The sequence below is a fragment of the Orbicella faveolata genome, unplaced genomic scaffold (genome assembly GCF_042242905.1).
Source record: "Orbicella faveolata isolate gen_17 unplaced genomic scaffold, um_ofav_v1 contig_36, whole genome shotgun sequence".
NCBI classification, from domain to species: Eukaryota; Metazoa; Cnidaria; class Anthozoa; order Scleractinia; family Merulinidae; genus Orbicella; species Orbicella faveolata.
The window spans coordinates 13,134,404-13,201,799 of record NW_028301565.1 but is presented as its reverse complement, the minus strand read 5'-3'; the positions used below and the strand labels follow the sequence as shown (position 1 = coordinate 13,201,799).

The window sequence follows — 67,396 nt, the reverse complement described above, 5'->3', positions numbered from 1 at the left end:
AAATAGAGTTGTGTTGATCCCTTCTTTTAGCAACTGGTAAGATATCCTGGCGGGCAAATGTCACCACGAAAGAGTTTTGAGGCAATGGACCGTCGTTTGCACCAGAATCTTAAAACAGAAAATCAAAGTCAAACATCTTTTAAATCCTTGAAGAAGTAAAATATAACATCAGGCATCGACTGTAGACATATAATTACAATATGTAGGAATTTTTCTGCCTCAGAGATATTCTTGCTGCCGTTGCTGTCTTAAGAATTCCTTGTGACAAAAAAAGGGAAATATTCAAATGAATCGCTGCAGCTGGCTTAGCGCGCATTCAAAAGATATTGAAAGAAGGCACTGCGCGAAACATTGTCAATAATTGTAATGAATGTTAAGTAATGTAGCGATGCTATGTACAGCTAAAGAAATCAGATTCTGGTTTAATTTCTCAATGCACTAATAACCCAACTACCTCCTCTCTGTCCTCCTTAAGACAAATATTGCTTAAAGCTAGAAAATTCCTGCAGACATTTCTCAGCAGGAATTCCCGTGCTTTTGAAATACCTAACTCTCACATACGAATTCCAACCTCCAACGGCTCCCCAAGAAACGATTCACGGGAAGGAATTTGCCTTTTTCAGTCAATCATTCATTCACTCACTCACCCGCCCCCAGGGTAAAACAAAAACTCCATAGTTGAGATGCAACTCGAATGGAAAGTTACTTGAGAGGATGAAATTTTCGATATGTCTGAAGTGTACAATGCGAGTGGTTCCGGGGATATGTTAAAAAAATAGTTGATTTGGGAAGTAAATGCAGTATTGATTATTACCCAGGTGGACAGTTCCGCGGATCAGTCTCTTCCTCTCTGACTAATTCACTTCTGCGGCACCAGAACCCTGGTGGGCAGACTTCATTACTGCGTTTTGACTGGCACACAAACCCTTTAGGACATTCAGCAAAGTCAAACTCTCTCTTCTTCTTACATCAGTAACCAGGGGGACAATCGAAAGAAGAGGCTTGTTCATCCATTCTTTTTCCAGCCTCTTCAGCAATGACGGACAAACCCAATAAAAGGGTTAAAATAAAACCTTTCTACAGCATTCCTTCAAACAAAAGCATTAACAGGCAGTTAGTGTTGTTTGTCGTTTTGATTTTGCTTTCTCATAATAGATTTTCGTCACGTTTTCAGTCTAAAATAAACGCTTTTATATTTTGTTACAAGCGGAAATTAAATGACACAAATTTGAAGCCAATTCGAAAGCGCTTTCTCCTCATGTCTCCCTGTCCGCTGTTTCAAAACTGACTGCATATAGTTTTTCCGAAATATCTTACTATCTCGACCACATTTCACGCAGTCAAAAGACCAATCCTTTGTTTAACGGCCTCTTTCTCTAAATTATTTGCGATAAGCTTCTCACTTCTTATTAACCTCGTTATAATCCTGGCCTGTAACACTGTAGTTTCATTTCTTCATTTCAGTTTTTTGTCGTTTAGGCCTCTCACTTTCCGTAAATAAATGTTTCAAACACAACAGTATAAAAACCCAAAATTATATTTGAAGGCGATATAAAGATATCGAGTAGTAGGTTCGATCATTAATGAATATCGGCAGACAGACGGTTAATCACATTAATTTCGACGGGGCCGGCAAACTCGATGGGAACCCCGTATTTTTTAAAGAAAAAAAAAGGTAGGGCGCTGAGGTGGCTCTGAGCGAAATTGATGTTCAAGCAGATAAATCCACAGCAGCTTGTAAACTTTCTTCTTGACTGAAAAGAAATTTAATCATAAGAGCTGGCTATAGTACGAGCGTGGATGTCATCGGGTGCGTAAGTAAGTAAGGATAGTCCGTGACTTTTCGGAAGCTTTCGGAACAATCTCACGAAGTGAGACGAAAAACATCTCGAGATTTAACCCTTTGAATACCAAACTTTCGCCAAAAAACACCGTTTTTAACCGTTTAGTCAGGTTTTTTAGCTGCCATGACGCTAAATAAGTCTAAGTTTTGCTAAGAAAGCTTTTTTTTCTACTAAAAGGAGAGATTTTTCGAAGATTAGGTACAAAATTGAGCAAAATTTCAATTCCAGGCATGCGCATAAGCCAAAATTTGGACTTTTTTTTGCCGTTCTCAATTTTGTTTATTGCCCCTTTCCTTTCTGTTTTTCTCGGCCCTTTTACACTGGCTACCTTTTGCGTTGTATGTTCTTTCTGGCTGCCGTGAAGGGTGGATGTTAATTACGGGCGAAGCCTAGAAATGGACCTTGATCAATCATAAGCGTAGTGGACCATTTTACCACCGTTTTTGCACCAAAACTGATAACCTTGTTTTTCGATTTGCGACGTCGGAATGTCGTCGATATCTAAACCTGACCATTGTGCGGAAAGGCCTAGCCTAGTACTACTATCTGCTTCTCAAGAATATCTGATGACATTGAAATTGATGACGTCACAAGTGGTACAAAGAACACGACCATTAATTACGCATATATATGCTAGTTGGTATTCAAATGGTTAATAATCGATTTCCGCCTTTGAAAGGCGAGTTTTAATGAAAATAATTGCTTTTTACAGCTTAGCATTGTTATCCTTTCATTGAATATCACATTTCGAGTAATACAATTTCGAGTTTAGCGTCGAGTTTAGCGGAAGCATGGCGCTACAAATCTCTAAGATCTCTCAGCGCTGACCACTACGAAGTCAAAATGTAAGACATTGCAGACTCGATTTTCCACGCGTTTGTTTTATTATAAACGCTTGTTGCAATTACAGATGGAAATTGAAGTATTCACCTTAAGGTGGCTCAAAACAGTTTCCAGCACTGCGATTTTCATGGGTCGTTATAACCACTCTTTATCACTTAATATGACAATCATGGTATCAAAAAACTGCCCAATCATAGGTGAACACGTTGATATCATTTTCGTGACACAATAGGATACCATAGCAACACTATTACCTCCTAAAAACACCCTTAATTACAGCTTATAATTCAAAAACAGCTTGGTGAAATCTTTTTATATTGTCAACTTTTGATAAGCATGATAAGACGCAACCTTTGGCAAAGTTTAAAAATATTCTGTAGGTAGGGTACAGAGCCACCTTAAATTTTCTTTAATACACTTTATATATACCGCTTTTCGTCAACCGAAACAGTAAGTGCCAGTAGAAACTTGAGTCAAAAATAGAAAACACCAAGAAATTGTGACACGCCCTCGCGAAACGTGACACTGTTAATAGGCTGGTGTCGAAAGGGCTCAACGATGACAAGATCACGGATATTGAGTTCCAAATCATCATTGACGAAATGAGTAATTATCAGACCCTTCTCCTTAGCCCTCACAAAGTGAGATTAATAAACTCAAGAAAGGCCTTAGAATTGAGGTTCGCAAAGAGCTTGAAAAAAACGTTGATGGCAGAAGGTTAGGAATCACATTTTGAAATAATATTCAACATAGGCTTTCATTTCAGTGGGACCAGGTTGGGCTAAAGCCACTGCTGCATGACGTAAGAACCTTTACTTTTTTAAATCAACTCCCATCCACTTCGCAGTTACGCACACCGCTGCTTGGAGCTTTATTCTACAAATTACGGGGGTTTCCCGTCGAGTACCCAAGTTTAAGTCCCACTTACCACTTTTCCTGCTTCGAATTCCAGAAAACTTCATTTTAAGTTCCCTTCCTGTTTTTTTCGTGCTTCGCATTCCAAAAAGGTTCAGTTAAAACCAAGAGAAATTTTTGAAGCCGAGAGAAATGTATAAGCTAAGATAAATTTTACTGACAGATCCTTTTTTTCACCACACTGCACTTAAATATATCATTTCAACTTGATCTTGTTAATATTAAGTATTGATGGTTAAAAATCAGGTCTAAGCTATACATCAGTTTTGTCATCTTCTATTTTAAGGATCTCTACTTACGTGTACGTGATCAGTGAACGCGTGAGTTCTGATTATATTGGCCTAATGCAGCAAAAGTATATTTTATATTGGCAACATACCAAGCAAAACTCTACTAAACTAGAATTTTTCAACACTTTTAAGAACGATTATACACCCTCCTCTTATTTAGGCCTAACAAGCAAACTAAGCGAAAGAAAAGAACTAGTGAAAATTAGGATAGGCAATCACAAACTATAGATTGAAACTGGTAGATATGATCAAATTCCGAGGGTAGACAGACTCTGCCCTATTTGTGAATCTTATCAAATTGAAGACGAATCTCACTTTCTTATATATTGCAATAAATACTCTTTTCCAAGAAATAAATGTTATAAAAAACTAGAACATATCATTTCGACTTTTAAACAATTATCTTCGTTACAAGCCATCGGCGAACTTATGACTTCTTCAAATCATTATATTAATATTCAATTAGCAAAATTTATTTCATCTTGCTTTGATCTACGCAATATTCTACTTTCAAATCAAACCAACGTAACTTGATTGGTATATCATAACATTATTTTATGATCACAATAATCGTTCCTGTTTTAGTTTTAGTTTTAGTTTTAGTTTACAAAAGCTTTTGCAACACCGTATGTATCAAGCGAGAAGTGACGGACTCGCGCTTGCTCGATGGAAAAGCAAACGCTTGCTCGCAGTACTCGCAGTCGTTTCTCTCTCGTTCGGCGTAGGAGAAACCAATTTCTTCCAGGGTAGCAAAACACTCGTGGAAAAAAAAAAAAAAAAAAAAAACGTGCGCTCGAGCAATCTCTACTAAACACGAAAAATGCATCCTTTTAAAAATAATGATGAAAAGAATTGTGAAAAGGGGAATTATAATAATACAGAATTATAATAAATAATAATAATAAATAAAATTATAATATAATGATTATAATAATTATAATTATAATAATTATTATTACAAATGTAATAAATACAGAATGGACGTCAACATAATCATCCTCAATCCCAAGCACTGTGATGAGTAATTTACCAATTTATCTTTTAAGTTTACGCTAATCAGAATGGAAGGAATTGCTGGTTTTCAGTGTCACGCGATTCAAAATAGATCAAAATCAAAATCAAAACCGTTCAATAGGTAAAGTCCAGAAACTGGGAAATGAAAGAAAGTAAACATGCAAAGACTCTCGCCAAGATTCTGGTCACAGTGATTTTTCTCATACAAGATATGCGGAGAAATTTTTTTACCCAAATTTATAGAGATTTGTATGGAGACGCCATACTGGTGCCCATCCGTATAGGCACCAACATGGCAGCCGGAAATCAACAGAAACATCTGTCACTGAGTTTTGCTACAAAAGCGTGAATTTATCCCTCGAGGAACTCTAAAACATTAAAATAATACTTTTTGTAAGACAAAAACTTTTCAGATAGCCAAAACCTCCGAAATAAGTCACTTTTTTAACCATCATGACAGCTCTCAAGGCCATCATGTAAATGCCGCGTCACGCAAAAGCTTAGAAATTCAAGCGTAGTGTATCACAAAACTAAGAACCCCTTCAGAGCGAAAATTTGTATGAATATTAGTTTTCAGCTGCTCTTATACATCATTAAAGAAAAGTCTCAGTAAGATCAATAGTTTTGTAGTTTCAATTTTAGTGACGTCATGTGAAAACCAGCTATTCCCTAATCTTGTGCCAGAACCAGAAAAAGACTTAAAAGTTACGTTCAATCTCACTGAGTTAACATACAGGACCCATACAGAGGAAGTTAAAGAAAACCCCGACAGCAACGGCAACGTCGCTAAGCAAAATATTTAATGAGCAGAGTCATGGTTTTTTAAAGGACCATTCGCCACCCCTAATCGAGGGATCTTAAAGCCACTGGAGCCTCCAAAACTCACGGTACATCTTAGACTGTTTACAGCCCTCTATTTTCTCGTATTTTCAGTCCATCGTTGAACGCGCGCACAGAATCGTGGGAGACTTGGACGCCAGCGCAAAACGGAATAACTCGACTCGGCTCTTGCTCGCTTCGCTTGCAAACCCCACCCCCACCCCCACCCCCACGTGCTTCGAGCTCGCTTCGCTCGCTTTTTCTTTCGCTTGCGTAAATAGAGAGGCTATGAACGGTCTAGTACCTCCTAGCATAAGAAGCATGTTAGCTGACGAGTAGTAATCCAACACATGTATCGCAGAATTACTGATAATATCTCCGAATGAAAACGGAGCAAGCTCATGGGCAGTGATTACATGTCAAATAAAAATGCGTTATTCTGCTTTACTGAAAATCATGAGGCCTGTTGCAATGAAAATTTTAAAATAAGAATACTTGTGGGCAGCACCCAGCAACGACCAATAATCTTGTACAACTGAGTTTATTAATCGACCGGTTTCGTCTGCTAGTGAGACTTCGTCAAGATTAAACTACAAGATACAAAGATGGAACTTATTTTATACTAAAACTTTCGTAGTACGAAGCACGCTCCTACTATAGGGTATGAACAACAAAACACCCACAAGAAACACGTGCCGGATGTCACTAAAATCACCTTAGAGCCTACTTTTAAAAGATACGGGGTTTTCGATCGAGTTTGCCGGCCCCGAGGAATTGAGACGACGCTAGGAGCCCAGACGACGATCGAATAGTATCCCATGATGCATCTGGTTTAGGGTTATATTATCACTGCGTACGTGACGTCATCATTTATTCCGCGCTCTCGCGATGAAGCCATGGCGTGCTTTCACACTTGTCTGGATTCCGTGGCTTCTGCTTTTAAGAGTACCGAGTTAGTTTCTATTCACTGCGTTTCAAAGGAGAATTTTGCAGGTACAGTGAAGGGGTTTACTTGTGTTTCGTTGGTCTGTCGAGAAATACATATAAGCTATGTGGAAACCATGGACGAGCGAAGAAGAGCTCTCGTCCCTGTGGTTGTTGTGAATTCGCCTACGGACGAATTATTCGCTGGGGTAAGAAGCCCTGTGCTGATACGAATAAGTTAAACACGTACATTCTCCGAAGAGAAGTTAAGGGGTTTTCTGATTTTTCTTTTGACATCTCTTGTCCGCTTCTTAGCAGGCTTGTTCCGTGTTGTGCCGTTTGCTGCATGACATCTCTTGATTACGGCTCCATTGAACTATTGAAATTTACGAAGTTAAACACTCCGTTATTAAGGCTAGTTATCCGGCTGTTGAGCATTTTGCAGTTTCGGAAAAAATAGTAACCAAAACACCTTCGAAAATAATCATTTTGACTCTAAAAGATGACCAAGCTCGGGAATAAAGCGCCAAACCGACTGAGACTTGAAGCAGACATTCACACACGCAACACTGGTATGTTACGAAATTTCAGTCCACTTCGATCGCTTAAAAGGTCATAAAAATGTGGGTACTTCTCGGTACTTCTTTGCCAAAAATCATTATTATGTCTATATTTTGTGGGGTGATGCCCAAAAATCGAAGACATCAACATACTGTGCAAAGAAGAGCGAATATTCATGACCTTGTTACGGGTCAATAAACATTTTGTGATGCGAATAGTCACATAGCACAATCAAAGACAAGAATACTATTATAAGGCTGCGCTCTTAAACACTTACAAATCATTATAATCGTGTCAAAGATTTAAATAATGCACTTTTCTAACCTTTTACTGCAATAAAAATAAGAAACAGACCTAGAAGAAAACCACGTTATTTCACGCTGAAATCCATGATAACTTCGATGTTGCGTCACGTAGGTAGAAAATTGCATCATGGGATACTATTCGATCGTCGTCTGCTAGGAGCCGAAATTCGGGTGATTAACCGCCTGTGGCTGCCGATATTCATTATAAGTATAATTTCCAGAGGTGAATATAAGAATTGGACATTCTGATTGGTCGAAAAGCTCATCATATGACGCTATATTCACCCCTCTAGAGCTTGGTTACTAAGCTTGCCATCTTTGCCATCTCGGCAAGTAAACATGGTGAACAGTTGCTAATTGAAGTTTTCATTTATTCGAAAGATATCACTCCAAGTCCACGATATTTGAAAGGATAGAGAATTTTCAAAATAACTGCTGTCGCCCTTGGACCAAACCTTTCCAAGAACTCGTATTCAAGGCTTTGAAGAATCGTAAACGCAGTGGTTGCGTCGATCGCCAGCAAGTGAACTGAGATCGATTGACCGAAATTTATTTTTCTTCAAACTAAAGCTACTCATTTTTAGGCGATGATGACAACTTCGAATGAAGTCAACAACGATAAAACAAAGGTACCGGATGAATTTAATTTTTGCCGAACTGCCGAACTCGATGAGTAAATTGATTGACAATCGATGTACATGTAAGCTTATTATTAAAACTGCGGCTGCATAAGTGTATGCACACGAACAATTGGGTCTGTGTTTGCGTTCGACAGAACGCAGTTCTAATCGCGTAATGCATAAAAATTCGAGATCTGTGTATCTACCTATCTATCGGGGGACACCAATTTGGCCCCCTCAAAAGAATTCTCCAGTGGCGAATGACGTCATCTCTTTGTTCATCCATGTGCTTTCTTTCGAGTGTTGTGCAATATTGTGGACTTTCGAGTGTCGAGGCGGCTTATTGTAGACTGTAGCGGATACTGAAGTTGGTTATTTTTAAGTTCGAAGTCAGTGTTAATAATGGCATTTGAAAACCTTGCAGACATGTCTTCACGAAATGTGTAAGACTTTTCGAGGCAGCTTATTGAAGACTGTAGTGGATAAGTTATTTATTTAAAGTTCGAAGTCAGTGTTAATGGCATTTAAAAACCTTGCAGACATGTCTTCACGAAATGTGTACGACTTTTCGTACGAACAGAAAGCTGTAGTTTGGCTGCGTGTTGTGTACCCTCTTCTCTTCGACAAAAATCAACGCTGCTTTCTGTTGAATATAAATTGAAGGAGGAAATGTGTAGTTTCACTTCTCGGGCCTAGATTTCTGTGCACAAAATGTGTAACATAAACCCAACGCGCGACGAAAGTGTTCACATAGGAAAAGAGTTCAACTCCCACAGGATTGCTCTGGTACACCAACATGTCCAACATTGTTTCGGAAGTGAAAATGCCTTCTAGCTGTTACCCCAAAGCCAAGGCGATTCAAAGTCGTGTTCGTAAAAGAAATAATCGTCCTAGTTTTGATAATAAAAGCAGGTCGTCTCGCATACCGACGGAACAAGCATGATTGGTGTTCGATTTACACGGTCAGTATAACAGACGCACTGGGGACTGCGGATTGCGGACTACGGACTATCGGACTACAGACTGGGTACAAAACATGAACTTAGGTATAAATCGCGGACTAAGCATTACGAACTGGGCATAAAACGCGGACTCAGCTATAAAATGCGGTTTGCAGACTAAATGCGGCCTATCGACTGCAGTCCATGTATTTTACTGACCCAGTCGTAACTAATATTGCATAATACATGTATAAACGAGAACAAACCCTCTTGTATGCACGTTCTTTGTGATCATTTCATTTATTTTCACCCCTGCTGAAGGGAGACCGATTTCACACCTATCTAACAGCTCAGGCACAAAATACTGTCCCTAGAATTTTTGTTTTTTAACATACCAAACCTACGAACGCACCCTTTAATCTACGATTACTACTAGTTTTATGTTTTAGTCCGTTATTTTGTTGTCCTTGATATTCACCTCTGAAAATTATACTAAAACAATTATTCGCCTCAGACTCAATTAACATTGGTGAATATTCACCAATGTTCACTTCGCCTTCCTCTGGCGAATAATTGTTAAATGACCGGACATACTACTTACAATGTATATTGCTTTTCAATGTCACATGATTGCTCGGTAGCTTAATGCCGATATGGCCTTTACTTGAAAACAAAGTTATATTAGACCATTAAGTTCTCTTTGCCTAACGGTGCGTTTCTCTAAGAAAATCCAAGATTGGATTCTTAAATCCGAAAGAATCCGAAAACGGATTTTGCGTTTCTTTACTAAACAGATCAATCCAAGATCTCTCGGATCATAATGCATCAAAGGAACTGAAGAATCCACTCCCGAGTGGATTTTGACGTACCACCGTTTCTCAAAGAAACGCACCCAAAGAAATGTCCTTGATCTCTTCGATCAAAATTCTCCAACAACAGGAAAAGAAAATTTTTTTTCAGTTATCGTGGAGTATTCTCTACTCGTCACCGCAAGTCAGATTCAATTTTTCTTTATGTTCCAATTTATTCTCCTAGAAACTGCAAAACACCCATTGACATGAAAAATGCGCTCGAACAATTTCTAGTCAAAACGATAAATGCATTATTTTAAAAAATATATTTAAAAAAACCCCGTATTACCGTAGCAAGTCTAAACTGAATGATTCGTCGCTTCTCGGACGCAATATCTAAGTAGTTTTGAAAGTAAGTTAACATTAAACATCCCGTTGAACTCATCCTTAGATAATGGTGGAATTTTCTCGATCTATATCTTAACTGCAAGATAGCAGTTGACTTACTTTAGTTGATCCAGGTTTTAATGCTTTCTCTCTTAGTCAAAGAAACGGCATTAGCTAGGATGTTGTTTTGGCAACCTTTCTAACGTTCGTTAAATAAATGCCAATAAGCCAGCTGAACACACCCGATAAAGCGAAAAACAACATTTTGACATAAATTTTCACTTGAACGTTAGATGAGCGAGACCATTCGCCACTCCCCTCATTGAGGGATTAAAGCCACTGCCAGGAGCCCTCAAGACTCACGGTACCTCTTGGCATAAGAAGCGTGTTAGCTGACCAGTAGCTATCCAACACATGCATTGCAACATTACTGCTAATATCTTCGAATGAAAGCGGAGCAAGTTCTTGGGCAATGATCATATATTTGAGAAAAAATGGGTTGTTCTGCTTTACTGAAAATCATGAGACCTGTTACAATGATAAAGGCTAGAAAATAAGAAACAAAACAACAACAAATTTCCTACCTTTCCGTAACATTTTTGACGTTTCAAGATGGATAAGAGCGTGATATCAATTACTTTCTGCTAGTACCAAGACACTTCACGAGACCGCAGCTCTGACAATTTATGGGCTTTCTTGAGCCCGTGGCAGTCTTTTTCAATATGTATAATATGCACATTCCGTTGAAAGCATTCCTACTCGTTAGTTGAGTTGCATTGACTACCAGACTATTGGGCGCCTTTATTTTCTCATCTCATCAAGGTAGGGTTACATCTTAGAAGCAGTTGAGAGGTGATTCATTGTCTTCTACCGATTTTGAACAGTTTTTTGCTTGATCAGTTAATAAAGATGGTGAATTTTAAGTTCGGTAATGAAATGTGAAGGTGAATTAATCAACAAGACACGAGCGTGGCACAAAGAAAAATTCTGAGTCCCCGACAGGAATCGAATCCATGACCTCCCGAACACCGGGCGGGTATGGTTAGCCAAATGTTGCAAAGTGCAACAACTTGCACCTTGTAGCTCATATTCAACAACTTATATTTATGTTCAACAACATATATTTATATTCAACATTTAATATTTATATTCAACAATATGCATTTTCTTTCAACTTCAACCAAAATTCTTTTCATTCAACAAAAATATTTGTTCAACTTCAACCAAAAATAATTTCATTCAACAACAATATTTGTTCAAGTTAACCCAAATGATTTTCATTCAACAAAAATAATGATTCAGCTTCTACCAAAATCATTTTCATTCAACAACAATATTTGTTCAACTTCAACCACAATTATTTTTATTCAACAATTTAATTATTCAACTTCTATCATGCACAGTGATTTAATAACATACCTTCTTTTATGGCAAAGGTTTTGAAAGTTCCCGGACATTCAAAATATCGTCATTCAACAAATTCCCCGTCTCTCCCCCCGAACTACCCCGAACGCTGTCGCAAATCCCTAGTGTTTTGGGTAACCAAAACACTGAAAGCGTAAAACTGATGCAAGTGAAATCATCCACAATTCTGCTCAAAGCCCATTTATCTTCTTACGATAACGAAGCTTAAAAGATTTTGTTGAATGAAAATCATTTGGGTTAACTTGAACAAATATTGTTGTTGAATGAAATTATTTTTGGTTGAAGTTGAACAAATATTTTTGTTGAATAAAAAGAATTTTGGTTGAAGTTGAAAGAAAATGCGTATTGTTGAATATAAATATTAAATGTTGAATATAAATATATGTTGTTGAACATAAATATAAGTTGTTGAATATGAAGGTGCAAGTTGTTGAATTTTGCAACATTTGGCTAACCATAGGCGGGCGCTCTATCCACTGAGCCACGAGAACTCATGGAGAATTCTGTCGGGGACTCAGAATTTTTCTTTGTGCCACGCTCGTGTCATGTTGATTAATTCACCTTCACATTTCATTACCGAACTTAAAATTCACCATCTTTATTAACTTATCACTACTCACGATGACTTCGATAGCGTTGATCCAAGCAGTATGCAGGACACCTGTCACATATGAACTCAGTTAAATGACCTTGCTCTCCATGAGTTCTCGTAGCTCAGTGGATAGAGCGCCCACCCGGTGTTCAGGAGGTCATGGGTTCGATTCCTGTCGGGGACTCAGAATTTTTCTTTGTCCCACGCTCGTGTCATGTTGATTAATTCACCTTCACAGTTTTTTGCTTACATAGTTCTGTTTGAATCTGGTTTATAGACTTAATTGTAACAAAGATAACACACGGGAGAAACTCATTCGTGTTGATTCGCCAACGCCACTGCTACACGTTACGCACCTGATGGTTAGCAGACTATCCTTACTGTAGTTCAGTGCCAGTCTTTTGCAATACGTATAGCATGCGCAATGAAAACATTCCATCATGTTAATATAGTTACGTTGACTACCAAAAACATTGATTGTTTGGTGTGCTAATATTTGCTAATCTCCCTAAGGTAAAGCCACATCTTAAAAACAGGTGAGATGGTATTCCATTCCCAAGAGTTCTTTGTTTACATATTTTTACTTGAATAAAGAACCCTGTTTTGTAGGCCAAAATGCCTCGGTAACAAGGATTCGAGTCAGATTTAAAACTTATTCATATGTTGACCAGCCAGTTGTTAGATACACCTGCTTGTTACAGAGTATGCTTGTTGGGATTCCTGTTTTGTCAACAAACTCTCCTTAGTTAATGAGCATAATTTTCCTTTTCATACATAAACTCAAGTTGCCCTTTTCTCTTTCTTTAAATCATTATCATCAGTTCAAATTTTAACAATATCCTTTTCCATAAAGCTGAACAATCTGTACCGTCAAACCATAGCTACTAACTATGGTCAAACCCAAAGGATGGTCGGTTTGGGAAAGGAGAAACCAATTTTGTTTGAAAGTCTTGAGTAAGGCGATGGATTTTGATTAAAGCCACCATCCTTTTTTAACTCGTGATTGCGTTAGCAAGACTTTAATGTGTTGTAGTGGCTGATCAGATTATGCAAATGATATACAAAGATGGAATTTTTCACTTCTCGGATCGAGACCCCGTGGGGAAGGGGATGCTTCCTCATACAGGCTATATGGGTATGTGCGGCCCCAAGAGGTATGGTTTTTGAGCCGTTTTGGTCATAAATAAAATCCCGATTTTGGCCAGTTTGGTCTTAATTATATGGTATGGTTTTTGCACTCTAGCTTGAACGAAATATGTATCTTAGAAGAAGCTACTTTTTCATCATTATTGATGAGACCATACACAAATGCCCTTCATAAATTATTTTTAGGGCAACTGTGCCAACCACAACGCTCATAAATAGGGTATCGAATGTTTGGTCAGGTCATAAATAGAGAAGGGAAAATCGCAGTTTTTGGTCATAAATAGGGTAGGCGTTTTGAGAAGCGGGCAGCCCAACCCCCACCCAATTCTTCTGGGAGTACCCCCGGGAGGAATCGGCCATTTCTAATTGGACTGTGCAGCTTTGTTTTTCTCTTAAAAGTAGGAAATTTAGGGACCGATACCTTGCTAAAATCGCTTCAAATCAGGAGAAAAAACGAACAGACAATGGTTGATCCTGCTTCAATTATTATATCAAAAAAAAAGCTCCCATTGCCACTTTTTCGTGATTATCCTGGCAAGCTCTGGCCGTTTAGTATCAAACCCACTTTTGATAACTTTAACTCTATACAAAACTTCAAGTACTTCCTCTTTATTTCGATTCTTTAATTTCAATTACCAAATGGAAAAAGAAACTCTTAATTACATTCTGAAAGAAAGACACTTGACCTCTGATTTAATACCCTGATATTTTTCTTTCCAGAGAAATTTCATAAATTTTATTTGAGCGTAAATCTCTTTTCCATCTCGATCATTGGAATAGGTTGTTTATTTACAGACATATCCATTCTTGAATACAATTAACTGCGTGTAGATCTCTGATTACTACATTAAATAATTTACTAAATTCGCATTTTAACCTTTACCGAAACGGCTGCAATTTTTCGAGATCGACAGTCTTGGAAGATATTAAGAGGATTCTGCTTCCCTCTTGCACCAGAATCCCCGACGGCATTCGTTTTTCTTGGTGGCAGAATGAATGATGTTTCTCTTCTTTTTACTCATCTTTAGATAATGATAAAATTTTCTCGATCTCTAACTTAACTGTAAGAACCACGACTTACTTTAGTTGACCCAGATGTTAATGCTTTCTCTCTTAGTCAAAAAAACGTGTGGCATCAGCTCGGATGTTGTTTTTGACAAGCTTTCTAACGTTCGATAAATAAATGCCAGTAAACCAGCTGAACACGCCCCAGCGATAAAATGGAAACGACATTTTGACATAAATATAGACAGGTCATCGCAGTTATGTATACAACTAAGGCAGCTGTAAAAACAAAGGCTGGAAAAGTAATTCAGGATTAAACGAGGGTCTCAGTGGGGTGGTGTCTTTTACGGTTAACAGTTAATATTTTGGCTTCTTTATGTCTAACAGATAATCAGTATTTTCCTTACGGTTAAGAGAAATCTTAGAAATTAACAACAATTGTTTTAAGAAGTTAAAAGTAACTTTTCATCATCTAAAAAAAGTTGAAAATTTTTCTGATTATGATAAAACATATTTAAGGTCCTAGGATCATTCTGGTATGAATATAGTTACTACTAAGGCTTCCGGCGTTTCCCTGTTACTAGACCACAAGACAAATCACAAAAAAGTCAATGTCGAGGAAAAGGTTGTTGTTATTCATCGTGGTAGATGCAATAATAAAGTGTATTATCGTTTGTCTCACGATGTAGTCACTTGAGATGTAGATCGCGACGTTTCGACTGCTTACTGCTAGTCTTCTTCAGGCGATAAGGTCGACTGATTGCACGGTATCATTTATATCACAAAGGTCGGCTGTGATTGGTGCATTTCGATCCTCCTATTGTTCCATTATTCCGGCGAGTAGCTGTTCCCTTAGTGGTCCGCTGTTGTACCGTTCTCCTGTTGTTGTGTTTCTTGATCGTGGGTATCCATGCTTCAGGAATTTCAATTCCACTATCCCTGTTGATGTTGTTAGGGTGAAGTCTTATGTGAATAGCTTCCTTGACCCTACGTGTGTACCAGTGAGGATCTCGATCAATAAACTTGACCTCATTCCAGATAGGATAGTGGCCGGTCTCGTGGGTGTGTTCAGAAACGGCGGAGGTCTGGGTTCGGGCGAGTCGTATATCCCTGTCGTGTTCTTTGATCCTCTCCTGCATAGATCTCCCTGTTTCCCCGATGTAGACTTTGCCGCACTCACAGGGAATCCTGTAGACAACACCATCTTGTTTAGCCGGGTTGACGGTGTCCTTTGGTCGCACTAAGTGTGACCGAAGTGTCGTGTCGGACTTAAAGACGGTGCGAATGCCTTGTTGTTCTAGGCAGCGGCGAAGAGACTCCGAAACTCCTTGGACATAAGGTAAAACGGCGGTGGATTTAAATTCCGCGACAGGCTCTCTTCTTGGGGTTGTTCGTGCCTTTGTGATCTTCTGTACAAAAGAGGAGGGATATCCGTTAGAAACAAGTACAGATGACAGATGTTTCTTCTCTCCAGCGATTACTGATGGTTTGGTGACGAGTCGTTTAGCCCGGTCGTACAGACACTTCACAATACTGCGCTTTACTGAACGAGGGTGGTGTGAATCATACGCTAGGTACTGATCAGTATGTGTTGGTTTCCTGTAGACACTGGTGGTAAGGCGGCCATCAGGTTCTCTGTAAACTGACGTGTCGAGAAAGGCGATCTTGTTGTTGTTCTCGATCTCCATGGTGAAACGGATTGATGGTTGTTGACTGTTCAGGTGTTGCAGGAAGACGTCAACTCTATCCCGATCCAGGATGGTGAAAGTATCATCTACGTAACGTTTCCAGATCATAGGCTTGCAAGGTGCGGACTCTATTGTTTGTTCTTCAAATATCTCCATGTAGAGATTAGCAATAACCGCGGATACAGGGCTCCCCATGGCTGTACCGTCTCGTTGTTCGTAAATCGATCCGTTGTACTGGAAGTACGTAGATCTTAATACGAAATTCAAGAGGTCCGCGATTTGAACTGGTGTAAGTGTCGTGCGGTCAGCCAGGCCTGCGTCGTTCTCCATTTTTTGTAGCGCGGCTTGTACGGCGCCCTCCATCGGTACGTTGGTAAACAGTGACTCTACGTCGAAAGACACCATGATCTCGTGGTCCTGGATCTCTTCACTGGCAATGGTGGAGGCGAAGTCAGTTGAGTTCTTCACTGTGAAGTTCGAGTTACCTGCAAGAGGAGATAATACGTTAGCCAAGAAAGCAGACAGGTCGTATGCAAAGGTGTTGACACACGACACAATTGGCCTAAGCGGTGTGTCGGCCTTGTGGATCTTCGGCAAACCATAGATCCTAGGTGGTTGTTTGTGTCGAGGTCTGATCTTATTATAAACGGCCTCTGATATGTGTCCACTCCGTTTCAGGGTTAGCAGCTTCTCAGATAGCTTCCGGGTCAAGCGGTCTGTCGGATCTTTGTTGAGCAGCTGGTACGGTCCGGAATCAAATAGCGCTGACATTTTTGCGTGGTATGTGTCAGCATCCAGGATTACGCTAGCGCGTCCTTTGTCGGCCGGAAGGACCATGATTGAGTTGTCCTCTTTTAAGCTTTTAAGAGCCTCCTGCTGTTCCTTCGTGATGTTGGGCGTGGGTGGTTGTGCCTGTTGAAGGATGGTGTTGACGGATCTCCTGACTGTGTCTGCTCGCTCCGCATCTAGTGGCCTGACTGCTGACTCAATTTTGGCGATGATCTCGGTGGCTGGGACGCTCGTAGGAGTCACGGCGAAATTTAGACCTTTCTTCAGTAGGGACACCTCAGCTTCGTTAAGGATCCTGGATGACAAGTTGATAACCCACTTTGTTTTGTCAACAAAAGTTGTAGGAGAAACAGAAGACTGTTTCTCTCGCAAAAGTTTCTCAAACTTGCGCTGTTGACGGTCTTTGGTGGTATTAAAGACTCGCTGGGTAGTGGATTTAATCAGTACCTAGCGTAGCGTATGATTCACACCACCCTCGTTCAGTAAAGCGCAGTATTGTGAAGTGTCTGTACGACCGGGCTAAACGTCTTGTCACCAAACCATCAGTAATCGCTGGAGAGAAGAAACATCTGTCATCTGTACTTGTTTCTAACGGATATCCCTCCTCTTTTGTACAGAAGATCACAAAGGCACGAACAACCCCAAGAAGAGAGCCTGTCGCGGAATTTAAATCCACCGCCGTTTTACATTATGTCCAAGGAGTTTCGGAGTCTCTCCGCCGCTGCCTAGAACAACAAGGCATTCGCACCGTCTTTAAGTCCGACACGACACTTCGGTCACACTTAGTGCGACCAAAGGACACCGTCAACCCGGCTAAACAAGATGGTGTTGTCTACAGGATTCCCTGTGAGTGCGGCAAAGTCTACATCGGGGAAACAGGGAGATCTATGCAGGAGAGGATCAAAGAACACGACAGGGATATACGACTCGCCCGAACCCAGACCTCCGCCGTTTCTGAACACACCCACGAGACCGGCCACTATCCTATCTGGAATGAGGTCAAGTTTATTGATCGAGATCCTCACTGGTACACACGTAGGGTCAAGGAAGCTATTCACATAAGACTTCACCCTAACAACATCAACAGGGATAGTGGAATTGAAATTCCTGAAGCATGGATACCCACGATCAAGAAACACAACAACAGGAGAACGGTACAACAGCGGACCACTAAGGGAACAGCTACTCGCCGGAATAATGGAACAATAGGAGGATCGAAATGCACCAATCACAGCCGACCTTTGTGATATAAATGATACCGTGCAATCAGTCGACCTTATCGCCTGAAGAAGACTAGCAGTAAGCAGTCGAAACGTCGCGATCTACATCTCAAGTGACTACATCGTGAGACAAACGATAATACACTTTATTATTACAAAAAAAGTCTTCACAAGGGATCTTGCTTTTACTATCTCGTGGCTAAAATATTTTTACGGCTAACAGTAAAAATTTACCAATTTTACGCCTAAGGGGTACATTTTTGGCCCGTTTTAATTTACGGCTAACGTTTAACCCCAAAGAGACCCTCTTTTAACGAGACTCGAACCCACGACACTGAGCTATCAAAGCCAACTGCGAGCTGGTCACGCTATGAGTTCGTACTATACTCGTAGGTGGTTAAGAATGCAAATGAATATAGGAAAGATCATACATTTGAGCTGAAGAAAAAGAGGTAAAGACATGAGTGATCATCGCAGTTATGTACACAACTAGAGCAGCTGTGAAAATAAAGCATGAAAAAAAAAAAAAAAAGGGTTTAACGGGATTCAAATCCATGATCACTGCGATACCAACTAGGAGATGGTCACGTTGCGATTTTGTAATGTCTAATATAGTCGTAGATGATGAAGAATGCAAATGAATACTTAAAAGATCGTATATTTCATTTTCGTTCATTTATCACCATTCCATGACTGCGGTAGTTTATTTCGAAATTGCTTTTTTTCTAATAGGAAAAACAAAATATATGAGAGCATAGAGATTTCTTTTCCTAAGTAACGTTCTTGATCTCTTCGATAAAAATTCTGCAACAACAGAAAACTGAAAGAAAAATTCATCTCATTTATCGTTAAGGATTCTCTATTCGTCACCGCAATTCAAATTCAATATTCGTCTTGATGTTCCAATCTATTCTTCTAGTTGAAACTACAAAACACTCATTTAAACGAAAAATGCATTCTTTCAAAAAATACATTTATAAAACTCTCGTATTACCAAAGCAAGCCTGAATAATACTTTGTTGCTTCTCAGATGCGATATTTAAGAAGTTTTAATTTTAAAGCAAATCAGCACTAAACTTTCCTTTGAACTCATCCCTAGATGATGGTGGAATTTTCTCGATCTGTAACTTAACTGTAAGAACTACGACTTACTTTAGTTGATCCACATGTTAATGCTTTCTCTCTCAGTCAAAGAAACGTGTGGCATCAGCACGGATGTTGTTTTTGGCAAGCTTTCTAACGTTCGTTAAATAAATGCCAATAAACCAGCTGAGCACGCCCGTTATGACGGAAAACGACATTTTGACATCAAATATAGACCGGTCGAGGTAAATGGTACTGTATTCATCAAGTAAAGGATTACAAATAGAGTAATTTAAAACACAACTGTTACCAGGTTAATTTTTTTCAGTGAAGTTTATTTTCGAATCGACGAAGTTTCAATTATCCGTCGTGCTTTAGAAGATTATACTAATGAGGAATTCGAATAGCAACTCACTATTTGCGCATAAAGGTGTCTCCATAGTATTTCAAAAACAGAAGATATGGCCTCAAAATAAGAACGTCACTGATTAACATCACAAAAGTCGCTCTATGTTTCCTTTTTTCCTTTTATTTGCTTAAAGACATGAGTCAGTCATGGCAGTTATGTATACAACTAAAGCAGCTGTGAAAATAAAGCCTGAAAAAGGAATTCAGGCTTGAAAGGGATTCCAACCCATGACCTCCGAGATACCGGCGCAGTGCTCTACCAATTGAGCTGTCAAGCTAACCGGGAGAAGGTCACGTTTTGAGTTCGAAATATAGTCGTAGACGATGAAGAATACAAGTAAATATATGAAAGATGACTAGGAGCACTTCTTGTGCGAGCGAAGGTACTTAACTCCATAACTTAAACACTACGCGCTTTGATCAAACATGGGTCAAAAGTGCTGTTATAGTGTCCCCTACTAAACGTTTAAATAATGATAATAATAAATCATCTTTATGGAGGAAGCCCCTGTCACATTGTATGGTTTTCAGGGAAGTCCTCAGTAACTAAGGTGTGTGCCTTTAGGGCCTTTAGGGCCTGGGACCTCGATGTGAGCCAGTTTTTTTTCCATGTTAACACTTAAGTTAATTGGTAAAACGCCTTCCAGGAGTAATTCGGACTTGAAAAGCATGCACAAAACAGGAGCATCAGTCGCTCTGACACTGTGTCCTTGGATTTTGAACGATAACTTTGGAAACGATATATTTCATTTTAATTATCTTACAAGTGATTCCCAAGAACTAAAAAAGAATCAGTGAAGCAATTCCGTTCTTTGAAAAGTTCTCCCTTGGACCAAAGAGGGCGAACCTGGTAAATGACAAATATATTACTGCCAAAGAAAGTAAAGAAGCCAAATCGTGTCTTGAACGTACTTTCCTGTCATGTTCGTCATCTTGGATTCCGGGAACAAGGCTGCTTGTTGCATACCATACCGTCGCAGCGTTACTCTTAAATTTACGGAGGAGCGCAGGAGGGGCAGAATCATGCAATCCTTCGATCTCACAAGCCTGAAACAGCTTTCCTCTCAAGGTGTCCCTCTCCTTTTATAAGTACAAATTATTAACGCTGGAATTTTTCAGTCTTGTGGCGATTACAAAAAAAGTCAGTAACTTCAATGATTAACGAATTTATTGCAGTTAGCTAAAAGTTACATTTTTGCCTTGAGTCGCAAGTTAACGAATTAACAGCTTTCTATTAATCAGTTCTAATCGCGGCAAAACTATATCAAAAGACATCACAGTCAAGAGGTTACTATTTAATCCAGTGGCAGCTGTATTAGTGGCATATAGAGTTGTGTTGATCCCTTCTTTTAACAACTGGTGAGATATCCTGGCGGGCAAATGTCACCACGAAAGAGTTTTGAGGCAATGGACCGTCGTTTGCACCAGTATCTTAAAAGAGAAAATTAAAGTCAAACATCTTTTAAATCCTTGAAGGAGTAAAGTATAGCATCAGGCATCGACTGTAAATATATAATTACAATATGTAGGATCTTGTTCTGCCTTAGAGATATTCTTGTTGTTGTTGCTGTCTTAAGAATTCCTTGTGACAAAAAAAGGGAAATACTCAAATGAATCGCTGCAGCTGGCTGAGCGCGCATTCAAAAGATATTGAAAGAAGGCACTGTGCAAAACATTGTCAATAATTGTAATGAATGTTAAGTAATGTAGCGATGCCATGTACACCTAAAGAAATCAGATTCTGGTTTAATTTCTCAATGCACTAATAACCCAACTACCTCCTCTCTGTCCTCCTTAAGACAAATATTGTTTAAAGCTATAAAATCTCTGCATACATTTCTCAGCAGGAATTCCCGTGCTTTTGAGATACCTAACTCTCACATACGAATTCCAACCATCAACGGCTCCCCACGAAACGATTCGCGGTAAGGAATTTGCCTTTTTCAGTCAATCATTCACTCACTCACTCACTCACCTGCCCCCAGGTAAAACACAAACCCATAGTTGAGATGCAACTCGAATGGAAAGTTACTTGAGAGGATGAAATTTTCGATATGTCCGAAGTGTACAATGCGAGTGGTTCCAGGGATATGTTAAGAAAAAAATAGTCGATTTGGGAAGTAAATGCAGTATTGATTATTACCCAGGTGGACAGTTCCGCGGATCAGTTTCTTCCTCTCTGACTAATTCACTTCTGCGGCACCAGTACCCTGGTGGGCAGACTTCATTACTGCGTTTTGACTGGCACACAAACCCTCTAGGACATTCAGCTGAGTCAAACTCTCTCTTCCTCTTACACCAGTAACCAGGGGGACAATCGAAAGAAAAGGCTTGTTCATCCATTCTTTTTCCAGCCTCTTCAGCAATGACGGACAAACCCAATAAAAGGGTTAAAATAATACCTTTCTGCAGCATTCCTTCAAACAAAAGCATTAACAGGCAGTTAGTGTTGTTTGTCGTTTTGATTTTGCTTTCTCATAATAGATTTTCGTCACGTTTTCAGTCTAAAATAAACGTTTTTATATTTTGTTACAAGCGGGAATTAAATGACACAAATTTGAAGCCAATTCAAAAGCGCTTTCTCCTCATGTCTCCCTGTCCGCTGTTTCAAAACTGACTGCATATAGTTTTTCCGAAATATCTTACTATCTCGACCGCATTTCACACAGTCAAAACACCAAACCTTTGTTTCACGGCCTCTTTCTCTAAATTATTTGCGATAAGTTTTTCCCTTCTATTAACCTTGTAATAATCCTGGCTTATAACACTGTAGTTTCATTTCTTCATTTCAGTTTTTGGTCGTTTAGGCCTCTCACTTTCCGTGAATATTAAATGTTTCGAACACAACAGCATAAAAACCGTATCCCAAATTTATATTTGAAAGCGATATAAAGCATGTAAAGATATCGAGTAGTAGGTTCTATCCCCTGGTTCGATCATTAACGAATATCGCCAGACAGACGGTTAATCACATTAATTTCGGCTCCTAGCGTCGTCTAAATTCGGCGGGGCCGGCAAACTCGATGGGAACCCCGTATTTAAAAAAAAAAGTGCTGGTTATAGTACGAGCGTGGATGTCATCGGGTGCGTAAGTAAGTAAGGATAGTCCGTGACTTTTCGGAAGCTTTCGGAACAATCTCACGAAGTGAGGCGGAAAACATCTCGAGATTTAATAATCGATTTCCGCCTTTAAAAGGCGAGTTTTAATGAAAATAATTGCTTTTTACAGCTTAGCATTGTTATCCTTTCATTGAATATCACATTTCGAGTAAAACAATTTCGAGTTTAGCGTCGAGTTTAGCAGAAACATGGCGCTACAAATCTCTAAGATCTCTCAGCGCTGACCACTACTAATTAAGTCAAAATGTAGGACATTGCAGACTCGTTTTTCCGCGCGTTTGTTTCATTATAAATACTTGTCTCAATTACAGATGGAAATTGAAGTATTCACCTTAAGGTGGCTCAAAACAGTTTCCAGCACTTCGATTTTCATGGGTCGTTATAACCACTCTTTATCACTTGATGCGACAATCATGGTATCAAAAAACTGCCCAATCATTGGTGAACACGTTGTTATCATTTTCGTGACACAATAGGATACCATAGCAACAGTATGACATCTTAAAAACACCCTTAATTACAACTCTAGGGGATTATAATTCAAAAACGGCTCAGTGAAATCTTTTTATATTGTCAGCTTTTGATAAGCATGATAAGACGCAACCTTTGGCAAAGTTTAAAAATCTTCTGTACGTAGGGTTCAGAGCCACCTTAAATTTTCTTTAATACACTTTATATATACCGTTTTTCGTCAACCGAAACAGTAAGTGCCATTAGAAACTTGAGTCAAAAATAGAAAACACCAAGAAATTGTGACACGCCCTCGCGAAACGTGACACTGTTAATAGGCTGGTGTCGAAAGCGCTCAACGATAATAAGACCACAGATATTGAGTTCCAAATCATCATTGACGAAATGAATAATTATCAGACCCTTCTCCTTGGTCCTCACAAAGTGACATTAAAAAACTCAACAAAGGCCTTAGAATTGAGGTTCGCAAAGAGCTTGAAAAAAACATTGATGGCAGAAGGTTAGGAATCAAATTTTGAAATAATATTCAGCATAGGCTAGTAGTGGTATGGGCTAGTCCAGTACGGATTTGACAGGTATTGTGATGTAAATGAAAAAGTATTGTTATGGAAAGGAGTTCTATTGTTTTCTCGAGTTTGACGTATCCGTGGTAACCAGAAGCCCCGCCCCCTTTGACGTCATTAATCTCGTTTCCGTGTTGACTGAGTAAAGAGCCTGGTTTCTAACATAAACAAAGTAATCACGCAATTTTAAAGTTAACCATTAACTTTAATATCAAAGGTTTCCCTAAAATTACAGGACAGAGCCGTGTGCAACTCCCTAGTGGATTGCGCTCAACTTATGAATGAAACTATTTACAAAAGTGTTTACAAATGGCACAACAGTTCAATCATGTCCACGTCCTCATTTGTTATTCTTTCATAGCCATAGGGATATGTTTTGAAGGTGTAGGGATCTATCACTCGTTTTTCGTACACAAGCTGATACTTTTTCGTCTGAGAGACTGTGGTCAGTGAGTACTCTTTGGAGTTTCGGACGATGTGATAAGGCTTGTAAATATCAGTTTGTCGCGTTTTCTCGAGAGGGCGTTGAATTTCGTCTAAAACATTTTGCCGCAACACTTGATAATTTAACTGCTTGCTACCTTCACTGTTTAAAGAGATTCCCCTCACTTTGCATTCTTCTTTTTCTTTCTTCGTGAGGTAACCATAATTTTTCGGTCCCGCAGACGCAAATTCAGTGATGAAGTCGTCTTCTCCCAACTCGTCCTTGAAATCACCGAGAAAGTCGTCAAGGGGAGGATTGTTTTCATGAGGTAAACTGGAAAAAATAACGCTGTCGGTGTCTGTGTACTGTACTCGTTCTTCTAGCATGTCCAGAGCTGCATACAAACGAAGTCGAGCCCAACATGTCGTGAAACAAGCGATGAAAATGTTGAGGTTTGGTGAGACAGGTTCGTCATTCGATTTCAGTTTATAGTGAATTTCAACGATGTCTTCAGACAATACACTCACGTAGCAAATGTCATTTGCATCACTTTCATGGAATGCACTGAACCTCATAGGATCTCCGAACTCTTTGATTTGAGTTTTGTTGGTGCGCTGGCCAAACTTCCCCAACATGGAATTTAACATCATTTTTGCAAGGCTACGTTTGCCGGGATTCTTTTCAATGTTGTTGCGGTTGAGTTCGATGCCCTCTTTCGCTTTGTAGGATCTCAGATGTTCTTGCTGTTTGATGGGATCATCGCCTACATGAGCTGGCCAGCCGCTTGCCTCCTCTTTAATCTTTAACCATGTATTCACATAGTCTTTAAAGAGACCTTTCCTCGTTTCAGAAAAATGCCACACTTCGTGAATGTAAGTTATTTTGTAGCCCTTCTCAACGGCTTTGTTCAGTTCGGAGGTACACCATGTACCTGTAATTTGTCTTTCACTGTCGCTGTGACTGCAAACCCAGGACCGTTATAGCATTGGTTTTTCCATCTCTTCTTGTACACAGACTCTACATAGCGGGAATGTTAGTTTACCATTTTCACGCAGACATGAACTGTTCAGATAGCCCAGTTCCCCGAAATTAGTCACTTTTTTAAGCATCATAACAGCTCTCTAGGCCGTCATGTAAATGCCGCGTCACGCAAAAGCTTAGAAATTCAAGCGTATTGTATCACAAAACCAAGAACCCATTCGGAGCGAAAATTTGTATGAATATTAGTTTTCAGCTGCTCTTATACATCATTAAAGTAAAATCTCAAGAAGATCAATAGTTTTGTAGTTCGAATTTTAGTGACGTCATGTGAAAACCAGCTATTAAAGTCTTTTTCTTTGCCATATAATAAACATCTTATTAACCGAGCTAAGTCGGTCTGTATGGGAGAATCTTGACCTCGGTCTTGTGTACAGTCCTCGGTCAAGATTCGCCCATACAGACCTCCAGCTCGGTTAATAAGAGCTAAGTAAAATCAAAAGTGAAAGTGCTTCTGAAAGGGAAAACTCACTACCCGCTTAATAAAATAGATAGACAACTTTCCACAGCTTATCTTGTTATACTAAACTTTTGCTCAGTTCTCGATTACCAACTTTAAGGATTCGAATTTTGCTGTCCCTCGAATTCAACACAACTGATGGAAAAACTGGCGAAGTCTCAATGTTGTAATATCAGTCGTGGCAAGCATGCATTCCACCGCGTTTGGCGATTATGAAATTAACAGTCTTTTGCAAATTAATTGACACTAATCTTGATCAAACTATATGTGATAACTTCAGAGAATTCAATAACATACATTTAAAACAAGATTGACAAAATAACGTCAACATCGACGCAGACTATAAACAGTAAGTGTTGACTAATTAGATGATTAACTCCGCAAACGTGCTATAAACGTAAGGAAACCGGCAAAAAAAATGACAATTTTCCGCTAATTTTTCAAAAACATCAACTGAGCAACAAGCAGTACCTTTATCGGCCTCAGGTGAAAATTGTGCGCTCAAGAGACGATAAAACTGAATGCGTTTATGGGAATCAATGCGTTGGAATGCATTTCAAGAAGTGTTGAACAAGATTGCTGCATGGAACCCACTGACCCCGCGCAACGCCTTGGAGCAGCCTGCGAAAAACTTGCGTCAACACAGGAAATTATGAACATTTTATCTGATAAATAAATGTATTCACGCAATTGTTTTGAGAGACATAGCCAAAATACAACCCAGAAAAAAGAGATCTTAAAATGAGGCGGACAAAAGTTACTTTACAATTTTCGATTTTGAAAAAGTGTCCAATATTGATGACGCAAGTAATTCAAGTGCGTGTATACAAATCTGAAAAATGTGGACTGATTTCTTTGAAATTTGATTCTGATATTTCTGGCATAATGAGCAACAGGTAACCAGCATATAAGGGAAGTTTTTGGTTGCTGGCATGGAGGATTTGGGCCTCACAGCCAGTAACAAAGTATTAATATTTCAGTTAAGGAAAGGTATCAAACGCGTGCGTTTCACTCTGGCACCAGCTTAACCTCGCAGAAAGCTAATATCACGAGTTAGCCAAGGATAACAAACCGACCCACAAACCCTGCTTTGAACAACGAAATTTCACCCTAGGTTTGAGATTTCTACAGATTAGCTCTAATCCAAGGTTAATGAAACCCTCTTTTGCACAACCGGACTGTGAAGGTTGTATATAGTCTGAAGAAGGCTACCATTTTCTCGACTCGCAGCCAAAAAATCTGGACACGCAGATTGATCAGAAACCCTGAACAATACTTTAATGGTCCTGTCACTACCAGTGACGGATTTAACATCTTTGCTTGTTTACTGCAAACGTCACCTCAATACTCTTAAAACGAATATAGGTCAAATTAACCTGAATATTCTTTATATTCTCCATAATCTAAACTACTTTCGAAGTGCGCCGCACAAACATGTCTAGATAATTGCAACGGTCTGACACATCAAAACAACTCAGCATTGTTCAAACAAATTTCCGAATACTGCATGTGCTCAGTTGTGCACGTTACTATCGAAAAACTCGAAAAAAAGCTTAGAACTGGATGTTGGTATCTTTTAATTTGCAACGGACGCTCTTCTCAATGCAACTACAGAAAAGAGTCGACCCAATTCAATATGAGAGTCAAAGAAAGTTATCAAATTTTTGTGTAATTTTCTGAATTCTCGTAATTGACGGTCTTCGGCCACTTTCTTGACTTTCCTTAGCTTACTACAAAGTGCATAAGGTCTCTCTTGGAGAATGTGAAAACTCATCACGAGAAATAGATATGACATTCATTACTGAACATGGTTAAATGAGCATACATTTCTTGGGCATTACAAATTTATACACATTTTCCAACGGGCTATATCAGTGTTACAAAAGTCCGAAATAATAGATCTCTGCTAAAGACTTGCATGTGAGCGTTTTAACCAGCCAGGCTCGATACAAGAACACAAGAACACAAGATCCACAGAATGCTTCTTTTAACAATGTATTATAATTATGAGAAAATCAAAAGTGAAAGTGCTTCGGTTGGCGTTAAACCTTACAACCCATGCTATCCGCCTGATAAAGTAAATTGAGAACCTTCCAAATTTTCCAGTTTTCTAGCTTTGTGAATTCGAATTTTGCTTCTCCTCGAATTCATGACGACTTTTGAACAACTGGCAAAGTCTCTATAATATCAGTAATAGCAATCATTCCACAATAGACACATTCCACAATAAGTGTTGGTCTATTAATTATGAGAAGTCACAAGTCTTTTTCAAGTTCATTGTCACTCAACTTGATCAAAGTATTAAACTGCATATGATAACCACAGAGAATTCGACAACATACATTTACAGCAAGATGATAAAGAACGCAAGCATTGAAAACAGACCGTAAACATTAGATTGTTCAATGATCAGTTGATTAACTCCTCATCTCTTAAACAAGGTATAAACATAAAGAAACCCTGCAAAAGTACAATTGCCTGTTGATTTACCTCAAAGAGACATCAACTGAGCGACATGCAGTACCTTGATCGACTTGATCGGCTCCTGGCGAAAACTCTGCCGCTAGATTAATACGATTAAACTGAATGACGCAATGTCGGTGAATTTATGGAAAGCGGAATATGCGTCGGCGTGCATTCTCAGAAACAGTTCACAGGAAATTCGAGAGAATGGAACAAAATGATCACGTAACGCCTTCGGGCATCTTATATAAAACCTAAAACTAAAGTCGCACAAGGACCAAATTGGTCCACAATCATAGTTTCCGTATCATTCATTAACTGGAAGCATTGCTATTCCCACTCGAAGGGATGTTTGGTCACTGCTGGATACCTTACAGCACTTATTATATCCAATGAAACAATGGGCCTCCCACAAATATGGCTGCATATAATTACAATGGTCCGAACAAGACAATTCAGCATTCTTTAAGTGATCTAGATTCGAAATTGAAATTACCGAATACTGTATTCAATTTCCACACTAATCTCGAAAATAAGCTTAAAACTGCATGTTCGTATATTTCAGTTTGCAACGGACGGCGCTCTCAATGCACCTACAGAAAAAGGTCGACCCAACTCAATATGTGAGCCAGAGGAAGTTGTCAAATGTGTGAATAATTTTCTGAAGTCTCGTAATTGGCGGTCTGACGCCACTTTCTTGACTTTCGGTAGCTTAATACAAAGTGCGTAAAATATCTCTTGGCGAATGTGAAAAATCATCACTAGAAATAGATGACACTCATTACTAAATATTAAATTTCCTTTCTGTTCATAGTTAAATGAGCTGCATTTCTTGTCCATTTTCACTATTCCTTAATTTTATACACATTTCATTACTGACCATGCCAGCGTTACAAAAGTCCGAAATAATAGGTTTGTGCCCCGACTTATGCGCTTTTTAATAAGCTATTCTCGATTTAAATCTCTGCAACCCACCAGGCTGGCTTTTTGTACATTGTATTATAAGTATGGAAAAGCAAAAGTGAAAGTGCTTCAGTAAGGGAAAACTTACTACCCGCTAAATAAAACAGATAGCTAATTTTGCAAAGCTTACCTTGTTAAACTATACTTTTGATCAGTTCTTGCTTACCAACTTTGTGAATTCGAATTTTGCTCCTCCTCGAACTCGAGGCGCAACGCCTTGGAGCAGCCTGCGAAAAACTTGCGTCAACACAGGAAATTATGAACATTTTATCTGATAAATAAATGTATTCACGCAATTGTTTTGAGAGACATAGCCAAAATACAACCCAGAAAAAAGAGATCTTAAAATGAGGCGGACAAAAGTTACTTTACAATTTTCGATTTTGAAAAAGTGTCCAATATTGATGACGCAAGTAATTCAAGTGCGTGTATACAAATCTGAAAAATGTGGACTGATTTCTTTGAAATTTGATTCTGATATTTCTGGCATAATGAGCAACAGGTAACCAGCATATAAGGGAAGTTTTTGGTTGCTGGCATGGAGGATTTGGGCCTCACAGCCAGTAACAAAGTATTAATATTTCAGTTAAGGAAAGGTATCAAACGCGTGCGTTTCACTCTGGCACCAGCTTAACCTCGCAGAAAGCTAATATCACGAGTTAGCCAAGGATAACAAACCGACCCACAAACCCTGCTTTGAACAACGAAATTTCACCCTAGGTTTGAGATTTCTACAGATTAGCTCTAATCCAAGGTTAATGAAACCCTCTTTTGCACAACCGGACTGTGAAGGTTGTATATAGTCTGAAGAAGGCTACCATTTTCTCGACTCGCAGCCAAAAAATCTAGACACGCAGATTGATCAGAAACCCTGAACAATACTTTAATGGTCCTGTCACTACCAGTGACGGATTTAACATCTTTGCTTGTTTACTGCAAACGTCACCTCAATACTCTTAAAACGAATATAGGTCAAATTAACCTGAATATTCTTTATATTCTCCATAATCTAAACTACTTTCGAAGTGCGCCGCACAAACATGTCTAGATAATTGCAACGGTCTGACACATCAAAACAACTCAGCATTGTTCAAACAAATTTCCGAATACTGCATGTGCTCAGTTGTGCACGTTACTATCGAAAAACTCGAAAAAAAGCTTAGAACTGGATGTTGGTATCTTTTAATTTGCAACGGACGCTCTTCTCAATGCAACTACAGAAAAGAGTCGACCCAATTCAATATGAGAGTCAAAGAAAGTTATCAAATTTTTGTGTAATTTTCTGAATTCTCGTAATTGACGGTCTTCGGCCACTTTCTTGACTTTCCTTAGCTTACTACAAAGTGCATAAGGTCTCTCTTGGAGAATGTGAAAACTCATCACGAGAAATAGATATGACATTCATTACTGAACATGGTTAAATGAGCATACATTTCTTGGGCATTACAAATTTATACACATTTTCCAACGGGCTATATCAGTGTTACAAAAGTCCGAAATAATAGATCTCTGCTAAAGACTTGCATGTGAGCGTTTTAACCAGCCAGGCTCGATACAAGAACACAAGAACACAAGATCCACAGAATGCTTCTTTTAACAATGTATTATAATTATGAGAAAATCAAAAGTGAAAGTGCTTCGGTTGGCGTTAAACCTTACAACCCATGCTATCCGCCTGATAAAGTAAATTGAGAACCTTCCAAATTTTCCAGTTTTCTAGCTTTGTGAATTCGAATTTTGCTTCTCCTCGAATTCATGACGACTTTTGAACAACTGGCAAAGTCTCTATAATATCAGTAATAGCAATCATTCCACAATAGACACATTCCACAATAAGTGTTGGTCTATTAATTATGAGAAGTCACAAGTCTTTTTCAAGTTCATTGTCACTCAACTTGATCAAAGTATTAAACTGCATATGATAACCACAGAGAATTCGACAACATACATTTACAGCAAGATGATAAAGAACGCAAGCATTGAAAACAGACCGTAAACATTAGATTGTTCAATGATCAGTTGATTAACTCCTCATCTCTTAAACAAGGTATAAACATAAAGAAACCCTGCAAAAGTACAATTGCCTGTTGATTTACCTCAAAGAGACATCAACTGAGCGACATGCAGTACCTTGATCGACTTGATCGGCTCCTGGCGAAAACTCTGCCGCTAGATTAATACGATTAAACTGAATGACGCAATGTCGGTGAATTTATGGAAAGCGGAATATGCGTCGGCGTGCATTCTCAGAAACAGTTCACAGGAAATTCGAGAGAATGGAACAAAATGATCACGTAACGCCTTCGGGCATCTTATATAAAACCTAAAACTAAAGTCGCACAAGGACCAAATTGGTCCACAATCATAGTTTCCGTATCATTCATTAACTGGAAGCATTGCTATTCCCACTCGAAGGGATGTTTGGTCACTGCTGGATACCTTACAGCACTTATTATATCCAATGAAACAATGGGCCTCCCACAAATATGGCTGCATATAATTACAATGGTCCGAACAAGACAATTCAGCATTCTTTAAGTGATCTAGATTCGAAATTGAAATTACCGAATACTGTATTCAATTTCCACACTAATCTCGAAAATAAGCTTAAAACTGCATGTTCGTATATTTCAGTTTGCAACGGACGGCGCTCTCAATGCACCTACAGAAAAAGGTCGACCCAACTCAATATGTGAGCCAGAGGAAGTTGTCAAATGTGTGAATAATTTTCTGAAGTCTCGTAATTGGCGGTCTGACGCCACTTTCTTGACTTTCGGTAGCTTAATACAAAGTGCGTAAAATATCTCTTGGCGAATGTGAAAAATCATCACTAGAAATAGATGACACTCATTACTAAATATTAAATTTCCTTTCTGTTCATAGTTAAATGAGCTGCATTTCTTGTCCATTTTCACTATTCCTTAATTTTATACACATTTCATTACTGACCATGCCAGCGTTACAAAAGTCCGAAATAATAGGTTTGTGCCCCGACTTATGCGCTTTTTAATAAGCTATTCTCGATTTAAATCTCTGCAACCCACCAGGCTGGCTTTTTGTACATTGTATTATAAGTATGGAAAAGCAAAAGTGAAAGTGCTTCAGTAAGGGAAAACTTACTACCCGCTAAATAAAACAGATAGCTAATTTTGCAAAGCTTACCTTGTTAAACTATACTTTTGATCAGTTCTTGCTTACCAACTTTGTGAATTCGAATTTTGCTCCTCCTCGAACTCGAGGCGCAACGCCTTGGAGCAGCCTGCGAAAAACTTGCGTCAACACAGGAAATTATGAACATTTTATCTGATAAATAAATGTATTCACGCAATTGTTTTGAGAGACATAGCCAAAATACAACCCAGAAAAAAGAGATCTTAAAATGAGGCGGACAAAAGTTACTTTACAATTTTCGATTTTGAAAAAGTGTCCAATATTGATGACGCAAGTAATTCAAGTGCGTGTATACAAATCTGAAAAATGTGGACTGATTTCTTTGAAATTTGATTCTGATATTTCTGGCATAATGAGCAACAGGTAACCAGCATATAAGGGAAGTTTTTGGTTGCTGGCATGGAGGATTTGGGCCTCACAGCCAGTAACAAAGTATTAATATTTCAGTTAAGGAAAGGTATCAAACGCGTGCGTTTCACTCTGGCACCAGCTTAACCTCGCAGAAAGCTAATATCACGAGTTAGCCAAGGATAACAAACCGACCCACAAACCCTGCTTTGAACAACGAAATTTCACCCTAGGTTTGAGATTTCTACAGATTAGCTCTAATCCAAGGTTAATGAAACCCTCTTTTGCACAACCGGACTGTGAAGGTTGTATATAGTCTGAAGAAGGCTACCATTTTCTCGACTCGCAGCCAAAAAATCTAGACACGCAGATTGATCAGAAACCCTGAACAATACTTTAATGGTCCTGTCACTACCAGTGACGGATTTAACATCTTTGCTTGTTTACTGCAAACGTCACCTCAATACTCTTAAAACGAATATAGGTCAAATTAACCTGAATATTCTTTATATTCTCCATAATCTAAACTACTTTCGAAGTGCGCCGCACAAACATGTCTAGATAATTGCAACGGTCTGACACATCAAAACAACTCAGCATTGTTCAAACAAATTTCCGAATACTGCATGTGCTCAGTTGTGCACGTTACTATCGAAAAACTCGAAAAAAAGCTTAGAACTGGATGTTGGTATCTTTTAATTTGCAACGGACGCTCTTCTCAATGCAACTACAGAAAAGAGTCGACCCAATTCAATATGAGAGTCAAAGAAAGTTATCAAATTTTTGTGTAATTTTCTGAATTCTCGTAATTGACGGTCTTCGGCCACTTTCTTGACTTTCCTTAGCTTACTACAAAGTGCATAAGGTCTCTCTTGGAGAATGTGAAAACTCATCACGAGAAATAGATATGACATTCATTACTGAACATGGTTAAATGAGCATACATTTCTTGGGCATTACAAATTTATACACATTTTCCAACGGGCTATATCAGTGTTACAAAAGTCCGAAATAATAGATCTCTGCTAAAGACTTGCATGTGAGCGTTTTAACCAGCCAGGCTCGATACAAGAACACAAGAACACAAGATCCACAGAATGCTTCTTTTAACAATGTATTATAATTATGAGAAAATCAAAAGTGAAAGTGCTTCGGTTGGCGTTAAACCTTACAACCCATGCTATCCGCCTGATAAAGTAAATTGAGAACCTTCCAAATTTTCCAGTTTTCTAGCTTTGTGAATTCGAATTTTGCTTCTCCTCGAATTCATGACGACTTTTGAACAACTGGCAAAGTCTCTATAATATCAGTAATAGCAATCATTCCACAATAGACACATTCCACAATAAGTGTTGGTCTATTAATTATGAGAAGTCACAAGTCTTTTTCAAGTTCATTGTCACTCAACTTGATCAAAGTATTAAACTGCATATGATAACCACAGAGAATTCGACAACATACATTTACAGCAAGATGATAAAGAACGCAAGCATTGAAAACAGACCGTAAACATTAGATTGTTCAATGATCAGTTGATTAACTCCTCATCTCTTAAACAAGGTATAAACATAAAGAAACCCTGCAAAAGTACAATTGCCTGTTGATTTACCTCAAAGAGACATCAACTGAGCGACATGCAGTACCTTGATCGACTTGATCGGCTCCTGGCGAAAACTCTGCCGCTAGATTAATACGATTAAACTGAATGACGCAATGTCGGTGAATTTATGGAAAGCGGAATATGCGTCGGCGTGCATTCTCAGAAACAGTTCACAGGAAATTCGAGAGAATGGAACAAAATGATCACGTAACGCCTTCGGGCATCTTATATAAAACCTAAAACTAAAGTCGCACAAGGACCAAATTGGTCCACAATCATAGTTTCCGTATCATTCATTAACTGGAAGCATTGCTATTCCCACTCGAAGGGATGTTTGGTCACTGCTGGATACCTTACAGCACTTATTATATCCAATGAAACAATGGGCCTCCCACAAATATGGCTGCATATAATTACAATGGTCCGAACAAGACAATTCAGCATTCTTTAAGTGATCTAGATTCGAAATTGAAATTACCGAATACTGTATTCAATTTCCACACTAATCTCGAAAATAAGCTTAAAACTGCATGTTCGTATATTTCAGTTTGCAACGGACGGCGCTCTCAATGCACCTACAGAAAAAGGTCGACCCAACTCAATATGTGAGCCAGAGGAAGTTGTCAAATGTGTGAATAATTTTCTGAAGTCTCGTAATTGGCGGTCTGACGCCACTTTCTTGACTTTCGGTAGCTTAATACAAAGTGCGTAAAATATCTCTTGGCGAATGTGAAAAATCATCACTAGAAATAGATGACACTCATTACTAAATATTAAATTTCCTTTCTGTTCATAGTTAAATGAGCTGCATTTCTTGTCCATTTTCACTATTCCTTAATTTTATACACATTTCATTACTGACCATGCCAGCGTTACAAAAGTCCGAAATAATAGGTTTGTGCCCCGACTTATGCGCTTTTTAATAAGCTATTCTCGATTTAAATCTCTGCAACCCACCAGGCTGGCTTTTTGTACATTGTATTATAAGTATGGAAAAGCAAAAGTGAAAGTGCTTCAGTAAGGGAAAACTTACTACCCGCTAAATAAAACAGATAGCTAATTTTGCAAAGCTTACCTTGTTAAACTATACTTTTGATCAGTTCTTGCTTACCAACTTTGTGAATTCGAATTTTGCTCCTCCTCGAACTCGAGGCGCAACGCCTTGGAGCAGCCTGCGAAAAACTTGCGTCAACACAGGAAATTATGAACATTTTATCTGATAAATAAATGTATTCACGCAATTGTTTTGAGAGACATAGCCAAAATACAACCCAGAAAAAAGAGATCTTAAAATGAGGCGGACAAAAGTTACTTTACAATTTTCGATTTTGAAAAAGTGTCCAATATTGATGACGCAAGTAATTCAAGTGCGTGTATACAAATCTGAAAAATGTGGACTGATTTCTTTGAAATTTGATTCTGATATTTCTGGCATAATGAGCAACAGGTAACCAGCATATAAGGGAAGTTTTTGGTTGCTGGCATGGAGGATTTGGGCCTCACAGCCAGTAACAAAGTATTAATATTTCAGTTAAGGAAAGGTATCAAACGCGTGCGTTTCACTCTGGCACCAGCTTAACCTCGCAGAAAGCTAATATCACGAGTTAGCCAAGGATAACAAACCGACCCACAAACCCTGCTTTGAACAACGAAATTTCACCCTAGGTTTGAGATTTCTACAGATTAGCTCTAATCCAAGGTTAATGAAACCCTCTTTTGCACAACCGGACTGTGAAGGTTGTATATAGTCTGAAGAAGGCTACCATTTTCTCGACTCGCAGCCAAAAAATCTAGACACGCAGATTGATCAGAAACCCTGAACAATACTTTAATGGTCCTGTCACTACCAGTGACGGATTTAACATCTTTGCTTGTTTACTGCAAACGTCACCTCAATACTCTTAAAACGAATATAGGTCAAATTAACCTGAATATTCTTTATATTCTCCATAATCTAAACTACTTTCGAAGTGCGCCGCACAAACATGTCTAGATAATTGCAACGGTCTGACACATCAAAACAACTCAGCATTGTTCAAACAAATTTCCGAATACTGCATGTGCTCAGTTGTGCACGTTACTATCGAAAAACTCGAAAAAAAGCTTAGAACTGGATGTTGGTATCTTTTAATTTGCAACGGACGCTCTTCTCAATGCAACTACAGAAAAGAGTCGACCCAATTCAATATGAGAGTCAAAGAAAGTTATCAAATTTTTGTGTAATTTTCTGAATTCTCGTAATTGACGGTCTTCGGCCACTTTCTTGACTTTCCTTAGCTTACTACAAAGTGCATAAGGTCTCTCTTGGAGAATGTGAAAACTCATCACGAGAAATAGATATGACATTCATTACTGAACATGGTTAAATGAGCATACATTTCTTGGGCATTACAAATTTATACACATTTTCCAACGGGCTATATCAGTGTTACAAAAGTCCGAAATAATAGATCTCTGCTAAAGACTTGCATGTGAGCGTTTTAACCAGCCAGGCTCGATACAAGAACACAAGAACACAAGATCCACAGAATGCTTCTTTTAACAATGTATTATAATTATGAGAAAATCAAAAGTGAAAGTGCTTCGGTTGGCGTTAAACCTTACAACCCATGCTATCCGCCTGATAAAGTAAATTGAGAACCTTCCAAATTTTCCAGTTTTCTAGCTTTGTGAATTCGAATTTTGCTTCTCCTCGAATTCATGACGACTTTTGAACAACTGGCAAAGTCTCTATAATATCAGTAATAGCAATCATTCCACAATAGACACATTCCACAATAAGTGTTGGTCTATTAATTATGAGAAGTCACAAGTCTTTTTCAAGTTCATTGTCACTCAACTTGATCAAAGTATTAAACTGCATATGATAACCACAGAGAATTCGACAACATACATTTACAGCAAGATGATAAAGAACGCAAGCATTGAAAACAGACCGTAAACATTAGATTGTTCAATGATCAGTTGATTAACTCCTCATCTCTTAAACAAGGTATAAACATAAAGAAACCCTGCAAAAGTACAATTGCCTGTTGATTTACCTCAAAGAGACATCAACTGAGCGACATGCAGTACCTTGATCGACTTGATCGGCTCCTGGCGAAAACTCTGCCGCTAGATTAATACGATTAAACTGAATGACGCAATGTCGGTGAATTTATGGAAAGCGGAATATGCGTCGGCGTGCATTCTCAGAAACAGTTCACAGGAAATTCGAGAGAATGGAACAAAATGATCACGTAACGCCTTCGGGCATCTTATATAAAACCTAAAACTAAAGTCGCACAAGGACCAAATTGGTCCACAATCATAGTTTCCGTATCATTCATTAACTGGAAGCATTGCTATTCCCACTCGAAGGGATGTTTGGTCACTGCTGGATACCTTACAGCACTTATTATATCCAATGAAACAATGGGCCTCCCACAAATATGGCTGCATATAATTACAATGGTCCGAACAAGACAATTCAGCATTCTTTAAGTGATCTAGATTCGAAATTGAAATTACCGAATACTGTATTCAATTTCCACACTAATCTCGAAAATAAGCTTAAAACTGCATGTTCGTATATTTCAGTTTGCAACGGACGGCGCTCTCAATGCACCTACAGAAAAAGGTCGACCCAACTCAATATGTGAGCCAGAGGAAGTTGTCAAATGTGTGAATAATTTTCTGAAGTCTCGTAATTGGCGGTCTGACGCCACTTTCTTGACTTTCGGTAGCTTAATACAAAGTGCGTAAAATATCTCTTGGCGAATGTGAAAAATCATCACTAGAAATAGATGACACTCATTACTAAATATTAAATTTCCTTTCTGTTCATAGTTAAATGAGCTGCATTTCTTGTCCATTTTCACTATTCCTTAATTTTATACACATTTCATTACTGACCATGCCAGCGTTACAAAAGTCCGAAATAATAGGTTTGTGCCCCGACTTATGCGCTTTTTAATAAGCTATTCTCGATTTAAATCTCTGCAACCCACCAGGCTGGCTTTTTGTACATTGTATTATAAGTATGGAAAAGCAAAAGTGAAAGTGCTTCAGTAAGGGAAAACTTACTACCCGCTAAATAAAACAGATAGCTAATTTTGCAAAGCTTACCTTGTTAAACTATACTTTTGATCAGTTCTTGCTTACCAACTTTGTGAATTCGAATTTTGCTCCTCCTCGAACTCGAGGCGCAACGCCTTGGAGCAGCCTGCGAAAAACTTGCGTCAACACAGGAAATTATGAACATTTTATCTGATAAATAAATGTATTCACGCAATTGTTTTGAGAGACATAGCCAAAATACAACCCAGAAAAAAGAGATCTTAAAATGAGGCGGACAAAAGTTACTTTACAATTTTCGATTTTGAAAAAGTGTCCAATATTGATGACGCAAGTAATTCAAGTGCGTGTATACAAATCTGAAAAATGTGGACTGATTTCTTTGAAATTTGATTCTGATATTTCTGGCATAATGAGCAACAGGTAACCAGCATATAAGGGAAGTTTTTGGTTGCTGGCATGGAGGATTTGGGCCTCACAGCCAGTAACAAAGTATTAATATTTCAGTTAAGGAAAGGTATCAAACGCGTGCGTTTCACTCTGGCACCAGCTTAACCTCGCAGAAAGCTAATATCACGAGTTAGCCAAGGATAACAAACCGACCCACAAACCCTGCTTTGAACAACGAAATTTCACCCTAGGTTTGAGATTTCTACAGATTAGCTCTAATCCAAGGTTAATGAAACCCTCTTTTGCACAACCGGACTGTGAAGGTTGTATATAGTCTGAAGAAGGCTACCATTTTCTCGACTCGCAGCCAAAAAATCTAGACACGCAGATTGATCAGAAACCCTGAACAATACTTTAATGGTCCTGTCACTACCAGTGACGGATTTAACATCTTTGCTTGTTTACTGCAAACGTCACCTCAATACTCTTAAAACGAATATAGGTCAAATTAACCTGAATATTCTTTATATTCTCCATAATCTAAACTACTTTCGAAGTGCGCCGCACAAACATGTCTAGATAATTGCAACGGTCTGACACATCAAAACAACTCAGCATTGTTCAAACAAATTTCCGAATACTGCATGTGCTCAGTTGTGCACGTTACTATCGAAAAACTCGAAAAAAAGCTTAGAACTGGATGTTGGTATCTTTTAATTTGCAACGGACGCTCTTCTCAATGCAACTACAGAAAAGAGTCGACCCAATTCAATATGAGAGTCAAAGAAAGTTATCAAATTTTTGTGTAATTTTCTGAATTCTCGTAATTGACGGTCTTCGGCCACTTTCTTGACTTTCCTTAGCTTACTACAAAGTGCATAAGGTCTCTCTTGGAGAATGTGAAAACTCATCACGAGAAATAGATATGACATTCATTACTGAACATGGTTAAATGAGCATACATTTCTTGGGCATTACAAATTTATACACATTTTCCAACGGGCTATATCAGTGTTACAAAAGTCCGAAATAATAGATCTCTGCTAAAGACTTGCATGTGAGCGTTTTAACCAGCCAGGCTCGATACAAGAACACAAGAACACAAGATCCACAGAATGCTTCTTTTAACAATGTATTATAATTATGAGAAAATCAAAAGTGAAAGTGCTTCGGTTGGCGTTAAACCTTACAACCCATGCTATCCGCCTGATAAAGTAAATTGAGAACCTTCCAAATTTTCCAGTTTTCTAGCTTTGTGAATTCGAATTTTGCTTCTCCTCGAATTCATGACGACTTTTGAACAACTGGCAAAGTCTCTATAATATCAGTAATAGCAATCATTCCACAATAGACACATTCCACAATAAGTGTTGGTCTATTAATTATGAGAAGTCACAAGTCTTTTTCAAGTTCATTGTCACTCAACTTGATCAAAGTATTAAACTGCATATGATAACCACAGAGAATTCGACAACATACATTTACAGCAAGATGATAAAGAACGCAAGCATTGAAAACAGACCGTAAACATTAGATTGTTCAATGATCAGTTGATTAACTCCTCATCTCTTAAACAAGGTATAAACATAAAGAAACCCTGCAAAAGTACAATTGCCTGTTGATTTACCTCAAAGAGACATCAACTGAGCGACATGCAGTACCTTGATCGACTTGATCGGCTCCTGGCGAAAACTCTGCCGCTAGATTAATACGATTAAACTGAATGACGCAATGTCGGTGAATTTATGGAAAGCGGAATATGCGTCGGCGTGCATTCTCAGAAACAGTTCACAGGAAATTCGAGAGAATGGAACAAAATGATCACGTAACGCCTTCGGGCATCTTATATAAAACCTAAAACTAAAGTCGCACAAGGACCAAATTGGTCCACAATCATAGTTTCCGTATCATTCATTAACTGGAAGCATTGCTATTCCCACTCGAAGGGATGTTTGGTCACTGCTGGATACCTTACAGCACTTATTATATCCAATGAAACAATGGGCCTCCCACAAATATGGCTGCATATAATTACAATGGTCCGAACAAGACAATTCAGCATTCTTTAAGTGATCTAGATTCGAAATTGAAATTACCGAATACTGTATTCAATTTCCACACTAATCTCGAAAATAAGCTTAAAACTGCATGTTCGTATATTTCAGTTTGCAACGGACGGCGCTCTCAATGCACCTACAGAAAAAGGTCGACCCAACTCAATATGTGAGCCAGAGGAAGTTGTCAAATGTGTGAATAATTTTCTGAAGTCTCGTAATTGGCGGTCTGACGCCACTTTCTTGACTTTCGGTAGCTTAATACAAAGTGCGTAAAATATCTCTTGGCGAATGTGAAAAATCATCACTAGAAATAGATGACACTCATTACTAAATATTAAATTTCCTTTCTGTTCATAGTTAAATGAGCTGCATTTCTTGTCCATTTTCACTATTCCTTAATTTTATACACATTTCATTACTGACCATGCCAGCGTTACAAAAGTCCGAAATAATAGGTTTGTGCCCCGACTTATGCGCTTTTTAATAAGCTATTCTCGATTTAAATCTCTGCAACCCACCAGGCTGGCTTTTTGTACATTGTATTATAAGTATGGAAAAGCAAAAGTGAAAGTGCTTCAGTAAGGGAAAACTTACTACCCGCTAAATAAAACAGATAGCTAATTTTGCAAAGCTTACCTTGTTAAACTATACTTTTGATCAGTTCTTGCTTACCAACTTTGTGAATTCGAATTTTGCTCCTCCTCGAACTCGACACAACTGATGGAAAAATAGACGAAGTCTCAATGTTGTAACATCAGCATTGGAAAGCATGCATTCCAAAGCGCTTGGTGATTATCAAGTTACCAGTGTTTTTCAAATTAATTGTCACTAATACATACATTGAAACAAGATTGACAAACTACTGATTCTGTAACAACGCCAACATTGAAAGCAGACTATAAACAATAAGTATTGTCTTATCAGTTGATTAACTCTGCAAACATGCTACAAACCAAAGGGAACCCTCAAAAAAGGACAATTGCTCGCTAATTTTTCAAGAGACATCAAATGAGGAAAAAACAGTACCTTTCTGGACTCTAGGTAAAAATTGTGCGCTCAATTGACGATAAAAGTAAATGATTTTATGGGAATCTATGTGTCGGAGTGCATTTCAAGAAGCGTTCCACATGAATGGAACCAATCGATTACGCGTAACGCCTTCGGGCAGCCTGCATAAAACTTAGATAGGCTCTCAGTAAGTCGTCGTCTCCAAATTCGTCAACACGGAATATTATAAACATTTTAAAGGTAAGGTAAGGTAAAGTCTGCTTACGAGCCAAGTGGCTCATCAGGCCGGAGCTTATCCCGGTTTCTGTAGCATGAAGCGACTAGGAGTATTTCTACTCCCCCCTGGATGGGATGCTAGTCCATCGCAGGGTTACCCCCAGCATTAAGTTTGCCGGTACCCATTTATACACCTGGGTGGAGAGAGGCACTGTGAGAGTAAAGTGTCTTGCCCAAGAACACAACACAATGTCCCCGGCCAGGGCTCGAACCCGGACCGGTCGATCCGGAGACGAGCGCGCTAACCATGAGGCCATCGCGCCTCCCACACTAATAAACATTTTACCCGATGAATAAATGTATGCATGCTATCAATTGTTTTGCGAGACATAACAAACAACTTTCCAGAAAAAGAGATCTTAAAATTAGGCGTCGAGAAAAGGTACTTTACAATTTTCGATTTTGAAATGGCGCCAAATTATGATTGCGCAAGTAATTAAAGTGCGTGTATGGAAATCTGAAAATCGCGAACTAATTTCTCTGAAATTTGATTTCTGACATTTCTCGAGTTAGCCAAGAATAACGAACCAACGCACAAACCCTGCTTTCAACAAAGTTTCACCTTGGTTAGAGAATTCTACAGATTAACTCTAATCCAAGGTTTATTTAACCCTCTTTTGAACAACCGGACTGTGAAGGTTGACTTTAGCTCAGTTTTCGTTTGCCATCTTTATGAATTCGGAATCTCCTTCTCTTCAAGGCACTGCCAAAACTGGAGACGTTTGAATGGAATTCATTGGCCGTGGAAAGCATTCCTAAACCTGCATTACGCAGTATTAGTTGATTATGAAGTTCCATTCTTTTTCAAGTTGTCTCTAAATTTGATCAAATTGTTAAACAAGATACGATAACTACAAAGGAGTCAGTACGTGTATCTACGGATTGGAAGAACGCCAACAAGTGTAAAGAGTAGTTGTTTATTGATCACTTGATTAACTCCGAACCTCTTAACCATGGTGTAAATTAACGTCAAGAAAGTCGGGAAAAAGAGCAATTTACCGCTAATTTGTCTTTATGAGACATCAAATGAGAGATATACGGTACCTTAATCCACTCCAGGTCAAACCTGCGCACCCAATTCACGATGAAACTACATGACTTGACGGAATCTATGGAAAGCAGATTGTACGTCGTGCATAACGAATGGAACAAACCCGGCGGGGGGCGGGGGGGGCACTGCCATATACGGGCTATATAGGTATGTGCCGCTGTGAACGGTATGGTTTTCAAGCAGTTTACTCTAGGATAGGGTATATAAATCAGAGCGTTTGGGTCTAGAATAGGGTATCATTTTTCACAAAACTGACTAGTTGGTTGAAGATTTTATCTAGACTAAGGAAACCAGGAATTGCCACTCAAAAATATAAAAAAAAAAATCAAATCAGCAAGTTTAAATTTACGCAAATCAGCCTCAACAGTGTCGATAGATGGGGGATTTGGGGAGTTTACTCTAGTATAGGGTAGCAAAATTCAGCTGAACTAGCTCTGGTATAGGCTAAGGGTTCCATGGTCCCAGCGGCACATCCCCACCCAGAAATTCCCAAAGTACCCCCCCCCCCGGGGGAACAAACTGATTACGAGTAACGCCTTCAGGCATCCTGTATAAAACCTAAAACTAAAGTCGCACTCGGACCAGGCTGGTCCACATTGCCAGTACTAATCGCAGTTTCCGTATCATTCAGAGACTGAAAGCATTGCTACTCACTCTCGAAGGGATGTTTGTTCGGCACGTCGGGATACCTTGCAACACTTATGTCCATCGAAACAATGCACCTCCATAAGCTACATGCATGGCTAGATAATTACATTGGTCTGTCACCAGACAGCTCATTGTTGCTTAAGTGAAAAGACTCGAAATCGAAATTGTTGAGTCGATTTTCAATCGTGACTATAATTCCAAAAATCTGAACTTGGCGGTCTTCTAAATGTACCCAGTGAAAAAAAGTCGATCCAACTCAATATGTGAGTCAGAGAAGTTGTCAAATTCTCGAGTCATTTTCTGATGTCTGGCTGCCTAACACGTTTTGCATCAGCGAGGCTCGATACAAGAACGCAAGAACACAAGACCCACAGAACGCTTTTGTTAACAATGTATTATGACTATGTAAGATCAAAAGTGAAAGTACTTCGGTACGCGAAACTTACTATCTGCTCGATAAAACTGATAGAACGTGAGACTTTCATATAAATTCATCCTTTTGAACTAAACATTTGCCCAGTTTTCCCATTCTTTTTCGCTTCAGCACAAATGCAAAACTGGCTAAGTCTTTTGTTAGAAGTGGAAAGCATTTTTGAACCCGCGTTTGGCAGCCTTTTTTGATTATGAAGTTACTAGTCTTTTTCAAGTTGCCACTTACCTTGACATAAGAATTGAACTACATACAATAACTTCAGAGAATTCGTAACATACATTGACAATAACGTTGATAAATTACACTGCGTGGCAAGAACGCCAACATCAGAATGTAAGCAGTCACAGTTTAAAATTTATCAGTTGATTAACTCCGAATCTCCGAAACATGCTATGAACGTCAAGAAAGTACAACTGACTGCTAGTTTAGCTTAATGAGACATCAACTGAGGGACACACAGTACCTTATAATCGGCTCCAGGTGAAATTTGCGCACTCAATGGAGGATAACACTGGATGAATTAACGGGAATCTATGCTTCAGTGTCCGTGTATTCCAAGAAGCGGTACACAAAGAATTAAACTGATCACGCGTAATGCCTTCAGGCATCCTGCGTAAAACTTAGACAGGCTCTTAGTGAGACATCGTCTCCAAATTCGTCAACACGAGAAATTGGGAATATTTTAGCCCAATTACAGGCATGCAAGAGAAGGCACGTAATGTGTGCGAAAGTCAGCGACTTTCCAGACTAAATTTCTCTTTGTAACGCTAGTAAACGCAAGTTAAAAAGAAGCTGAGGGAGTTGCGAATAAATGCTTCCAGCTTTAGTGATGAAGCTTTTAAATGAATTTGCACCAGATTAAAAGTGTAAAAAGTTAACGTTTAAAAATGGCACATCTTAAATATTTAGTAGTACCAAAGTATCATCCTTGTTCTTACGATGTGATCAGTTGTGATGTTATAGCGATGTTTCGAATGCGCGCTGCTAGTCTTCATCAGGCGATTGGGTCATTGGTGACAGCATCGTGAGACAGACGACATTTCATTGTACACTGCAGTATTTGTCACTTTAATTATGATGGTATATTTGTATGTGTGTAGGTTAGGGGGAGGCAAGGAAAAGTGATCTAAAGTCACACTACCATATAGACAAGTATGGATGTTAATCAAAGGTACACGCACAGCAGTTGGTTGAGAATTAAAGGACTGAGTAGCCTACGAAGAGGCTCGGTAAAGACGGAATATCGGATGTGTAGACATGATTGATCATCGCAGTTATACACACAATTTAAGCAGTTGTGAAATTAAATAAAGCCTGATGATCAATCATGTCTTCATAACTTTCTCCGCAGTCCAAATATGTGAATTTCATATATTCATTTGTATTCTTCAATATCTACGGGTATATTACAAACTCACAATGTGGCCAGTTCCCAATTGGCTTGATATATAGCTCAGTTGGTAGAGCACTGCACCGATATGGCAGAGGCCATGGATTCAAATCCCGTTCTGGTCTGAATTTTTTTTTCAGGCTTTAATTTCACAACTGTTTAAGTTGTGCGTATAACTGCGATGATCAATCACGTCTTCATACAAACAACGCCGTGAAAGCACTTTTAAAAACAATGAACACGCACAATTGGTTTAAAATTGCCCATGATGATTTCTTATTTGCCAGTTGCACTATCTGCCTGGAACCTTAAGCCATGTGTCTTCTTGTAAAATGAAAAACCAAATTTGCTAATTTTTTTCTGGGTCTGCGCAGCATGGCCTCAGTAGTGTGCCATCGATCGATAAACCCCAGCAGTTTTGCAGTGGACTTCCGGTGCGTCCAAATTCCTGCGGACGTTTAATTTAACGTCAACTGTGGCCTTTCTGGCAAGGAAAACTTTCGTCGCTGGTGACGATTATGAAATCGTCGAAGAAGGTTACAAGACGGGACATGGCCACTATTACATGTACGTATTCAAAATGAAGAAAGTCATCGGAGTCTGTCCGTGGGGTTATCCCACGGACGAGATTTGCGTTTATTTCTCATGGAAGGAATCGTACGGCGACAAATTCCGCGTCATTACGGCGTATCCGTTCTCCAGAGCTTATCACGTCTTGTTGAAGCAGAGAAAGCAAGGTATGGCCACCTTTCAAAATCCTACAGACTTTATGTAGGTAAGAACCAAACGGCTCTTTTAGGAGCCACCACATTAATAAAAGTCAATGGTCCAACATGCTTTCCCCAGTTCTTTTAATTCTGTGCTCGAGCACGTGGAGACGCGCACTTATTATTCACAAAATCGATTATCGATTATCAAAACTGCAGCGTCATAAAATTCAGTTTGACAGCGTCCTCAAAATCAACAATGAATTTGATTGATGAACCACTCTTGGCGACTGTTCGTTCTATTGAGAACGCGGACCAAGACAACGATTCTCAAGAGGTAATAAATATAACTTGAAATTGGAGTACATGTCGGGCGAATACAAATCCGTACCGTTATTTTGAAATGGGTCGTTGAAATTGAATGGAAAAGATAACTTCATACTTTAACTTACATGATTTAATCAGACCTAAAATTTGAAGACGGCTAAGGACTTTGAAAAGAAATTATTTTGATTTTGAATTAGGTCACTGAAATTGAATGGAAAGGATAAGCCTTTGTGCTTTTCAATACCACTACATGTTTTAATCACAACCTGGAATTTCAAGGAGGGTATGAGCATTCAATAGAAGTTCTTTTGACTTTGAATAGTCACTGATAATGAATGGAAACGATAATGAACCTTTGTGTTTTTTATATCAATACGTGATTCAATCAGACCTGGAAGTTGTAGGCAGTTACGGTTTTTGAAAAGAAGTTCTTTTGATTTTGAATAGCTCGCTGTAATCCTTTATATCGGGCCTGGAATTTGAAGGCGGTTACGGTTTTTAAAAAGATGTTCTTTTGATTTTGAATAGCTCGTTGTAATCCTTTATATCAGGTCTGGAATTTGAAGGCGGTTACGGTTTTTGAAAAGATGTTCTTTTGATTTTGAATACCTCGGTGTAATCCTTTATATCAAGTCTGGGATTTGAAGGCGGTTACGGGTTTTGAAAAGATGTTCTTTTGATTTTGAATAGCTCGCTGTAATCCTTTATATCAGGTCTGGAATTCGAAGGCGGTTACGGTTTTTGAAATGAAGTTCTTTTGATTTTGAATACCTCGGTGTAATCCTTTATATCAGGTCTGGAATTTGAAGGCGGTTACGGTTTTTGAAAAGATGTTCTTTTGATTTTGAATAGCTCGCTGTAATCCTTTATATCAGGTCTGGAATTTGAAGGCGGTTACGGTTTTTGAAATGAAGTTCTTTTGATTTTGAATAGCTCGCTGATGGACTTGGAAACGTTCTACCAGTATAACACAAGTAACACTGGACGGATTTACAAGGCGGTTACGGTTTTTGAAAAGATGTTCTTTTGATTTTGAATAGCTCGCTGTAATCCTTTATATCAGGTCTGGAATTTGAAGGCGGTTACGGTTTTTGAAAAGATGTTCTTTTGATTTTGAATAGCTCGCTGTAATCCTTTATATCAGGTCTGGAATTTGAAGGCGGTTACGGTTTTTGAAATGAAGTTCTTTTGATTTTGAATAGCTCGCTGACGGACTTGGAAACGTTCTACCAGTATAACACAAGTAACACTGGACGGATTTAGGATAAGCAAAGCTATAGCGTTAGTCCGATCGTATTTTATAAACCTTAAAGTTACAATGGAACCGTTACTCCTAAATTTAAGTTTAGCGCGCGATGCAAATAATTTGTCCCATGGGCCGCGGGGATAACGAAATTTGCATACGAGTTGAAAACTTAACGCAAGAATGTGACAATGGACTATTATCTTAAACGTTGAATGATTAGAGTCTGTTAGCTTAACTGAATAGGCTATTATCTTTTAAGGCGAATTGAACGGACGCTAAAAGACTAATGAAGGCATTTGTTTTCATGCGAGTTGTGTAATTGTTATTCATTTACAGGAAAATTAAATTAACAAACTAAGTAAATTTTTCGGGTGGTCTGCGTGTGTGAATGTAATTATGATAGATCAATAACGTCATATGTTACTTGATTGGTGGTTGAAAATATGATGTCGTTTTTGCGCAATATGATTGGATGTTGGAAATGTGCTGACATTTCCTGTAATATGATTAGTTAACGACACCAATAAAGTTGGGACTCGCTAGATAGAAATCATTTGCAGATGGTGGACTGTTGACTAAACTTTTGTTTCTCTGGATAAGATTTTCGCCCCATGTCAAGCCACTTTGAGGATATAAGCGATGAAGAATTGTTGGAGGCCATTATTGCTATTGAGAATGGACCAGAAAACAGTTATTTCCAACAGGTAAATTAAATATGTTGTAACAAAAATACATTTCGTGTACTTAATGTGTGATGAACCGGTTTATTTATTTTATTTTATATTTTCTCTTAGATTCTTGACGACTCTATCGATGATACGATTTTGTCAACTGTCGCCGAGGCTACAGAACGTCAACTCACTAATCAAGAACAAATGTGGGGAAGTCTTGCTATCACAGAACCTGGACGCTTCGAATTTGTACTCAACCCGTACGTAGATAGTCACAGCAAAAAAAATGGGCGTTAGAGAGCGTCACTACACCTCCAACATTCGTCAGGTGGGACAATTTATACCTCAACAAAACTTGGCAGCAGCAATTGCTGATGGATTACATAGAACAATCCAAAATTTGATTCTCCGAGACAGGATACCAGCCGCTGATCGTGTCTACTTCAATTTAGCCAGCAATCGCTTAGTCAACAGCTATGCTTATCGAGCGTTGCCGGCGGGGGAATGGTTAAATGGTAGCGATCGTGTCGACAGTCTGCTGCAGCAAATGTCACAGGTGTTAAACTCAAACGAGAACTTTGAAATGAATGATTCGTTTCAATTATCTTTTACACACGTTCGTACATCTCCTCGCGGTAGCGGTCAGAAACGAAAATTGAAACCTGGACATTCTAATCCAGAAACTTTCAAACGTTTGAAAGGTTCTGTCATCAGTATCGATAACAAAGATGAACTATGCTGCGCCCGCGCCATTGTGACAGCTAAAGCTAGAGTGGATGATCACCCTAAATGGAACAGCTTCAGAAGAGGTTTCTCTATCCATAGAGATGAAGCAATCAAGCTGCATATAGAAGCTAATGTAGAAATGGGAAAATGCGGTTACGAGGAACTCACTAGATTTGCATTGACGCCGTCCTTGAACAATTATCAGCTCTTACTTGTGGACGCTACCCGAGGTTATAGCGTGACTTCTTTTGGAAAGCCTCAGGAAAAACAATTGGTACTGTTGTATGATAATGAACACTACAATGTGATCACTACGTTACCTGGGTTCTTTGGTAACAGTTATTTCTGCGCAAGGTGTCTCAAACCCTACAATAACGAAGGTCAACACGCCTGTGAAAACAACCCTGATCATTGTTCTTCCTGCTTACAAACGGGATGTGAGGACTTTACAGAGGCCAGGTGTCGTAATCAACCACCAGCTACACCCTGCGGATCCTGTAAGCGGATGTTTTATGGTGATGTTTGTTTTCAAAATCATCTGACGAAATCCTACAGGGGAAAAACCGCTGACTCCAAAAACATCAGTGTTTGCAGTCAACGCCGCAAATGTCGTAGCTGTAAAAAGTTGTTGGTGGGTCTCAAGAAGCAACAAGAACATGAATGCGGTTACATAGACTGTCCCTCTTGCCACGAGTACATAGAGGCCGCAAGCCACCGATGCTTTATTCAGATACCTAAAACACCGGAAGAGCTAACCGAAGAGAAAAAAGAAAAAAAAGAAGAAGAGAGAGAAAAAGAAAAAACGCAAGCGACTAACCGAAGCCGAAGCAGAGGATAATGGTAATGATGATGATGATGATGATGATGATGATGATGATGATGATGATGATGATGATGATGAAAAGCCTCCCATTCTCGTTTTCTTCGATATTGAGGCGATGCAAGACACTGGCAAACACATCCCTAATCTTTTAATAGCGGAAACTGAGGATGATAATTGTCCACTCCACTTCAAAGGTGAAGATTGCATTCGCGATTTCCTGGAATGGCTGTATACGTTAACTGAAGAAGACACGCGCAATGTAACTGTTTTGGCCCATAACTTTTCTGGCTACGACTCCTATTTCGTCGTGGAGGAATATCATCGCCAACACAGGGTCCTTAATCAAATCAGAAATGGAGCTAAACTTCTCCAATTAACCTTTGACAATATTAACTTTATTGACTCTCTGTCATTTTTTCAAATGCCGCTTTCTGCATTTCCAAAGACATTCGGATTGACAGAGTTAAAGTGCACCTAACCCCAAAAATTTTTTTTCGCTAGAACGAATCTACTTATTATTTGAAATAGTTCTGCGAAAAAATTTTTGAATTCTGTTAAATCCTCGATTTTCTGTGCCACGACGAAATCTCGAAAATAGCTCCAAAACACCGCCATTTTGTTTCACGACCGAGTTTGAGGAGAATGGGTCCAGCGGCTCTTGTGACGTCTACCCAGGAAGGTTGGATATCTCATTTCCTCTCATTTCCTTCAGGATGGTGCAATACACATTCGAAAAGTGCGCAAAAACGCCTTCCAGAGGTGCTATCGGCTGTTGCAGCAATATTCCAGATTTAAAGAAAGATATACTGTACAATTTACTGACGATGATCGGTTAATGGTGCAATAAAGACATAAACGATGGTTGATTTTGTCGAACCGAAACAAGCGAACTGAATCTGTGAGAACCATTGAAGAACTGTCACTGGAATTTGTTCCGCAGACTTTCAAACGCTATTTTCACAAATTTTCTGCTTAAAGCTAACCAGCAATTTTTAGAAATACTACCTACAACCTATATCTTCCAATCCCGCAGTATTTATAACATAACCGGCAAAGTTGTGTGATCCGGTCATGATCAAGAAGCGTTATACTGATATGTAAATAGATCGCAACTGTACGCTGCTAACCAACACTTATTTCTCTTTCGATTTAGATGAAAGTCGAAGATTAATCCTCTAGAATTACATGATAACAAAATTGTTAGACTCACAGAGTTTTTCGAAGGTTTGGAAATCAGCAGTGCGACAAAGATTCTGTGAAATAGCGTCGAAAATATGACCGCGTAACATTATCTGCGGACCGCTTAGGGAACACATCCTTTTCGCTTATCCGACGAATTTCACTGCAAACTTTGAGAACAATTTACATTGGTTATTTGGAGTTACGACTTAAAACGTGTGACAATGTGAAATCGGTAATTGTATGAAATGTTTCCTTCCGCCTTGCTTCCCGCAGCTTCAAAAATACAGGTCCAAACCATACGATTTTCAATCGATCGAAGCCAATGTTTTGCAGGTCATCAAGTCTCGAAAACTGCAACACGTACGTCGCTCTTATAAACATGAAGCATTCAACTGAAAATAAAACAAACTGGATTTAACAGAACCTTGACAAAATACATTCTCGGTAAGGACAAATGTAAACGGGCTATAAACACGCGTGGGAATCTTATGTTTAGTTGACGAAATTACCATCCAAAGCAGTCCTTGAGTTTTCTTTCCTGCTTTTCGTTTGCCTGCTCCTCCACTTCGTATCTAGCTTTTCATTCCTAATATACAGGCAGCTCGTCCGCAAAGACGTCTTCCCCATCGTCGCTTGAAATATTGTAAATTGCTCTCAAAGCTCTAAGCAGTGAGTTCACAGTTGTCGAACGTGCTCGATCGAAGTTTATTTCGGAGCCTTCCGAATCGAAACTTAACTCTGACTCCAGTGACGAAAAAGAAATGATTCTGAGACAAAACTTCGACGTTTTAGTCCCAAAATACATCGGAACGATTAGTTTTGCGTTCTATTTTCTCGAGCAAATACAGAGAGTTGACTGAGGCGCTATTGTGTTTGGTTCCTGGGTAGACGTCATCAGGTACCGCCGCCCCAGACTCCCTAAAACGCGGTCGTGAAACACTTAATCGCGACTTTGAAAGGGCATAGAAAATCGAAGATTCAACCAAATTCAAAAATTTCTTCGCCCAAATGCTTCAAATAAAGTCTAGATTTGTTTTAGCGAAAAAAAAATTTGGGGGTTAGGTGCACTTTAAAAAAGGGCTATTTTCCTCACCTGTTTAACACGCCTGAAAATCAAGACTACGTGGGACCAATTCCCGAGAAAGAATTTTACATGCCTGAATGTCTGTCAACGGCCGTAAAGACTTCGAGAAATGGCATGATAAAGAAAGAACTGAGAATGTAGTGTTCGATTTCCAGAAAGAATTGCTGGAATATTGCGAGTCGGACGTGAAATTACTGAAGGAGGGATGCCTTACTTTCAAACGGCTTTTTGAAAAAGAGACAAAGTTTGACCCCTTCAGTCATATTACTATAGCTTCGGCATGCAATCGAGACCTGCGACAAAACCGAATGGAAGCCAACACAATTGCTTCCGAGCCTCTCCACGGTTGGCGACTAAAAACAAATCAGTCGAAAGTTGCCATGGAATATCTACTGTGGCAACAAAGTCAGATCAGTGGGAGAATTCAACATGTTGGAAATGATGGGGAATACCGTATCCCCAACAGTCGCTACACCGTGGACGGCTACGATGTAACTACGAACACCGTCTACGAATTTCAAGGTTGCTTTTGGCATGGCTGTCGTAAATGCTATCCCAACAGATCCGAAACACACCTTAGATTAGAGCACCGCTGCACTGCCGACGTGTATCTCTGCACCCAGGAAAAACTACAATTCTTGCGTGACAAAGGTTACAACGTCATCGAAATGTGGGAGTGTAATTGGCGGAAAATGAAAGAAGAAAGGCAGGACGTCAGGAACTTTGTAGCCAGCCTCGATTTGGTGGAGCCACTAAATCCCCGTGATGCCTTCTGCGGCGGACGAACAAACGCTGTCAAACTCTATCATCTGGCTGACATCGCCTCAGGAGAGAAGATTCATTACTATGATTTTACATCTCTCTATCCGTTCATTAATAAGAATGCTGAGTATCCTGTCGGCCACCCTGAAATTATATTTCAGCCGGAAGACACAGACATCCAAAATTACTTCGGGATTGCCAAGGTCACAATCTTACCTCCAGAAAAACTGTTTCATCCGGTACTTCTGCTGCGTGAAAATGGTAAACTAACATTCCCGCTATGTAGAGCCTGTGTACAAGAAGAGATGAAAAACCAATGCTATAACGGTCCTGGGTTTGCAGTCACAGCGACAGTGAAAGACAAATTACAGGTACATGGTGTACCCCCGAACTGAACAAAGCCGTTGAGAAGGGCTACAAAATAACTTACATTCACGAAGTGTGGCATTTTTCTGAAACGAGGAAAGGTCTCTTTAAAGACTATGTGAATACATGGTTGAAGATTAAAGAGGAGGCAAGCGGCTGGCCAGCTCATGTAGGCGATGATCCCATCAAACAGCAAGAACATCTGAGATCCTACAAAGCGAAAGAGGGCATCGAACTCAACCGCAACAACATTGAAAAGAATCCCGGCAAACGTAGCCTTGCAAAAATGATGTTAAATTCCATGTGGGGGAAGTTTGGCCAGCGCACCAACAAAACTCAAATCAAAGAGTTCGGAGATCCTATGAGGTTCAGTGCATTCCATGAAAGTGATGCAAATGACATTTGCTACGTGAGTGTATTGTCTGAAGACATCGTTGAAATTCACTATAAACTGAAATCGAATGACGAACCTGTCTCACCAAACCTCAACATTTTCATCGCTTGTTTCACGACATGTTGGGCTCGACTTCGTTTGTATGCAGCTCTGGACATGCTAGAAGAACGAGTACAGTACAGAGACACCGACAGCGTTATTTTTTCCAGTTTACCTCATGAAAACAATCCTCCCCTTGACGACTTTCTCGGTGATTTCAAGGACGAGTTGGGAGAAGACGACTTCATCACTGAATTTGCGTCTGCGGGACCGAAAAATTATGGTTACCTCACGAAGAAAGAAAAAGAAGAATGCAAAGTGAGGGGAATCTCTTTAAACAGTGAAGGTAGCAAGCAGTTAAATTATCAAGTGTTGCGGCAAAATGTTTTAGACGAAATTCAACGCCCTCTCGAGAAAACGCGACAAACTGATATTTACAAGCCTTATCACATCGTCCGAAACTCCAAAGAGTACTCACTGACCACAGTCTCTCAGACGAAAAAGTATCAGCTTGTGTACGAAAAACGAGTGATAGATCCCTACACCTTCAAAACATATCCCTATGGCTATGAAAGAATAACAAATGAGGACGTGGACATGATTGAACTGTTGTGCCATTTGTAAACACTTTTGTAAATAGTTTCATTCATAAGTTGAGCGCAATCCACTAGGGAGTTGCACACGGCTCTGTCCTGTAATTTTAGGGAAACCTTTGATATTAAAGTTAATGGTTAACTTTAAAATTGCGTGATTACTTTGTTTATGTTAGAAACCAGGCTTTTTACTCAGTCAACACGGAAACGAGATTAATGACGCCAAAGGGGGCGGGGCTTCTGGTTACCATGGATACGTCAAACTCGAGAAAACAATAGAACTCCTTTCCATAACAATACTTTTTCATTTGCATCACAATACCTGTCAAATCCGTACTGGACTAGCCCATACCACTACTTAGGCTTTCATTTCAGTGGGACCAGGTTGGGCTAAAGCCACTGCTGCATGACGTAAGAACCTTTACTTTTTTAAATCAACTCCCATCCACTTCGCAGTTACGCACACCCCTGCTTGGAGCTTTACTCTACAGATTACGGGGGTTTCCCGTCGAGTACCCAAGTTTAATTCCCACTTCCCGCTTTTCCTGCTTCGAATTCCAGAAAACTTCATTTTAAGTTCTCTTCCTGTTTTTTTCGTGCTTCGCATTCCAAAAAGGTTCAGTTAAAACCAAGAGAAATTTTTAAAGCCGAGAGGAGCTTTTGAAGCCGAGAGAAATGTATACGCTAAGATAAATTTTACTGACAGATCCTTTTTTTCACCACACTACACTTAAATATATCATTTCAACTTGATCTTGTTAATATAACTATTGATGGTTAAAAATCAGGTCTAAACTATACATCAGTTTTGTCATCTTCTATTTTAAGGATCTGTTCTTACGTGTACGTGATCAGTGAACGCGTGAGTTCTGATTATATTGGCCTAATGCAGCAAAAGTATATTTTATATTGGCAACATACCAAGCAAAACTCTACTAAACTAGAATTTTTCAACACTTTTAAGAACGATTATACATCCTCCTCTTATTTAAGCCTAACAAGCAAACTAAGCGAAAGAAAGAACTAGTGAAATTTAGGATAGGCAATAACAAACTAAGGATTGAAACTGGTAGATATGATCAAATTCCGAGGGTTGACAGACTCTGCCCTATTTGTGAATCTTATCAAATTGAAGACGAATCTCACTTTCTTATATATTGCAATAAATACTCTTTTCCAAGAAATAAATTTTATTAAAAACTAGAACATATCATTTCGACTTTTAAACAATTATCTTCGTTACAAGCCATCGGCGAACTTATGACTTCTTCAAATCATTATATTAATATTCAATTAGCAAAATTTATTTCATCTTGCTTTGATCTACGCAATATTGTACTTTCAAATTAAACCAACGTAACTTGATTGGTATATCATAACATTATTTTATGATCACAATAATCGTTCCTGTTTTAGTTTTAGTTTTAATTTACAAAAGCTTTTGCAACACCGTATGTATCAAGCGAGGAGTGACGAACTCGCGCTTGCTCGATGGAAAAGCAAACGGTTGCTCGCAGTACTTGCAGTGGTTTCTCTCTCGCTCGGCGTAGGAGAAACCAATTGCTTGCAGGGTAGCAAAACACTCGTAAAAAAAAAACGTGCGCTCGAGCAATCTCTACTGAACACGAAAAATGCATCCTTTTAAAACGATAAACCTAAAAAACCTTCGTATTGCCATAACAAGTCTAAACGGAATGGTCTGCTCCTTCTCAGACGCAATATTAATATTTTTATTAGTTTGAACTCATCCTTAGCTAGATAGTGATGGAATTTTCTCGAATCGCAACTTGACTACAAAAACCACAATAGTTAACAAGTTGACTTACTTTAGTTGATCCAGATGTTGATGCTTCCCCTCTTAGTCAAAGAAACGCGTCGCATCAGTTGTTCCGTTAATATATGAACAATTAACATTTGATTGACGTTTGATTTCGTAAATACCTTTTGATTGACATTTAGCCGCGTAACCGATACGGTCAATTGACCTTTGAGCTTGGATAAGTTACTTTTTGTCGCAGATATTTTCACTGTGAACACGTTCGTCGCTGGCCTGTTTCGCTGACCCGTTTTCTGCTGTTTTCAAATCTGTTTATCTGTTTCCTGACTTGGAAAAAACGTAAAACAATCTGATTGGACATCGTCAAAGAAGTAAGTTTAGTACTGTAACTCAGGCTTAAAACAATGTAACTTAGGTTTGCGTTTATATTCCGATCGTCTGTTTGGTTTCTCAATGGAATTTTGTATTACCTCTTTAGATCGAATAATCTTGAATCCTAGAATAAATTATACGATTGGCGTAGCCCAGTTAGATTGTCTGCCTGGTTTTTTACGGAACCAATCCTAACTGATTGGAATATAAACGCAAACCTAAGTTATATTGTTTTAAGCCTGAGTTACAGTACTAAACTTTCTTCTTTGACGATGTCCGATCAGATTGTTTTACAGTTTGTCCAGGTCAGGAAACAGATAAACAGATTTGAAAACAGCAGAAAACGGGTCAGCGAAACAGGCCAGCGACGAACGTGTTCACAGTGAAAATATCCGCGACAAAAAGTAACTTATCCAAGCTCAAAGGTCAATTGACCGTATCGGTTACGCGGCTAAATGTCAATCAAAAGGTATTTACGAAATCAAACGTCAATCAAATGTTAATTGTTCATATATTAACGGAACAAGGATGTTGTTTTGGCAAGCTCTCAAACGTTCGTCAATTAATAAATGTCGTTTTCAAAAGCATGAATAAGTTGAAACAAATGCAATCAATCCTGCGAATGCAGACGTATTTCCGATTGTCACTTGGTTCCACCGGAAGGAAATACGCCTGAGTGACGTTGTTTTAATGTCTGATCTTAGTTGGCATAGATTTTTATGATTTTATTCCTCCATTTTCGCCCTAGTTTTAGCCCTGATTGAGAAGATCTATCAAGACAGTGTTTGACCACATTTCTAAACAACTCAAAGTTCGTCAAAAATACTCCACAACGCGTCGTATTTTCAACTCTCTTCTCGGTGTTTGGAAATGTGGGCAAACACGGTCTTTCATGTTTGATAGATTGCATAAACAAACCGAACACATCCGGCGGGATGTGGGAATTATTTAATTTTTTTGTGTACGAAATGGGGCGTAAGACGGTCAAAATTAGGTAAACAACACAGGTAATATATGACTACTCTCAAGTTCTCTATTAGTTATGTCCTTCCAGTCTACTCTTTCGGAGAGTGCCTGAATTTCTGATCCTTATCAGCAATCAATCAATATTTGTTGTTCGACTTCTCTCTCACATCTACTGAAATAAGCACCTGTCACAGGCTTAAAAATCAAACGTAGATATTATGATATCTGCTTGATTTCGTAAAATCAAACTTGATTTCACATCATGATATCTTGATATCTTGAAAAGAGATTTCATGACGTCATCATCCACACACAATAATAGGTAATATTACACCCAAAAACAACGGCAGTATCGCTCATCAACGAATCAATGCCAACTCAGAATTAGCTGGTTAAATGGCCATAAACTTACCAATAAACTTTAATTCACTGTTGTTTAGCTGTAACAGTGACCCAGGCAACTGCAAAAGTCTGTTGTAATGCAATAGCTTGAGAAGGTTCAGTGTCTCATCAGGCAAAAACATCGTTTTGTAACAGTTAAAGTACTTTGGAACATTGCGAGATAGAGATGATACGTCCGAAGTAAGCGGGATGGAGGTTAAATTGTTGGCGGAAAGTGGGATTTGCAAACCCTATTAAGACCCTCGATAGTGGCATTTTGCAATAAAATAATTATTTTTTATTCCCATTGTTCTCGTTTTGTCTTTTAAAATTGTGAGAGCGAGACTTCAAGGTCTTCGATGTTTGATGTACTTCGAAAACGTACAAATTACAAATTAAATTAAAATTAAATTACAATACAATACTCGCGTATAGTGTAGGCTAATCGAGGCGGGCATTGTAATAGATTGGTAATAAGTTATCACTAAAGCTGTCCCCGTTTTCTTCTTTGCGTGTGTGCTGAATGAAAACAATTGAACACTACGGTATGTAATAAATAATTCATTAAGTCACAAAAGGGAATAAGATTAAATTAACGAACACGTAAGCAAGGACAATCAGTGGAACTAGTGATAAGTACGAGTAATAGTGAAAAGAATTGTGAAAAGGGGAATTATAATAATACAAAATTATAATAAATTATAATAATAACTAAAATTATAATATAATGTTATAATAATTATAATTATAATAATTATTATTACAATTATAATAAATACAGAATGGCCGTCAACATAATCATCCTCAATCCCAAGCACTGTGATGAGTAATTTACCAATTTGTCTTTTAAGTTTACGCTAATCAGAATGGAAGGAATTGCTGGTTTTCAGTGTCACGCGATTCAAAATAGATCAAAATAAAAATCAAAACCGTTCAATAGATAAAGTCCAGAAACTGGGAAATGAAAGAAAGTAAACATGCAAAGACTCGCCAAGATTCTGGTCACAGTGATTTTTCTTATGGAAGATATGCGGAGAAATTTTTTTACCCAAATTTATAGAGATTTGTATGAAGACGCCATACTGGTGCCCCGAGGGGGGGGGGGGGGCACTGCCATATATGGGATATATAGGTATGTGCCGCTGTGAACGGTATGGTTTTCAAGCAGTTTACTCTAGGATAGGGTATATAAATTAGAGCGTTTGGGTCTAGAATAGAGTATAATTTTTCACAAAACTGACTAGTTGGTTGAAGATTTTATCTGGACAAAGGAAACCAGGAATTGTCACTCAAAAATATAAAAAAATGAAATCGGCAAGTTTAAATTTACGCAAATCAGCCTCAACAGTGTCGATAGATGGGGGATTTGGAGAGTTTACTCTAGTATAGGGTGGCAAAATTTAGCTGAACTAGCTCTGCTATAGGCTAAGGGTTCCAGGGTCCCAGCGACACACCCCACCCAAAAATCTCCAAGGTACCCCCCCGGGACTGGTGCCCATCCGTATGGGCACCAACATGGCGGGCGGAAATCAACAGAAACATCTGTCTCTGAGTTTTGCTACAAAAGCGTAAATTTATCCCTCGAGGAACTAAAACATTAAAATAATACTTTTTGTAAGACATGAACTGTTCAGATAGCCAAAACCCCCGAAATAAGTCACTTTTTTAACCATCATGACAGCTCTCAAGGCCATCATGTAAATGCCGCGTCACGCAAAAGCTTAGAAATTCAAGCGTAGTGTATCACAAAACCAAGAATCCATTCGGAGCGAAAATTTGTATGAATATTAGCTTCCAGCTGCTCTTATACATCATTAAAGAAAAATCTCAGTAAGATCAATAGTTTTGTAGTTTGAATTTTAGTGACGTCATGTGAAAACCAGCTATTCCCTAATCTTGTGCCAGAACTAGAAAAGGCTTAAAAGTTACGTTCAATCTCACTGAGTTAACATACAGAGGGAGTTAAAGAAAACCCCGACAGCAACGGCAACGTCGCTAAGCAAAAGATTTAATGAGCAGAGTCATGGTTTTTTAAAGGACCATTCGCCACCCCTAATCGAGGGATTTGAAAGCCACTGGAGCCTCCAAAACTCACGGTACATCTTAGACAGTTCACAGCCCTCTATTTTCTCGTATTTTTATTCGATCGTTGAACGCGCGGACAGAATCACGGGCGACTTGGACGCCAGCGCAAAACGGAATAACTCGACTTGGCTCTTGCTCGCTTCGCTTGCAAACCCCACCCCCACCCCCACGTGCTTCGAGCTCGCTTCGCTCGCTTTTTCTTTCGCTTGCGTAAATAGAGAGGCTATGAACGGTCTAGTACCTCCTAGCATAAGAAGCATGTTAGCTGACCAGTAGTAATCCAACACATGTATCGCAGAATTACTGATAATATCTCCGAATGAAAGTGGAGCAAGCTCATGGGCAATGATTACATGTTAAAGAAAAATGCGTTATTCTGCTTTACTGAAAATCATGAGACCTGTTGCAATGAAAATTTTAAAATAAGAATACTTGTGGGCAACACCCAGCAACGACCAATAATCTTGTACAACTGAGTTTATTAATCGACCGGTTTCGTCTGCTAGTGAGACTTCGTCAAGATTAAACTACAAGATACAAAGATGGAACTTATTTTATACTAAACCTTTTTAGTACGAAGCACGCTCCTGCTATAGGGTATGAACAACAAAACACCCACAAGAAACACGTGCAGGATGTGACTAAAATCACCTTAGAGCCTACTTTTAAAAAATACGGGGTTTTCGATCGAGTTTGCCGGCCCCGAGGAATTGAGACGACGCTAGCAGCCGAAATTCGAGTGATTAACCGCCTGTGACTGCCGATATTCATTATAAGTATAATTTCTAGAGGTGAATATAAGAATTGGACATTCTGATTGGTCGAAAAGCTCATCATATGACGCTATATTCACCCCTCTAGAGCTTGGTTACTAAGCTTGTCATCTTTGCCATCTCGGCAAGTAAACATGGTGAACAGTTGCTAATTGAAGTTTTTATTTATTCGAAAGATATCACTCCAAGTCCACGATATTTGAAAGGATGGAGAATTTTCAAAATAACTGCTGTCGCCCTTGGACCAAACCTTTCCAAGAACTCGTATTCAAGGCTTTGAAGAATCGTAAACGCAGTGGTTGCGTCGATCGCCAGCAAGTGAGCTGAGATCGATTGACCGAAATTTATTTTTCTTCAAACTAAAGCTACTCATTTTCAGGCGATGATGACAACTGCGAATGAAGTCAACAACGATAAAATAAATGTACCGGATGAATTTATTTTTTGCCGAACTGCCGAACTCGATGAGTAAATTGATTGACAATCGATGTACATGTAAGCTTATTATTAAAACTGCGGCTGCATACGTGTATGCACACGAACAATTAGGTCTGTGTTTGCGTTCGACAAAACGCAGTTCTAATCGCGTAATGCATAAAAATTCGAGATCTGTGCATCTACCTATCTATCGGGGGACACCAATCTGGCCCCCTCAAAAAAATTCTTCAGAGGCGAATGACGTCATCTCCAATATTATGGACTTTCGAGTGTCGAGGCGGCTTACTGTAGACTGTAGCGGATACTGAAGTTGGTTATTTTTAAGTTCGAAGTCAGTGTTAATAATGGCATTTGAAAACCTTGCAGACATGTCTTCACGAAATGTGTAAGACTTTTCGAGGCAGCTTATTGAAGACTGTAGCGGATAATTTATTTATTTAAAGTTCGAAGTCAGTGTTAATGGCATTTAAAAACCTTGCAGACATGTCTTCGCGAAATGTGTAGGACTTTTCGTACGAACAGAAAGCTGTAGTTTGGCTGCGTGTTGTGTACCCTTTTCTCTTCGACAAAAACCAACGCTGGTTTCTGCTGAATAAATCAAAGGAGGAAATGTGTAGTTTCACTTCTCTGGCCTAGATTTCTGTGCACAAAATGTGTAACATAAACCCAACGCGCGACGAAAGTGTTCACACAGGAAAAGAGTTCAATTCCCACAGGATTGCTCTGGTACACCAACATGTTCTCCGTTTCATTGTTTCGGAAGTGAAAATGCCTTCTAGCTGTTACCCCAAAGCCAAGGCGATTCAAAGTCGTGTTCGTAAACAAAATAATTGTACTAGTTTTGGTAATAAAAGCAGGTCGTCTCGCATACGGACGGAACAAGCATAATTGGTGTTCGATTTACACGGTCAGTATAACAGACGCACTGGGGACTGCGGATTGCGGACTACGGACTATCGGACTACAGACTGGGTACAAAACATGAACTTAGGTATAAATCGCGGACTAAACATTACGAACTGGGCATAAAACGCGGACTCAGGTATAAAATGCGGTTTGCAGACTAAATGCGACCTACCGACTACAGTCCATGTATTTTACTCAGGGATCCGGTCGTAACTAACATTGCATAATACATGTATAAACGAGAACAAACCCTCTCGTATGCACGTTCTTTGCGATCATTTCATTTATTTTCACCCCTGCTGAAGGGAGACCGATTTCACGTCTATCTAACAGCTCAGGCACAAAATGTTGTCCCTGGAATTTTTGTTTTTTTACTGAACATACCAAACCTACGAACGCACTCTTTAATCTACGATTACTACTAGTTTTATGTTTTAGTCCGTTATTTTGTAGTCCTTGATATTCACCTCTGAATATTATACTAAAACAATTATTCGCCCCAGGCTCAATTAACATTGGTGAATATTCACCTTGACTTCGTCTTGGTGAATATTCACCAATGTTCACTTCGCCTTTGGCGAATAATTGTTAAATGACCGGACATACTACTTACAATGTATATTGCTTTTCAATGTCATATGGTTGCGCAGTAGCTTAATTGATGCCGATACGGCCTTTACTTTACCAGGTCCACACCAGCCCTCTGGGTTGCCAGACGCAGACCTGCCTCATCAAAAATATATGTATGTATGTATGTATGTATGTATGTATGTATGTATGTATGTGTGTGTGTGTATGTATGTATGTGTGTGTGTCTGTCTGTCTGTCTGTCTGTCTGTATGTATGTATGTATGTATGTATGTATGTACTTAAAACAAAGTTGTATTAGAGCATTAAGTTTTCTTTGCCTAACGATGCGTTTCTCTAAGAAAATCTAAGATTGTATTCTTAAATCCGAAAGAATCCGAAAACGGATTTTGCGTTTCTTTGCTAAACAGATCAATCCAAGATCTCTCGGATCATGATGCATCAAAGAAACTGAAGAATCCACTGCCGAGTGGATTTTTACGCACCCCCATTTCTTAAAGAAACGCACCCAAAGAAATGTCCTTGATCTCTTCGATCAAAATTCTCCAACAACAGGAAAAGAAAATTTTATTTCAGCCGGTTTATCATTGAGTATTCTCTACTCGTCACCGCAAGTCAGATTCAATTTTTCGGTATGTTCCAATCTATTCTTCTAGTTGAAACTGCAATACACCCAACGACATGAAAAATGCGCTCGAACAATTTCTAGTCAAAACGATAAATGCATTATTTTAAAAAATAAATTTAAAAAACCCTCGTATTGCCATAGCAAGCCTAAACTGAATGGTTTGTTGCTTCTCAGATGCAATATTTAAGTAGTTTTGAAAGTAAGTTAATATTAAACATCCCGTTGAACTCATCCTTAGATAATGGTGGAATTTTCTCGATCTATATATTAACTGCAAGATACCAGTCGACTTACTTTAGTTGATCCAGGTTTTAATGCTTTCTCTCTTAGTCAAAGAAACGGCATTAGCTAGGATGTTGTTTTGGCAACCTTTCTAACGTTCGTTAAGTAAATGCCAATAAACCAGCTGAACACACCCGATAAAGCGAAAAACAACATTTTGACATAAATTTTCACTTGAACGTTAGATGAGCGAGATCATTCGCCACCCCCCTCATCGAGGGATTAAAGCCACTGCCAGGACCCCTCAAGACTCACGGTATCTCTTGGCATAAGAAACGTGTTAGCTGACCAGTAGCTATCCAACACATGTATTGCAGAAATACTGTTAATATCTCCGAATGAAAGCGGAGCAATTTCTCGGGCAATGATCATATATTTGAGAAAAAATGGGTTGTTCTGCTTTACTGAAAATCATGAGACCTGTAACAATGATAAAAGCTAGAAAATAAGAAACAAAACAACAACAAATTTCCTACCTTTCCGTAACATTTTTGACGTTTCAAGATGGATAAGAGCGTGATATCAATTACTTTCTGCAAGTACCAAGACACTTCACGAGATCGCAGCTCTGACAATTTATGGGCTTTCTTGAGCCCGTGGCAGTCTTTTTCAATATGTATAATATGCACATTCCGTTGAAAGCATTCCTACTCGTTAGTTAAGTTACATTGACTACGAGACTATTGGGCGCCTTTATTTTCTCATCTCACCAAGGTTGAATTACATCTTAGAAGCGGTTGAGAGGTGATTCATTGTCTTCTACCGATTTTGAACAGTTTTTTGCTTACATATTTCTGTTTGAATCTGGTTTATAGACTTAATTGTAACAAAGATAACACACGAATTAAACTCATTCGTGTTGATTCGCCAAGACCATTGCTATACGTTACGCACCTGATGGTTAGCAGACTATCCTTGCTGGAATTCAGTGCCAGTCTTTTGCAATATGTATGACATGCGCAATGAAAACATTCCATCATGTTAATATATTGGTGCGCTAATATTTTCTAATCTCCCTAAGGTAAAGTCACATCTTAAAAACAGGTGAGATGGTATTCCATTCCCTCGTGCCGAAGAGTTCTTTGCTTACATATTTTTACTTGAATAAAAGAACCCTGTTTTGTAGGCCAAAATACCTCGGTAACAAGGATTCGAGTCAGATTTAAAACTTATTCATGTTGACCAGTGTTACGAAAAATTGTCTAAGTCTAGTTCTAGAACAATCTAGAACCGGAAGTCATTCAGCCGTGACCAACTTGTATATAAAGAACATTCCAGAACATTCTAATCCTTATGTCATTACTCAGATTAGAAACTGTGTCAAACTACTTAATTTAGTTCCAAATAGAAGTTTCTAGAACTTTAAGTCTCATGTATATTAGAGCGAGAGGTTCTGCTGTAAGAGAGATTGATTCAAATTTGAAGAAGCTTAGTGCTGTAAATTCGTGAAGTTATCTTACGGAAATAAATTAGTTTGTTGCTGTTACTGGCGATCCTGAGTTCTGTCTGGAAACAACCCTGCTCTTCAGCGATACTCGTAACAACCAGCCAGTTGTTAGATACACCTGCTTGTTACAGAGTATGCTTGTTGGGATTCCTGTTTTGTCAACAAACTCTCCTTAGTTAATGAGCATAATTTTCCTTTTCATACATAAACTCGAGTTGCCCTTTTCTCTTTCTTTAAATCATTATCATCAGTTCAAATTTTAGCAATATCCTTTTCCATAAAGCTGAACAATATGTACCGTCAAACCATAGCTACTAACTATGGTCAAACCCAAAGGATGGTCGGTTTGGGAAAGGAGAAACCAATTTTGTTTGGAAGTCTTGAGTAAGGCGATGGATTTTGATTAAAGCCACCGTCCTTTTTTAACTCGTGATTGCGTTAGCAAGTAATGTGTTGTAGTGGCTGATCAGATTATGCAAATGATATGCAAAGGTGGAATTTTTCACTTCTCGGATCGAGAACCCCGGGGGGAGGGGATGTTTCCTTATACAGGCTATATGGGTATGTGCGGCCCCAAGAGGTATGGTTTTTCAGCCGTTCTGGTCATAAATAGGGTCCCGATTTTGGCCATTTTGGTCTTAAATATATGGTACGGTTTTTGCACTCTAGTTTGAATTAAGTATGTATCTTAGAAGAAGCTACTTTTTCATCATTATCGATGAGACCATACACAAATGCCCTTCATAAATTATTTTTAGGGCAATTGTGCCAACCACAACGCTCATAAATAGGGTATCGAATGTTTGGTCAGGTCATAAATAGAGAAGGGAAAATCGCAGTTTTTGGTCATAAATAGGGTAGGCGTTTTGAGAAGCGGGCAGCCCAACCCCCACCCAATTCTTCTGGGAGTACCCCCGGGAGGAATCGGCCATTCCTAATTGGACTGTACAGCTTTGTTTTTCTCTTAAAGTAGGGAATTGAGGGACCGATATCTTGCTAAAATCGCTTCAAATCAGCAGAAAAAACGAACAGACAATGGTTGAGCCTACTTTCCTTATTATATCAAAAAAAAAGCTCCCATTGCCACTTTTTCGTGATTATCCTGGCAAGCTCTGGCCGTTTAGCATCAAACCCACTTTTGATAACTTTAACTCTATACAAAACTTTAAGTACTTCCTCTTTTATTTCGATTGTTTAATTTCAATTACCAAATGGAAAAACAAACTCTTAATTGCATTCTGAAAGAAAGCCACTTGACCTCTGATTTAATACCCTGATATTTTTCTTTCCAGAGAAATTTCATAAATTTTGTTTGAGCGTAAATCTCTTTTCCATCTCGATCATTGGAATAGGTTGTTTATTTACAGACATATCCATTCTTGAATACAATTAATTGCATGTAGATCTCTGATTACTACATTAAATAATTTACTAAATTCGCATTTTAACCTTTACGGAAACGGCTGCAATTTTTCGAGATCGACAGTCTTGGAAAATATTAAGAGGATTCTGCTTCCCTCTTGCACCAGAATCCCCGACGGCATTCGTTTTCCTTGGTGGCAGAATGAATGATGTTTCTCTTCTTTTTACACCAGTACCCTGGAGGGCAGGCTGCGGAATCTTCTTCTTGCGTTTCAGCGCAAGTGAAATCACGCGGGCAGCTTCGTTTTGAGAGAAAATCGATTGACCGCTTTCTTCGGCACCAGTACCCTGGTGGACAAGCCCTGAACGAAAACATGGAGCGAGGCTGACTGGTTTCAACTTCCTTGCACCAAAAACTGCATTTGTTATAAAAAAAAAACAACAACAACAACATCAGTACACACTTTACCTTGTAGGTATCCGCATAGAGGTAACATTACTAGTCGATACATTTGTTAAGTAGGTGTGCTATGTGATTTAATAAGAAATAAATACGCATTTCAACGCAGTCCAGAAAATCGCTGGTGTGAATTGCAGAGAACGAGAACAACAAGCTACGGATCACAACCCTATAGCGACTTTCAAGCTTGCCACTCTCTTTGGAATGCTAAAATAACCCAACTGATTGAACCAGAAACTGGTAGCCAGGCATTGCGTCAAGGAATACGCACCCTGAAAAAGTTGCCGTGCTTGTCAATCTTCCCCAAACATAACCACCCTTGTTCCTTGGTGTATTTTCATTTTTTTTTTTTTTTCATTTTATTTTTGTTGTTTTTGCGTTAATTGAACGAGCCCTGTAGATCACTTAAGTGTGCGTTGGTATAACGGATCGAGAAGAAATCACCACTGCTCACCCGTCTTGACATTCCTC

The 67,396-nt window shown here is 38.9% G+C and overlaps 2 protein-coding genes, 1 long non-coding RNA gene and 1 pseudogene across 9 annotated transcripts in view; 2 read left to right on the top strand and 2 right to left on the bottom strand.

The window, feature by feature from the left end:
• Positions 1 to 20,760: 20,760 nt before the first annotated feature.
• Positions 20,761 to 56,356, bottom strand: LOC149102328 (uncharacterized). 6 transcript variants are annotated; one of them, XM_089275029.1, is made up of 3 exons: positions 56,287 to 56,356; positions 21,754 to 22,027; positions 20,761 to 21,041 (listed from the first exon to the last, which is right to left on the bottom strand). In XM_089275029.1, the coding sequence occupies exons 2-3, from the start codon at positions 22,023 to 22,025 to the stop codon at positions 20,960 to 20,962; spliced, it is 354 nt and encodes a 117-aa protein (XP_089131155.1). In that variant the 5' UTR covers positions 22,026 to 22,027; positions 56,287 to 56,356; the 3' UTR covers positions 20,761 to 20,959. The 6 variants fall into 6 exon arrangements, with proteins under 6 accessions (XP_089131155.1, XP_089131157.1, XP_089131154.1 ...); XM_089275031.1 differs by lacking the exon at positions 56,287 to 56,356 and adding an exon at positions 44,614 to 44,747; XM_089275028.1 differs by lacking the exon at positions 56,287 to 56,356 and adding an exon at positions 29,243 to 29,344.
• Positions 48,706 to 51,313, top strand: LOC149102329 (uncharacterized; annotated as a pseudogene).
• On the top strand, positions 56,354 to 62,928 carry LOC149102327 (uncharacterized). The gene is made up of 2 exons (XR_016202468.1): positions 56,354 to 56,608; positions 62,847 to 62,928. It is a non-coding gene; the product is annotated as an uncharacterized LOC149102327 (long non-coding RNA).
• A 3,515-nt stretch (positions 62,929 to 66,443) lies between these two features.
• The window catches only part of LOC110064311 (uncharacterized), an 8,912-nt gene continuing 7,959 nt past the window's right edge, over positions 66,444 to 67,396 (bottom strand). For both annotated transcript variants that reach the window (XM_089275025.1, XM_020771348.2), the window contains 2 exons: positions 67,380 to 67,396; positions 66,444 to 66,881 (listed from right to left, as the gene is read on the bottom strand). The exon at positions 67,380 to 67,396 is cut by the window's right edge and continues 272 nt beyond it. In XM_089275025.1, the coding sequence (XP_089131151.1) occupies positions 66,602 to 66,881; positions 67,380 to 67,396 (297 nt within the window). In that variant the 3' untranslated portion in view covers positions 66,444 to 66,601. The remainder of the gene's footprint in view (positions 66,882 to 67,379) is intronic.

Coding starts and splice junctions, on each gene's coding strand:
- LOC149102328 (XM_089275026.1), bottom strand. CDS start 22,043: ATGCTTTTGTTTGAAGGAATGCTGCAGAAAGGTATTATTTTAACCCTT. Junction 21,042..21,753: donor CCGCGGAACTGTCCACCTGG/GTAATAATCAAT, acceptor TTCTCTTTTAAG/ATACTGGTGCAAACGACGGT.